The 72,089-nt window shown below is 38.8% G+C and overlaps 2 protein-coding genes across 3 annotated transcripts; both read left to right on the plus strand.

Moving 5' to 3' along the window:
* The first annotated feature begins 3,885 nt into the window (after positions 1–3,885).
* Positions 3,886–27,811, plus strand: LOC6566168. Of its 2 annotated transcripts, none has more exons than XM_032738816.1 (3): positions 3,886–3,918; positions 5,402–5,560; positions 26,639–27,811. In XM_032738816.1, exons 2-3 carry the CDS (start codon positions 5,413–5,415, stop codon positions 27,580–27,582), a joined length of 1,092 nt encoding a protein of 363 aa, XP_032594707.1. In that variant the 5' UTR covers positions 3,886–3,918; positions 5,402–5,412; the 3' UTR covers positions 27,583–27,811. The 2 variants fall into 2 exon arrangements, with proteins under 2 accessions (XP_032594707.1, XP_001992455.1); XM_001992419.2 differs by having other exon boundaries at positions 3,905–4,040.
* A 1,367-nt stretch (positions 27,812–29,178) lies between these two features.
* Positions 29,179–32,702, plus strand: LOC116805658. Its single transcript, XM_032738942.2, has 3 exons — positions 29,179–29,255; positions 29,312–29,551; positions 32,310–32,702. The coding sequence occupies exons 2-3, from the start codon at positions 29,409–29,411 to the stop codon at positions 32,620–32,622; spliced, it is 456 nt and encodes a 151-aa protein (XP_032594833.2). The 5' UTR covers positions 29,179–29,255; positions 29,312–29,408; the 3' UTR covers positions 32,623–32,702.
* Positions 32,703–72,089: the final 39,387 nt, after the last annotated feature.

Consider the following 72,089-nt stretch of genomic DNA (forward strand, 5'->3'; position numbering starts at 1 on the left):
TACAGGTACAGATACAGATACATATGGGCACATTAGTTTCGCTTTGGCATGTTTGGGGCCAAATTGTTTTTTAGTTTCAGCTATTGTTTTGTTTTGTTTTGTTGTTGCTTTTCTGTGTACTTTGTCCCTACACATCGACACATGTATGTGTGTGTTTGTGTGTGTGTGTGTGTGGCATTATCGCTTGTGGGAATTGATATCTGTGCCATATCAATGACATCACCGGGCAGCAACGCGCTTAAAGACTTTGTCGCTAGTTTGTATCTTTGTTCGCATCTCCGCATCTCGATTTGCTTTTCGTGTTTCCAATTGCGCTTTATTTTCATTGGATGCCATCGTGACGCCTTGACAGCAAATGCTATTTTTGTCCTTGTTGTTGTTGTATTTGGTATTGTTGCTGTTGTTGTTGCTGTTGTTGTTGCTGTTGTTGTTGCTGCTGTTGTTGTTGCTGTTGTTGTTGCTGTTGTCGCCGTTGCAGCTACTGCAATTGTGCAATTTGACATTGTTAAAGCGCACAGTCATACTTAACTACATACGCAGGTAATTCAATCAGTTTATGGTGTAACTACAAAATAAATACGCATTACAATTCATTTTGCTGTTTATGGATTGCAATAATATCGATCAAATTTTAGTCAACGAGAAGTCTGCTAAGTGTAACAAGTCAAAACCGATAACTCATTTGAATAATTAATCGAATATTTATCTACAAATGAACCGCATAGTTTGGCTTGATTCTTTTTTTATTTATTAAATCAGGAATTTTGTGTAGTAATTAATTTTTAATTATTTATTAATGTTTTAGTTATTTATTTTTAAATTAAATTAAACTACTCTACATACATTTTATTAAATTTAATTTTTTTTAAACCTTTTTTTTACAAATCTGAACCGTTTTAAGTCTACATTAAATAAGTGAAAAGTTTCAGATGAAACAAAGTTTTTGATTGCACAGTTTGGCAATTAATAAGAATACGAATCTGCAGTTTTTGTTACAATCCATGAATAAGAATATTGATCTGTCGTTAACCATTGAAACTAAATTCATTATTATATCACATACATCTGTGATATTAATATTCGTTAATTTTTTCTTTTTTATCTTTAATAATAATAAAATTTTACAGCTTGTTTGCAACTAGTAAAAGAAGAGAATATAGAAAATCGTTTTTCAATCTCCGGATCGATATCTACTGGAACATGCTTTTGTCAGCTAATTGTAGATTTATTTTTTTTATTTATAGAGTTTTTTTTTAATTGATTTTATACAAACGCAGATCTTACATATCACTGAACGTAAATATGGAATTGAATACATTTTGATACCCTGAAGTTGATAGCTACACACTTGTTTACACTTTATTCTACATTTAATTTAATTCATTGAACTTAGCTAGTCGAAATACTGATTGTGGCGAACTATTTAAGCTACCCTCGACCTCGTTCGCTCAGCTTGATGTATATGCAAAGTTAACATTGTTTTGGCGTTGTTCGATTTGCTTTTTGTTTGCCAATATTTTTTTTTTTTTTTCTTTTTTTTGTTGTAAATCGAATTGTTCATTGGAGTGACTTGTGCATAGTTGGCAAAAGATGATCCTCAGTTTGATTTGAGATTTGGATTTAGATTCAATTTGGCAACTGAACACCCATTGGGTGAACTCCTAACTAGGTTAACGACTGTGGCAACTTTGTTACCTTTGCCCGACATTGAATTGATTTGTATAAAATCAGAAACCGTAACAAGTCGCAATTGTCACTGAGTATTATAATTTCTGCATACGAGTTTTTATTTAAATGCCGCCCACAGCACTTGTGTGTGTCGAACAATCAAGTCGAGACTCATAAATGTCGCATCTAATCGGTTAATGGCGCTAATTTGTCACAGTCCAGTTAATGAAATGACAAACGCGTTTTTAAATTCGATTTCAAATGTTATGCAAATCATTTTTAGGTACAAATATTTGGCCACTTTTCCACTTATTTCCTATATTCGGCCCAAGCGTTAATTTGCCGAACATCTTGAATATATGAATATATAAGGCTATCGGCTAGTTATCGCCACATAGCTCTGTGTTTTTTGCTTAACCATTAAGCCATTCCATTTGGCCAACAACACATAAAAACATCAAATAAAAAATTTAAGATATACGCAATGTGTAATGGAAATACCATCAGCCAACAGGCATTTCTTAGGGCCAAATTAATAACACGATACTTGGATCTGTGCAACCAAACTCGGGCTGGAGCTGGGCCCAAGCGTGTGGCAATATACTTGGAATTAGGCCAGGTTTTCTAAGCTTCAAAAATTACAGCTGAGTCCAATCTTAACTCGTCTGTTTTATTCCAATTGCTGCATTTGTTGAGTGAAATTGCTTGTTCTCACTTCGATAGGCAGAATGACAGATAGTTCAGCTTAATCAGCCATCAGGCGACACAGAGTGTTTGTAGACTCTGTGGAAGGACAATTGAACAAACAATACAATATACATGCAACAAACAAAACATCGTTGAGCTGACTCGTTGAGCTGACTCAACTCTTGTTTCCATAGGGAACTCTTGCGAATATATATTTGTGCTTTTTTGCCCAGGTTAAAATTTATAAATGAAATAAAGTTTTTGATTACAAAATTTGGCAATTAATTGGAATAGCTACAACCGATTTGGCAAAGACCAATCGTAAGCATTGCAACTATATTTCTTAATATGTAATACATATCTGGGATAATAACATGTGTTTTTTTTCTACATCTCTAATAAGAATATATATATATTTTTTTAATTCATTGATGTCTGCTTACAGAATTAATAGATATTTTGGAATTTCGGTTTTCGGCCGATAAGGTTGTCGTCATTACTGATAAATCTACATCACCATTATCAAATAGTTTTAATAAGTTAGTACTTTACTCTGCCTTCTAGTAAATCTCTAGTTGATCTTGCAATTAACTTGCATTTTATATTTGGATTAGTCTGCTTGAGATGAAAGCTTAGCTTTTCCGTCGGGTTGGGTCATTAATATAAATATTAAAATACATATATATTAAACTACAAACAAAGTGCAATAATTAAAGCAATTTATTATTACCTGTGAAGGAAATTTCTCAAATCATTTCCGATTATTTTGCCTCACCTGCCAGTTGAATAATACAAATCATTAGTTGAGCTACGAATTTTCGACTTCCACTGCTTCGAACATGCACATCTTGAAAGTAACTGAACACACTTAAATAAATATGTGTGTTATATCGATATCAATATATATATATATATATATCAATTTGATCAGCTGCTAATAATGCTAAATCAGGATTCTTAAGAAATCATTGCTTACAATTTGCAACAAACTTAATTTAATGAGTTTAGGCGTGGGCGTGGTCGTGGGTGTCTCAATTGCATGCGTCACGTGCTGGCAACAGAACAACAACAGCAGCAGCAGCAGCAACAGCAGCAGCAGCAACAGCAGCAGCAGCAGCAGCAGCAGCAGCAGCAACAGCAGCAGCAGCAGCAACAGCTGTCGCAGCAGCAACAACAATTGTGTGCAGCATTTACAACGTTTACCGGTTTAAGGCACAGCTGATCGATCGATGGAGGCTGCTGCTTCATTCATGAACCGTTCAACTATTACCAATGCTTGCTTGCCTGCACTCTGGCGCTCTCTGGCTGCTGCTGCTCAGCTGCTGCTCAGCTGCTCAGCTGCTGCTCAGCTGCTCAGCTGCTCTGCAGGTCTGCAGCTCTATTGCCGTGGCGCTCTTTGGCGCTGGCGCGCTCGCTTGCGCACACTGTCTCTCTCTCTCTCTCTCTGTCTCTCTGCCTGTCGGCGGCTTTAAAAGTGTACGACGGCGCCTGCGCGCAGCTCAGACAGTTGACGGCGTTCGGAGCGAGCGCTTGGGCAAACGACGCGTTTCTCTCAATTTCTGGGTTTGTTGCCTACTTACCGTTAAATCCCGATCGTCAAAAATCGCCCACGCTGCCACAAACCCCCCCTAAAAACCCCCCACCCACCAACGCCGCCCAACAAGCAGACAACCCCTCCACAGACCGTAAGCAAATGGAAATATGCGTGCGCGTGTGCCTCTTGTATGTGTGTGTGTGTGTGTGTGTGTGTGTCTCGGTGTGTGTGTGCGGAAGTGGAAAGCCAAGTCCAACGCGAAGTCGTGCCACATCCTGCAATTACGCGCTTTTGTGCCGCGTTTCGCTTCTCGTTTTAATAACAATTTAAGTGGACACACACATACAATTTTTTTTTATTTATTTATTTAATTTTTTTTATATTTTTTTGGTTTTTTCTTCATTTTTTTTGTTTGTTGTTGTTTGATATTTGTTCAAGTGTTCAAGTGTTTGATTGGGCGGCATTTCCGCGTTATGAAACTGAAAAGTGCTTCAACCAACAAAAGAAAAGAAATAAAAATAAAGGAAAAAATGCAAAAAATATTAACTACTAAACAAACAATAACAATAATTATGGCAAGTGCCATGCAAATTAATTACAACACTTGATAAATACACTTCAAAATCGGAGATTTTTTTATTTCTGTGGTTCCGCGCTAAAAGTTTCCTGTATACAAATAAAAAGTGTATAAAAAAAAAAATAAAATAAAAAACACCAAACAAGCTAGCAACAAATAATAGTTAAGATTAATAAAATGTTGCTGCAATACATTTGCTTTGTGGCAGCAGCAGCAGCAGCAGCAGCAACGACCAAGACAACAACAACAATATCATAAAAATCAACAGCTGCTGTTGCTGCATGACAAGTGATTGCAGTTCTTGTTGTTGTTGTTGTTGTTGGTTGCAGTTGTCGCTGTTGTTGTTGTTGTTGTTATTCCTGCTGCTGAAACGCTAAACAAAATACCGATAATCGACAGCAGCATCAGCTCAAGTTGCTGCAACAAAAAACAGCAACACCAACAACAACAACTGGAAACAGGAGTGCGTGACCCCAACACAAAACTCACTTGCCACACTGTTCGACTGTGTGTGTGTGTGTGTGTAGTGTGTGTTGCTGTTGCAATACCTGCTCCCCACCAGAGGGTCCACTTGAATGCACGAAAGTGAAATTTCACTTTGCAGCCTGCGCTGCTGTTGTTGTTGCTGCTGTTGTTGCTGTTGCTGTTGCTGTTTTTGCTGTTGTTGATGTTGTCGCTTTACATTTTTGCTTGATAATCAACTTATTTTCTGTGCTCAATATGAAAGTGAAATGCAGCTGCAGCAGCATTCAACAGGTCAATAGCAAATTAACAAAACAACAAAACGAAACACAACAAGACAACAAATCGAAAGCGCAACAAAACTCAACCAACAACAATAATAATAATAATAATAGTAATAACAATAACAGTAACAATAACAATAGCAATAACAACAAAATACATTATTGCAAATTGCAATTGTAAATTTGCAGACAGGCAAAAGATGGCGACACATGGACAACAAGTGCATCTATCCGCTGGCATCCTGCTGATGCTGATGCTGATGGTGATGCTGATGCCGATGCTGACATCCTCGCTTGCTGTGACCAAGTCGCCGACTGCTGCCAAACAGGAAGCTGAGCATAAAAATGGTAAGTCAACTTTTGAGTTTGCCAAATTAACAATTAACGGTTGACGGCGAAAGTGACAACGCTCAAAATACTTCCGATGCCACCACCCACCACTGAAACCCCTATGCCCCTGCCCTCTGCCCCCTGCCCCGCCATAATTACACCTTTCCCTTTGCTATCTAGCTGAGAAGTGTGGCGCATAAAGTCATCAACGAGCAACGAGCAACACGAAGCACAAGATTAGCGTTGTTAACATCAACATCAACCGGTTGCAGGGGCATTATGTGTGGAAAAGGGGGCTAAAGTCAGAGAAAGGGGGGGTGGTGTTAAGGGGGGCTGCTCAACTGCTGATGGCTTTGATTTGTGGCATCGCTTTCACTTTGGCAGCTGCTTTTTTGTTGTTTCTTTGCTGTTGTTGTTTTGTTGTTGTTGCCTGGCTGGTTTCTTGATTTTCTCGGGCGTTTGATGGGCGTGTCAAGTCTCCAAAAATTTGCTTTGTTTAATAATGATGTCGGCCAAGAGCAGCGTAGCTCAACATTATGGCCATAATTGGATTACGTATCGCTTACCTTGTATGTTAACTCGATTCCCGCAAGTTCGCTGTGAACTTGACTCTCCGAAAGGGTAGTCAAATGAAAGTTGCACAATGAATGCAAATTGCATATATATGTATATATATATATATGGTCAGATGTTTGATTGGCGTATAGTAATACTTTCTTTAGAAATCGACTCGAATTATAAAACAAAGCAGCTCCTTTTTTAAATTTAATTAATTAATTAGAGAAGACATACTTTATCCCTTAGTGAATTATACTAAATAAATTACTATTCTTATTCAAATCACTTTAATTATTTTATATTCTTATCTTTTATAGTTTTTTTTTAATCACTTGCAATTATTGCTTAACTCGCTTTACAAATGCAATTTTATCTTTGCCTTTATTTGAACAATTTATAGTAATAGTTATAAACGATCTGCCCCAGTTTGATTGGATTGTTAATTGACTTTGCTAATGTTATGCAAACGAATTTCTGAGCCAATTCTTCAGCTTCAAACGAATGGCTTACATGTGACTTAAGCTCATCTGCATTTTTAAAACACTGTTGCAGTTGAGCATTCCCACGCAACCAATTAGGGCTATTATATAACTTCCGCACCAAAGTGTTACACTTTACAACTTGGGTGCAAAACTCCAAATATCTGCTCCCCCATTTGCTAACCAATTGCCGACTCTACTCGGACAGACTTGACTTGATGGCCAGCTGTCGCTCCCAAATTGCCAATTTATCGTTAAGTAACTGAAGACTGGAGACTGGAGACTGGAGACTGAGCTGTGAGTGAGGGCAGAGCGTAGAAAGCGAGAAAAGGCCAGCTAATTAATCAGAGTTGAGAGCAACAATAAACACCAAAAAAGACATCGCACAACAAAAGACAAAAGACTAACACATATGTGCATTACATACATACATACATACATACATACCTACATACATCATGTGTGTGTCTAGCCATCTATCGCGGTCCGAACACATTTTCCCAGTTGCTGCAACTTACGAAATAGCCAGCAAATTTTGGTGCCTCGAAACGGGTCTCATCTGCTGGCTTCCGTATTTTTGTTGATGTTACTGTTGCTGTTGCAGCTGTTTCCATTATTGCAGTAGTTGCCAGTTGCCAGTTGCCAGTTGCCAGTTGCAGTTCATTTTCTTTTGTGTACCCCCCGGTTGCCACTTTCCATGCCACATACCGCTTACCGCCCTTCATCTGTGGCCTCTGTGTCATTATGTCATGCGGTCGCCAGTCCCAATCTCAGTTGCAGTCCCAGTCCCAGTCCCAGTTGCAGTTGCAGTTGCAGTTGCAGTTGCAGTCCCAGACCCACTCCCAGTGGCCGTTGACACAGCCCAACTGCATACATATTGTACATAAGTGTTTATTTTGTTTTAAGCATATATATATATATATATATATATATATGTATATATATATATATGTATATATATATAACAATAAGGCAGCTCACATTCATTGTTGGCTGCACATTTTCTTTTCTTTACAATTTCCCTCGGTTTTTCTCTTTGTGCTCACGTAATTTCATTGGAATATTTTTTTAACAAGCCAGAATTTTGTAATTGAGCTTGTAGATACCCTGTGCCTCAACAACATAACAGTTTATTGGCTTTATTAAATAAAGATGAATAGAAATGTACTTATTAAATGATGTAGTAAACTGTTATACATAATGCTTCTTACGATTCATTGCCTCAAAGCCCTTTTCTTTTGTGACATTAAACATCAAGCACTCAAAATCGTCTAAAATCTCAACTGTAATTTATCCGGCTATGTAATTTCCAAAGAAAAGAAAACACATACATACATACATACATACATGATGTATAAAAAGTTCAATATATATATATATGTATGTGTGTGTATAGAGTGATGATGAGGTTGTCAAGTGACGCCCCCAATTCGTGGCTCGAACGAGCTGTAAAATCGTAAGCAAACAATTGCCATTCATTTGCACAATGAATGAAATTGAATGAGTGCATGAAATAATACAAATAAAGCGATTCGAATACAACTACAAAATTTAATTCATGGCAAACTTAACGCTGGTTTACAGGCCATAACGCAATCGCTATTGACGTGGCCCAAAACGTGGCCAAAAAGGCGTTGCATGCATCGTGCCGCAATCTGAAGATCTACTTTGGCTTCATTAGAGCTGTGGTTGAGCTGAGCTGCTTTAGTCGCACATACTCATAATATTCATTTCACTCATACCCATTTGTTACTGTGTCAGGCTCGAGTTGGAAATGGAAACTGGGTCTTTAACATTGCTCAGTTCATTTTGTACTTAATTATGGACTTAAATGCACTTTATAATAAATATATGATATAATATATATATTACTACAACTATTCAAGATACATAAATTATTATTTTTTCTTTTGTTTTGGATGTACATAATATTATAACCAAAAAAATATTCCAGTAAACTCTCCCAAGACATTGATAACTTTATTATTTTAAGCACAGCTATAGAGAATATAAGGATGATGATAATAAGAAATAAAACCCATAAAATTAGTTTGTCTTAGTCAGATCAATTTAATTATGGGTTTGTTGGGTCTTGTCAAATGCTTCAATCACGCAGAAAGGTTTTGATATTCATGATGTGCTCTCAGCTTGCCATCAGTTGTATCATTCTTTAATTGAAGGCTTGTCCACATTTATTAAGATGTTTAAAATATATTCCATTCCTGTTGCCTATAACATATCGTGGTATCAAATACAACGGCTTAGATAGAATAATATATAATATAAATGGCATCATTTTGTATCCATTCTTCAACCCACCCAAGTATTTTCAGCTTATTAACTACCTGTTGAAAGAACATTTCACATTATCAGTTAATGTTTGAGTTGATAGATGGATTTTCGAAAGAATCATTGTAACTGCCACTATGAATGAAAATAGTTTGCTTCAAGAAGTAAATCCAAAGATTTTATATTATTTTTTTGTAGTAATGTGAATAAATAAAATATATTTAAGCTTGAGACTTTTTGCAGTTGCTGTTGTTGCTGCACTTGTTGGCAATAAGCGATTTGAACTTTGGCCAAAATATTGAATGGCTTAAAGGCTTAACAGATTCGAGATTGTGTGTGAGTGTGTGTGTGTGTGTAATAGGCGTAAAAGGAGACATGCTTAAAAACTGGAACAAAGAGCAATTTGGTTAATTGTTGCTGTTGTTGTCATTGTGTGCATTGTGTGTTTGTTGCTGTTATTATTCAGTTTAACGGCTTTTAAAATTTAAATGCCCAGTCTTAACCTTTAAAAGCAACGAACTGTGCGACTGACGGACCGCCAAACTGACCGTAATTACACAGTTTATGTGCGATGTGATTTTATTAAAGGTTTCGTTATACGAAATGCCAAACGCATTTTGGGCAATTGAGCAATTAAGAAATTGAAATCGAAACTCAAACTCAAACTCGAACTCAAACTGATATCGCAATTAAAATTGAAATGAAAAGAAATGCCGCGACCGCCAGCCATCAATCATTGATCTAAGGCAATTGGAATTGGAATTGGGCAATGCCCCAAAACAAATAGCGTCGCCAAACGGTAGCGACATCGTTCATTCGTTTCCCAGATAAAAATTAAGATACACAGACAGACAGATAGAGACAGAAAGAGAGAGATAGAGACAGCGACTGCGAGTGCGAGAAAGAGAGAGGGCGAGAGACCTTGCCTGAGTATGCAAATAAGACGATCTATATAACGCATCGGGAAACTAAAAAAAAACCATTGACTTACATAATCTGATGGCAAAAGCGTATAATTAGCTAATGGTAAAAAATCGGCAAAATCCAATTTGATCCACATTTGGGGGTACTTTCGCTCTCAAAAAGTACAAAATACGAAATTAATCAAGAGCTGTAAGCGGCACATTTGAAATTTGTGGAACATAATGAAATGGTTTTTGTTTTTTTTGTTGCTTATGCTTTCAACTTGATTTTTTTTGTTGTTGCTTTTTTTTGTTAACATTAAAATAAATTAACGAAAATGTGTGACCTGCTGTGCAGAGTTGAGCTAAGCTAGAGTATTAGGGACATACATCACTTTTTTAAATATATACATTTATGCGAAATAATATTTTATACTGTCAACATGTGAATTAAATAAATATGTTGTTAAAATGTAAATAATATTTATTTATGTATGCTTTTTCTGCTCAACATTTTCATTAATTAAATCTTCAATTTCTACAATCAAACTAAAGCATTTTCTGTGTTTGTCAAATTGTTGGACAAAATTTTGAATTGGATCCATAGAAATCATCTGCAAATTAGGCAAGCAATAATGCAGTATTATATTGAGAAATATAACGATTTAATTAAATTACAAAAACTAATCATAGAAATGTATGTATTAATAGTGTATTTGATTGTCAACAAATTAAGTTAATAATTTTGTTGCTGATTTTTTGGTAACACTTGATTAATTACTTTTCGCGTTGCTTTAGCCGACTAATATTGACTGTTATTTACCGCTCTATGCAGCTGTGTGTGTGTGTGTGTGTGTGTGTGTGTGGGTTCGCAATTTGTTATTCAAGTCGAAATGTGGAAATAGCCAAATTAAAGCCAACTGATGTCTTCATTACGCTCTCGCAGTGAAAAATAACGTAATTGCTCGCTGTGCAGGGCCCGTTGGCCATTTGGACACGCACCGTTAGGCATCGCAATCAATCACAAAGTTCCATTTTCCATTTGAAACACAAATACACTCACACAAACACACACACATATGATCAGGGGACAAACTATCGGTAAGACGAATGCAAATTGCGTTATGGTCGTAATGATCAGTTAGGTCATGTTGTAATCCCAAAAAATCAATCAGGCAGCTGCTTAAGACCGATGAAAGATGAGCAAACCGTTGGGCAAGACAATCGCCAACAGCCAACAACCAACAGACAACAACCAACAACCAGCAAGTATCGATGTGTTGTGTGTGTACTTTTTATGTTTGGATTGCCGCATAATTGTGATTGGGGTTTTGCCACTTCAACCAGCAGCGGCAGCAGTTGCGGTACTGCTTGAAAGTAATTCATATTTTAACCGAATGGCATCGAGGGTACTTCACACTGATTACAATGTGTCCAGCTGTACAATAAACATCATCATTAGATGCCCATCGAAGTGACCTGAGGCAGCTTGCCCAATTGTAGCATCCATAACATAATTGTCTTGTAACTGACTTTTCCATCGATGTGGGGCATTCCTTTGCAACACTTGATTTGATTGATTGCGTTAATAAATTTCCCAAAAAAATTGGCTAACAAATGAATACCAATATTTGTGATAAATCTGTTTATTTATCCCAAAAGCAATAAAATACTATTAAATTATTTACAGTTGCCAACATTTTTGAGCTTTCAAAAATATGTTTAATCTGATATTAATTTTCGAATACAGTTTAACCTTCACAATTTTGGGCTATTTTCAAAAGAAAAAAATGTCAACGTCGTCTATTGTGACCTTTAATAGTTGTTTAAAAATGCGAATGCGAAAAAAAAAAAACATTTTATTGAACAGTTTTTCCAACGTCAGCTTTTCGTCCCGATGCAATTATTGCTGCTGAGAAAACAAACTGCAACTGCCACAGCAAAACGGAACACGACAAAAGCACGTAAAAAAAAAAGTAATAAATTTAAATAATATAAAATAAGTGAATGCCTTGCACTTATTCAGCCGTTGTCGAGTCGTTGTCCGAGTTCAAAATGTGACTCAAATATTTATGGAGCCGCCAATGCATCAAATGTTGGCTCCCATGTCCCCCATAACTGTGAGTCGTGTGTTGCATTTGGCGACAGTTCGCTAACCTTCACCTTGTTGGTCAAAAGAGACCAAAAAGCAACATAAAACAGCAGCAGCAACAGCAGCAGCAACAGCAGCAGCAGCAGCAGCAGCAACAACAACAACCATAACAAACTGAGAAAGAAAAAAAAAACGGTTTGCTTTTTGGGCACTGTACTCGAACGTGCCATGGCCCCAGTTCCAGGCTGGCTGGCTGTTTGTCAGTCTGTCCGGCTGGCTGAATGGCTGGCTTTTGGGCTAAGAGCTGGCCTGGAAACGTGTTTGGGGGCCGCCGCTGACTCAGCCAAATAACGTGTCGTTTCGGCCAGACACAGATGGAGCCGTTCGTATGTCAAAGCGCGTTCAGGCGACATTTAATTGCATGCGGCGCGCATATAAAAATATAATACAAATATCACACATACGCCAAGTGGCAAACGGCCAGCTTATTAACCATTTTTAGCCAATTGTCAAGAAAGAAAAAAAAAAACGCGCAATAAAAACGGCAACTTTGCATTGTATTTTTATGCTGATTATGGCCACTGGCTCATTTCACTTGCCTGTCATAAATGCGAATGGGAATGGATTTGGTTTTGGTTTTAGTTTTTGGTTTTGGCTTGGGAATGCGAATGCGAATGCGATTGCCAATGCCTAAAGCACTAGCAATGTGCCACAATTTGATATTGATTTGTTTCTTTCTTTTGGACACATACGCCCTTGTGTAAATATTTTGAAAGGAATCTGCGATCTGCGATCTGCAATACAAGATCTATTCGCTGTTCGATCGGCAAGCGCCGATCTACAAACCCAAACAAAAGCCGCATCGTTAATCAAAGTTTTTGTTTTTATTTTTTGTTTTTGTTTTTGTTTTCTGGTTGTTTTCTATTGTTATTTTTTTTTGCATATTCGATTTTATTGGTGCAATTATTTGGAATTTAAGTACGGGTATTACAATGAATTTTGAATTCGTTTTACTTCAATTTCTTTAATTTTAATAATTATCCACTATTGTGTGGCCAGCAAATTTGAGCTGCCTCTCAGCATGCGCTGCTTTGAGAACGTTCATATGAATGATAGCTGGCAAGAGCTCATTGCAAGCCATGCCGAAGCAATCAATTTCATAATGGATATTTTGTTTCGGTTGTTTTCGCAGTCGACTATTTGCGGCACGTTTCAATACCCTATGCCAATTTCGTAATTTGTCCAAGGGCTCCTATGAAGTTATGCAAATGTATGTGAAAGGCAGAAAGAAACGTGGCACGTGGACCAACAAACAAAAATAAGCGAAAAACGTTTAGAATAGCTAGAATATCTGCTAGTCGGGCACTTTCAGCTAGAGCACTCTTATACTCTCTTTTTTCAAATATTTTGGCATGCATTTGTATACGAACCCGGAAAGGCGTTCGCAGAAGGGACATATAAACTATAGGATCGCTTCCAATTTATGAAGAAAATACATAAGTTCCCCTAGTAAATATGTAGATTATGAGCGTGTTAAATGTATTAATATCATCAATCAATCAGTCAATCGCAGTCACACCTGTTCGCTGATCGCCTATGCTTGGCCCTCGCTCATTGCATTCAATGATTGTCCGACTGGCTGACTGGCTGAGTGGCTGAGTGACTGACTGACAGCACCTACTCGATCGCAGCACATTGCATTTCGCACTTATTATATGTACTATACACGGTAAAGCAGCATATGTTTCATAGACACCCGGCTCAATAAAATATCTTCATAACATAATCGACTAGGTGCTCAGCGAAGCGCACAGCAAAAGTCGAATCCATGACTGCACAATGTTCATTGGGGCATACAGACAGACAGAGACAGAGACAGAGACTGAGGCAGAGAAAGAGACAGAGACTGAAGGAGAAGCAGACAGACAGTTGGACATGCAGACAGACGGAGGCGGATTGAGATAGTCAGTCAGTGCATAGAGAATAAAGTATGGAAACCTTACGCGAAAAACCTCAATAACAAAACGCAACTAACTAGCGCGTCCTTGGCCAGTCAACATTATATATAATTATTTCTTTTAATTTCGCAGTGTGTCAGGCACGACACGATGACGATATAAATAATAAGATTTCAGCTGTTTGGGGGTGCTAAAGAGCATATATACGAAACCTCCAGCACACCCCCTGACCACCCACTTTAAGCCACAATACTCAACTTCACGACAAAGACAAAGCCCCAAACTTTAATTAGACATAACGATGGGAAAAAAAAAATGATTATATTAAAATAGAAGAAAAAAATAACGTTCAAGAATTATTACGATTTAAAAAATGATTATTATTATAATGATATTAAAGAACAGAGAATTTATACGTATATATATATATTTATTTTGCAACAATAAACTGCGATTAAATACGTTATGGAAGTGTCTGTTGTCTGTTGTTTGTTGTTGTTGGTTGTCCAACTGTAAGCCTATTTATGCTAACCAAGTTTGCCAGCATCTGTGCCTCTGTGCCTCGGTGCCACTGTCACTATGTCTATTTGCAGTCATGTTCATGACTTTACTCGTGGAAGACCTGAGGGTCATATGCGTGCAATACTTATAAGCAACAATAACACCAACAACAGCAACAACAAGAACAACAACGAGAACAACATGAACAGCAATGAGAGAGCAGCAATGGCGACGACAGCCACATTAATGTCATGCAACAGTTAGAGGACTCATAAATAATGCTTAAAATAGCCATTTAAGTGCTATTATTTTGCTAACGAATAACAACAGCAAAATAATAATAATAAATAAATAAATAAACTAAGTGAGACACAATCGCAATGGCAGCGATTGTTGCTCCGTTTGTCGCTCCATCGAACATTTATTTATAATCGCTGCATTTATTATTGTACAACTAGAAAAGTCAATTCATAATGTGATAATCTGGCCAGTTTCCAAGATTGTCTAATGTATTCGCAGAAAGAAAATACAAATTCTGTGCAATAAATCAAATCCTAACTAAATAAATCTTAGCCAATTCCCTATTGTGATGAGAAAAAAAAAAAAACAGATTTTACAATTTTTCTTTGGAAAAACCAAACAGTTAAGTGAAGCAAAGAAAATGTTAATGTGATCATAGCCAACTTCTTTGTAAATTGTATATAATTGAGCACAGGCCGAGATTTCTCTGGTGAAGCACAGAAATAAAATCAATCTTTGCTGAGGGTATTCTAAGCATATTTCAATCATTTGGGTAACTTTGGTCTGTGCTCGACAGCTGAGACAGTTATTCAACTAGTCTGTTGAAGTGCAAAACATTTAGTCCATATTAAAGCGTATACATAAGCCATATCACAGATGTTTAGAATTATGGTAGAGGCCACTATATCTATAGTTACATAATTGCTGTCTTGAACCACAAGTCAGCGATTGATATTTAAAGTTTGAAATTAAGTTCCATTGTGGCCATTGTTGCTTGCAATTTGACATTGAAGCTCATCGCAACAAGAGGCAAAAATTGCGATTGTATATCGACGATAATAATTTATAACATTTTTAAATATATGTACGTCCGTATGCCTATAAATGGATGTGCTGTAGGGGCGCCTAAGGCAGATGCTTATAAACATCCAAGACAAACCAGAGCTGGCCAATTCAAACCAAATCAAGCAAAACCGCATCAAAGTCAGCTAATCCGAGCCGAAAGAAAGAAAAACATAAATACATTTTCAATAAACTGTTTAAGGTCAGAATAATGCACGCTAAACGATTGTTGTTTATTGGCAAATGTCATGTTCAATTAGTCGCCAGCCGCAAAGTTGCAAGTTGCAGGTTGCAAGTTGCGAGTTTGCAAAACGGCAGCCAGTGTCACCGAGGCACAGACTCGTGTGGCAAATGGCTCAGCTAAGCGTGGCATGCAAACGTGGCATCGCTGTCAGAGCGAATTATGTTAACAAATTGAGTTATGGTTATGGCTATGCTATGGTTATGGATGATGGCGCATTTATGTACCTATCTTCATAGACACACACACACACATACACATGTGTATGTAACAGGTGCAGCCCGGAGTCAAAGTCACAAATTGCCAGCTAGGCAACAATTAAGTCAGGGTCACACAAGGCGGCCGCTGGCCCATTACAGCAACAGCAACAGCAACAACAGCAACAGCAACAGCAAGAAATCATTGTAAGTCATTAAGAAACATAATAAAATGAACAATGAACTCAAGTGACGGAAATGGAAATGGATATATGCCTCGAATATGAAACTCTCAAGTTGCTCATCTAATTACAAACTGAAACTGGCGGCCATTTAACTGCAGCGGCAGCCTGCTAATGAATTATCTCAATGACAATGCGGACAGCTACCAATGCTAATGATAAGCGTAACCCGTAACCGTAAGCCCAAAACATTGACCAAATCATAAATCGTAATCCGTAATTGTCTTCGCAATCGTTAATTTAGCTGAACTATATTTATATCTTATCGTCGATTCGATCGATTGAGCAACAGTAATTGCCATCCTCCATCATATTTATCATCTTCAAAGAACACATCACAGCAGCTATTAATTTAATTTCATTTTTATTACTTCATGTTGTATGTGACAATCTTTCTACAACTGTAATTTGAACAGCTGGAATTTCTTACTAAAATCACACTTAATGTCAAGTCGAATTCTGTATAAATTGTTTATTAATAATTAATGAAAATCTTTAGTCATCCAATACGAAGAAAACAAAGTTAGATCATAACAAATACCAATTAATACGTAGCTATAAATATATGTGATGCTTGGATAAATGGAACACAATCAAAGTAATGCATATTTGAAAAAGTCATTCCAAACCCATTCAATTAAACTGATTGTTAATAATAGCTTTATGTAGTTGCATGCAAATGCAAAACGTGTTGATGCCATAAAAGTGGCAAAGAGGCGCATGATATGACAGTTTACGGATACATATTACCACGACTATTCATTAGGTGAGCAGCTCCCACCTCGATAAATTAAAGGGCGATGCAACTGTTGAGTTTTGAGTTGTTGTCTCATATTACACTCGGCTTTGCATCGTGGCCACCTTCCTGCTTCAATGCTTTTTATATATATATGTGTGTGTGTGTGTGTGGAGGTGTGTGTGTGTGTGCATGCATGTATGTACATATTTAATTGAGTCAGGCGAGGCGTTAAGATTTATGGGCGCTGTCTGGGCTGCTTGGTCTGGGCATGTACAAGGTGTGCATAAAATCGAATAGTTAATGCATAAGCGGCTAATAATGTTGCTTACCCAGCATCGGAATGCCAGGCACGGAACGAAAACCGAAACCGAAACTGAAACAAAAATTGAAACTGAAATTGAAACTGAAACTGTAGCCAAGACGAGACGAGACACTTGGAGCGCGCCGGCTCATGGCTAAGATGGCTAATTGCGAGCGCATGTGTGGCAAAGTGTTTTAGAAATTAACTCCAATGCTAAAGTTGAAGCGATCGCATGTTTTTGAAATCGGAGCAAACTCATTTATCACCAGCAAAACAACATTTGAAACGATGCAAAATGCAAAAAAAATAAATAAATAAGCAAAGTAAACCAAAACAGAAAAAAAAAAAACAAAACTGGCCGCTTCTTCAATCATTACTTACATACAAATAATTGAGTTAAAGATGGAGCAAAAACGTAGCCAAGCTCCAGCAAAGGTCAGCTTGAGCTGAAGCAAAAATATCTCTGAACTTGTACGGCCATAAAAAGGAGACGTTCTAGATTATGCCTGTCATTGAGCACAATTATTAAATTAAGCACCGAGATGGAGCCAACAATCACACAATCCAACTATCTATTCCTCTATCTATCTATACATCTATATATCTGCCTATCTGCCTGTGCATCTATTCCACTATTTGTTTATTATTTATCTATTTATTCGTGTGTCTCGTTGTACATTAGTGCCATTGAGGTTGATCAATTGTGTATATATTTGATTATGTTCTAACATCATATATCATTTACAATATGAGACATCGCCCGTTACCGGCTGGCGACAAATTAGGCAATGATTGCTGCCACCCCCGGACCTCCTCATCGCCGTAACTGTAACTAGTTGCATGCATTCCGAGTGAATGTCACCGACCCAAACAAGATAAATATTTAGTTTGAGATACAAGTACGTATTAATTCTTTGGCTGTCCTTGTTTAAAGTTCGTGTCTTAAGTCTTTTGTTTAACTTGATGTTTGACATTTTCACGGCATCATCTTTCTGCGTTCGCTTGTTGGTCAAGTTAAATGCCATTTTGTCGCTTTGAACTTTAAAGTTCAAGTCTAAAATATTTTGAATGCTGGTAATATTTTATAGATTTCTTGGGTTGGGCGCAGGCGCATGCATAACGCTTGTTGCTTACATAGATATTATGTATATATGTACATATATATATATTTATATTTATGTAAATATTTTGATATATATATGTAGCATAGATTGCAGGCTCATTCTCAAATCCCATCATCAAATTTAATGTATTATATATTACCAGCAGTTTTTGCTTAATTCACGTTTATATTTCAAATCATATGTGTGTGAGTCTCTGATCATTCAATGCCAACCAAACCTATTCTTAGGTACGTTATAGCTGCACCCCTAAAAGACTAATTGCACACTATTTTTTCATACATATATGCACAGAAGTTGTACGCTTAGACAGCTCCCATATTATAGTTCCAACCTAGGTGGCTTGACAATGCGGAAGAATTGGAACTCAAGCCCGCAGCGGGCTGTGGCTAGGTTTCTCAACAAAAACACAAGATGAGCACTCCCTGTGAGAGATGATGATGAGTGAAATATCTAAACTCAGTCTCGCGTGACATCAGATCTGTTGATATGTTATATGATTCAATCAAATGATTTTCATACTTCAAGTGCAGCAAGAAAATTTCAATTTTAATTGTGTGACTAACAACTAAAAAGATACTTAAATTCAAGTTAGCTACGTTGCAACTTTGCCTACTTGGTTGCTTGTTGCATTTTGTGTGTGTGTTTGTGGGGTTTTTTTTTTTATTATTGTCATTTGCTTTGGCCCAGCTGCTGGCGTCCCAGACCATGGCATAGAAAATTAAATCTAACATAATGACCCCCACTTGCATTGCTTGCTGTCGCTGTTGCTGTTGCTGTTGCAGTTGTTGTTGTTTTACATTTGCTGCTGCTGTGGCTGCTGCACAGTCATCGATATGCGGCTTATTGGCAAAATCACACCAAACGAATCAGAGGTAATTTATAGCATCACTCAATCGCCGCATTACACTCAGCTAACAACAACGAAGCGCTGTTCACAGTGGTGCAGAAATACTTATTTCAGTGCACAGCAATTTTGTTTGTTTTATTTGATTTGACTGAAAAGAGACGCTTCAACTGATTAACTCCCAAAAATTCCAACAATTAAACAAGTCTCAATTTATTTTAATTTTATTGACAAACAAATACATTTCCCGATAGTCTTTGAGTACTCATATCGATCCTCTCTAAAAAAAACTGCTTAATAATATAATAATGCTTAATAGTTCGCAGCAAAACTCTTCGATAAATCTAACTGGACTTGTAGCCTTGCCTAAAAGTAATTTAACACTCGGATGGTTGACTGCCCAAATAACCCTGACAATAATAGCAAAAAGAACATTATATTTTCATCTCTAGGTTCGCATTATATGCATCAATTCGAGCACATGATGGAAGAAGAGCTTTAGTATAAGAGACGTAGCAAGTAATATTAAAACTAATTAATATTTACCTTTGACTGCGGGGCAATGAGAAATATAAAATGCCTAAGGTCAGAGTATGCAAGCATATATATAATTTGGGTTAATAGTTAATGGTGTAGGTAATAAAAACGAAATATTAAATTAAAATATATGCTAAATATAAATGATATTTTGGCACTCACATAGGAAATTAAAATGCAGTATAATTGTTGGCTAGTTTTAGTGGCTTAAGTCAAATGCATCATAATTGAAAAACATTATCGATTATTAATGGTGCTGCTCACTGTGCACTGTCGTCTGTTTGGATGTAAAGGAACTTTTCAGCAATTATTAATATTGACAATTACTAGTAATGTGCATCGTGTGGCTGCTGGCAAGTTGTTTATCTTGAAATGAGTTTCGTGCTCACACTTAATGCACACTTTGACATTGACCGCATGCATCGCCGGCCGGCTGACTGCCTGTCCGACTCTCCGACTCTCCGACTATTCAACTATCCAACTGTCCAACTAACCAGCTGATTCATCATCATTGTAAGCGGCAAGATTCTTGAGTTTTTAATTTTTTTAATTCTTCTTTTTGTATACATACAAGCGAATTGCAAATGAAGCTAAATTAATGTCGTGTTGTTGGTTAGTTGGTTGGTTGTCAGTTGGTTGCAGTGCCAGCTTCAAGGTTGGGCGCCTCAATGCGGAAAACATGACAACACACAAAATGCTAAACTGAAAAAAGGAAAAGAGACAAAACTGTCATTAAAATGTAACATAAAAAGCCGCTAATTGCAAATGTTTATAAACACATTTATTTATGGACATATATGCGTTTTGTGCATTCAAATGAAAATGTGAACGCTTATTTCTACCTCATAAATAACTGCAAGAATCATTGCATTTAAGTGCCCCTTGCCCCCAGAGTCAATCAGGTTGCATTTGCCATTCCAACTATCCAAGTGTAATCCAAGTCCAAAGCACACGCCCGCAACTCGCATGAGCAACGCACAAATCAAGGCTTTCAGATACCAAGTAACAAGCTATAACTTAGTCTGAGTTATTCGACTTCTTAGATCGGTAAGAAGTAAACCAACTCGAGTGTTTAGATAGTTGATAGCTGCAGTAATCGATTGTTGCACATTCTAAGATATAACTGCATTATTTGATTGCTTATGAAATTTATACCAGATAGATTTGGCTTGTCGTAATAATTACAAATAATTAATGTAAATATCTATTAAGCAACATATTATTATTTTTTTTGTTTTTGCAATTCAAGTATTAGATATCGATAGGCAGTCTTCCTTAATGCTAACTGCAAGTGAAATCCATTTAAGTTAAATAAAAAAGAAGGCACAGTTTTCAACAGGCTTTCCATGGATACAGGCTAGGTTATATCTGTTGAAAGATCGACACATATATATGAATATCCCTTCATTGAGCGCAAATGATCAACTTTCAGTTGCCAGCAAAAAATTTAACTGACACTTGTTGTTCATATTAATTATGGGCGAAAGCGAAAGCGCCGATTGTATTTTCTTAGTTATAAATTATGTTTTTATCTCGGAATTTTTTTATTTTGAAAATTATGAGCCACACACAGAGTCGAACACGCAAGCTTTGCTGTAAGTGCCAGTAAAGTGCCGGAAAATTGCCATGCGCTGCTTTAGATGAGATTCAGTTGCTTTGGGCGTCGCTTGTGGCCGTTGTGTGGCGCTTATGTCGCCTATGCCTATGCCGCAGCCAAACACAAGTGGCATGCATCATAATCAAGTCGTGCTGCGAATTATCATGGCTGTTTATCAAATCTAAACGTGTGGGCCGCTGCAATTTCATGCTTGTTTGTTAGCTTAACTAGTCGACTTGTCATTTCAGCTATTTATTTGACTGTCACATTAAAAACAGCCTCTAAATTGTATCCAAGCCATTTATATTATTATTGAAGAGCACTGAACTGGTAGCTAGGGTTATTCAATTGCAATTAATTTAACTATATCGTAAATTTAGCCAGCGTGTGTCATTTCAATTTGTATTATTTATTGATTTGTTCGAGCGTTAACTTTTAATCTTTAACATACTTTTTGTTTTTGTAAGCTAATATTTGTTATTTGATGGCCAGTCTATGCTAGTGACAATAAACACACTTTTGCAAAAAACTAGCACACAATTTATGTATTGACGATTTGCATATCTGCTTTGATAGACAACAGTGATGCATATGCACATAGAGGTATGCTTGTATGTATGTAGTGATTGGGCTCAACTACGCATCATTAATTTTGGATGACGTCACCAAACGAAATCAGCATAATGAACGCCCATTTAACGCCCACTTAGACGCGCTCGCATTACTAATGCGACATGGTGCAACACGCTGAGCGAACAATGTGTTAATTACATGGCTGACGCCCACGCAGCCACCGTTGCCCACCGCTCGACCAAGTCCCAGTCCCAAGTTGCCACAAAAGCCGAACAAAAGCCAGATAATCAGCGAATTGTGAATTTGAATTGAAGAAGTGTCATGTTAAAATACAATGTAAAATCACCGACAACAATCGCAATGGGCAATTTTTTCTCTTCAATTTTTTATCTCCCATTCAAATACATATACATTTGCATGTACATGTCATGGTACCTGAACACATAGAGAGAATGAGAGAGAGAGAGAGAGAGAGAGAGAGAGAGAGAGGGAGAGAGAGAGGGACGCACACTCTTTCCATTTGTTGTGGGCACGACGCGCTCAATTTAACGCATACGCCCCATTGTACAGCAAGTATCGTCATTTTCATCAGGGTCATCATGTTACGAGTGGCGTTTATGCCTCTTGCAACAACATACAAATATGTACGTATGTATGTATGTATGTATGTATTTGCCAGCTTTAATTGTTTGTCTTGCACCACCTGTAGTCTGGCAGCCTGTAGTCTTTCTGTAGTCTTTCCTTTCGCCCTGCCTGCTTTTTCCACAGTGTCTGCCACCGTGCGCGGTAATCATTATGAAATATCTTTGCTTTGCTTGGCTTCTCATTTCTTCTTTCTGTCTGATTGTTTAACACTTTCATAATTCAGACAACAACAGCAACAATTGCATCAGTAATAATCACAACACTAACGTATTTATCACTTACGTTGCGTTTATTAATTACATTTGAAGCTTTGATATTTATATATACATATACTCTGTGATACCTTGGCCAGAAGAGTATATTGATTTTATGGATTATGGAATATGGATTTATGCTTGTAAATATGATTGCAGACAATGTTATTTCTATATGTGTAGAGGGTATCCTTAATGGTAACAAGAATTAATGCAAAATTGTGATAATACATTTTCTATCAGTTAAAACTAGAGCTAAAATATTTTGTGCCTTTAGGCCAGGCTATATGCATATTGTGCAAGCTTTTGTCCAGCTTTCACATGTACACTTACTAGCTTTTGGGTTTGTTTATGATCGAGAGCTTTTCATTGCCCAACACACACGCAATAGTCATCGATCTGCGTGTCTGGGCTGCAGTGCTTTAGGGCATCTATTCGACCATTCCACACACCATATTTTGGCCAAATGCTGTTCGATCTGTTTTTGTTTGTAGTTTCGTGACTTTCTGAAGTTGTCGAGCTGTGCTTTCGTTTTTTGTTTTTATTTTTTGATGATTGTTGTTGCTGTTATTGCTGTTGTTGTTGTTTTGACTCAATGAATGAATGATTGATGAGCACACACTCACTTGATGAAAGTGTTACGCGACTTGTGTTCGTCTGTCTTCTCAGTTGTTTTCACCTGCATGCCAACTGGATGTCGGAGTCGAGTTCAGATTCAGATTCGGGTTCGGGTTTGGGTTTGGGTTTGGGTTCATATTTGGATTTACTTATATATTCATGTTGCTCGCCACTTTCAACGCCACAAGCAGAAGCCCACCTTTTGTTTTGGCACACAAAAGAGTGGCAAATGTGGCAAAACCAAATCTTAAATCATTCTCTTTTGTTTGCCATTCGATCTTGTCTTTTAACAGTTGTTTTTATCATTTATTTTGAATATTAAACAATGGTGTTCAATATCGATAATTAGTCATAACTTTATACACACATATCCATAATTATATGCACACATAATTAATATACATATCAGCCATAAAAATTGATTTTAATATGCAAAATGGGAAAACTTTTGATTTGACTGAATTCCCATAAATCATATTCAGGGTATACTCTTATAAATAAAGAATATGAAATAAGAAATTCAATTACATTCAACGTAAACAAAAAAAAAAAGATGTAATTATACAACAGTGTATAAAATAAATGTGTGAATAGATCAGGGCATAAGTAAATTCATTCTTTTGTGGCCCTAATTTTGAAAAAACCCCAAACCCATATATGATTAAAGTTGATAGCATTGCTCTTATCATATGGGAAAAGAAATGCAGACTTAATGCTTGCATTTAAGCCCTTGGCTACTTTGGACACTTAGTTTGGGGATCTGGAAAACTGGCCATAGGCCAATCAAGACTTGGCCATTGGCTGCTCACCCCTCCCTAGAAACGGGGTGTTGGTGCTATTTATGTTTGCCGATTCCAGCGATAATGTGCCCAGCTTACCGAGTTGCTATTGTTGTAGTTATTTTGTCTTTAGCCAGCAGCCATGCCAGCAATTTCGCAAATTAGACGAGCAGTCGATAGAAAAAAAAAACAACAGAAAAGCAGAAAAACAGAAAAACGTGCAGTGCAGTGCAGGCCGCAAGGAGCCAGTGAAATGCCAACGATCTGGTCAAATAAATAATAAAGTAATTTATACTTAATACACGACATATCGCTGCCAAAAACCGAAATGTATTTGACCCATTTTCTGGCAGCGCTATCGAAAATCATCAAGCGGCCGGGCAGCCCCCACACAACTAACGTAAGCTTCGCAACCAAAACCACAGCCAAAATCAAGACTCAAGCCTCAAACCGAGACCCGAACCCAAACCCAAACCCAAACCCAAACCCGAAACGTACCCAGGCAATGGCCAATTACACTTAACCAACTCATTATGTTCCGTTTTGCTAGGCAAAAAAGTAAAACAAGTGAGAACGTTGCAGTCGGACATAGCCGACTGACCAACACTCTGATTTGAATGAAATTAAAACTAAATAAATAAAATAAACAAAAAGACAATGTCAGGAATCGAAATTTATCGATGTTTTGAAGGCTGTGCGCAATTCAACGGAGCTCATGGTTCTCATATGTATTGCAGGTTGCACTTGTCCGCTTGTTGTAAATATATACATCATACCCATTTGCAATGGGTACAGGGTAAACAGAAAACATTGGTTGTCAATATGCAATGTTCAGCAACAAAAGCAAAAAGAAGGTAAAAATAATGTAGAAAAAATAAAAATACCGTTAGCATTGCATGCAGTGAAAATTTGAGTTCATGTTGAAATAAAACCACAGACAAGCAGCCAACAGCAACAATAAAAAAAATACAAAACACCTACAACAACAACTACCCATATGAAAGGCGACTCGTGCTTGCGATGTGGCAGTTGAAAGGCTCACTGGATGTGGGAGGGGAGTGGGGAGTGGGGGGTTGGGACTATGGGCAATGGGAGGGTCAGTTGATCGGTGGCTCGATTGGTCGGTTGCCCCGGCTATCTGACAGGCAACATGGCTAGAACAAAATGTATGCCAGCTGCCAGCTGCTTACATTATTATCGACTTTTGCTGGTCAACCACAGCTACAGCCAATAAAAACAAACTAGAAAAAAAAAAATAAGAAAAGAAAGAAACCACCGACTGCACCACCAACAATAATAGCTACAAATTTGAGCATAGCCTCAGAAGCTGCATGTAATCGAGCCGAGCAGCGAGTGGTGGCACGAGTGGCACGAGTTCAAGAATTCAATGCAAAGATGTGGCAGCTGATATGACAAAATATTTGTTGGCATCGCTGATCGCAATTTAACCGAAATGCATTCGGAATTTTGCATTTGATCTGCTGCATGCAATGCTTTGTGCAATGTTTTTTTTTGGGTGCGATTGGATAGCAGGTGGCATTACCAATGAACGACCAATAGATACCCCAATGTGGTCACTATCTTTAGTAATTATATGTATAGTTTATATCTAATTATATCTGTCACTGCCACGCTCCTCTCTGTATGCTAACAAACCTTTGTCAATTAATGAGTAAATAGAGAAGTTTAAAAATTAATTTATCTATATTTGATACTTTGGCAGAGCTGAAGAAATGCCTATTCAATTTGGATTTTATTTCGTAAAGTGATAGCTGTTTACATATTTAAAGTCAGCTTACCAAATGTAAATGTGGAACTTGCATTTGAAAACCAAGTTAATATTAAGTTTATCTTCGATCAATTACGTTTTTTACAGACAGCTCTGAACTCAAAAAGTTAGTTTCAGCTGTGGTCCCACTTTGGATTTCCTGGATTTAGTGAGGCACTTGAGTGTCAGAAAAAGTTGAGAGCATCATCATCAAAAAAAAAAAAAGGAAAAAAAGTTGCAACTTTCGCTTCCTTCTCGACACATTTGGCTGTGGCCACAGCTGCCCCATCATCGCCATTAACCCACACATTTCGCCACTTAACAATGACGGTGCAAACAAAGAAGCTCTCTCTGCCTGTTGAGCCGACGAGCCACTCGATACTGAAGTTTATCTTCGAGTGCTGGCTCAAGTGGCCCATCGAAGAGCAGTCAAGACGATGTTATACGCCTGCCGGAAAATTCATTGCAAATTTTTGCGTTATTCTCTGATCCCGATGAGAAAAGAGTATACTGGTTTTGCACAATATCTATCTATAAGCGAAATGGTTTGCAGTCTAATTTAAGTTATGGATTCTAAATCTTAGTTTATATATAAATTCAAAGATAGGCATATAATTTCCCAGTCACGATTGTTCTCAACTACCCAATCCGCCAAACAACTAAGTCAATTATTTTTAGTGCAATGTTCTTCATTTTTATGTTTTATACTTTTGTGTTATTTGGTTGTTGTCTTACTCATTTCTTATCGCTCTCTCACTCTCTATATCGTTTGCAGCTGAGTTTCCAGAGGAGGACAGCGACATGCTGATGGAACCGAATGACTTTACGCCCATTACAGTGCTTCGTTCCCATGAGCAGCAGCACTACCATATGCCGCCCACAACGCAGCTGCAGCAGAATCAGCGGGCAGTTGTTCCCATTGCCACGCCCATACAGAGCCGCCACTTTCAGGCTGTGCTGCCGTTGCAACAGGAGCAGTTCCGTCCCATTGCCAATCCGAATACGCAGCTGATTTCGCGCGCAGATGTCACGGCCGGACCCGGTGCCGATTTGCATAGTCAGGCGGCGCAGAATTTCTATCCACCGTTCTATCATGAGGCGCCACCATTGGGCCATTCGCGTCCCTATTTCTCTGGACCCGCTGTCCCCGTTGGCGATAACTCGCCACTGCAGCTGCCCCTGCTGACGACGTCGCATCAGCAGCAGCCACAACCGCAACAGCATCAGCAGCGTGGCTTTGATGCAGCCATTCTGGGCAGCGGTGACTTTGGTGTGCTCCGCGGTGGCACTTTTTATCCGGAGGAGGAGATGCCCTATCATCCGGAGGACAACAGCGACTACATCTATGGCGATGCTAACAATGGTCATGGTCGTCCCAGTGAGGCGTTCGTACAGAAGTACACATATCCCGAGGAGCAGTTCGCCAATTTCCGTGATTTTGCGGACATAAATACGCCCGCAGATTCGGCCTTCTCACAGTTTGTGGTTGTGTATGCGGCAAAGAATGCGACCAAGCCGAGCTCCCATCCGCATCCGAAGAACATTTTCGAGCAGCTCGAGCTGCTGGATCGCGAGAAGGCGCTCGAGGAGGCGGCGCTCAAAAAGCAACAGCCCAGCAAATCCAAATCAAAGCTATCCAAAACAAAGCTGCAAAAGAAATACAAGAAAAAGACAATTGGCAAGGAAGTGGAGCTGGAGCCGCTGCTGGCCCTCAGTTAAGCTCCCACACAGAGCACAACCATTTTCGACTCGTTGTGAGCGCATATAATTTGTAATTTTCATCTGACAAAAACTTTGCATATTTCCCACTTGTTAGTTATGTTTTTATATTTTATTTATTTTGAGCAAAGCAAAAAATTCCAACATCAGATTGTCTTCTGCGGCCTCATTTCATTTTGCACACTTGCCCCTCTGCCCCGTCAATGGATTGCAATAGTTCCGTTAATTGTGTGTGTAACTAATTATTATTATTATAATTATTATTATAACTATTATTATTGTAATTTGTTTTTTTTTTTTGTGTATCTGTTTACTTGCCTCACATTTCGTGTTGCATAATTGTTAACTGTAATTGTAGCACGTAGCTTATTTGTATTTGTATTTGTATTTGTATTTTTATGTGTTTAATCGTATTTTATGATGCGTATCGATTACTTAATTATTTTTTGTTTAATTAAACATAATTATACTTGTATTTGTATTGTATGTACATAAAAAGAAAACCCAGCTCTTAATTGTAATATAAATAATAAAGATTTAAAAACAAAAATACATCGACATCAACAATATTTAATAACTGGCGAAACAGTCAAGCTTTCAAAATTGCTGGAGTGTTTTCCAGCTGTGTATTTTGCTGTTGTAAAAAGTTGAAAAGAAATCGCAACAAGATCAAAATCAGGTCATTAGCTTAAAGGCTCTGGGCTGTCTCTTCATAGCCACACAATATCAGGGCTGTTAAGCCTGGGCACGCAAATCGGAAGGAAGTCATAAAAGTCATCAGCTCCATTAGATGGACATGTCATGGTCCCCAAAGACCAATTCCAAACAACGCTCCAGCTGCTTGCCAACTGGCTGATTTTGATCTCTGACTACAAGTCTACCAGCAGGAACTGTTGTAAAATGTTGTACAGTGGGTATAACTAATTGTTGGATTGCTCATGTATGGGTCCATTATAATGCGGTATGGGAGTGTTGACTCTTAAAAATACTTTTAACTCAGTTGCTTAATTGGCCGTATAATGAAAAACGTATTTTGCCTGTCTTCATTAAAGAACCAGCCAGCCAGGCACAGGCCCAGAAAACTTGGCTGAGTAAAACTTTATGGCAAATGATTTAATTATACGCCAGGGGTGCGGATCTAATTCCACACCTACCGCAAGACACTCAGGCACCTGTTTGGCACAGTGGGCTGATGTCAATTTCATACATAAATAAGTTCTTAATAAGGAATAAATATGGAGAAGAATTCCCTTTGCAGCGACTTAAGTTTTGCTCAAATACCATAAATCAGAAAATTACATTTATTCTTTAGCAAGGCAAAACGTATTTTGAAACTGATCGAGCATTTTAATAAATATAAAATAATAATCAAAGCATTTTGGAGCTGTATGTATGTAACAGACAAAAGCTCCCATTTCGGATTTCATAGTTTATATATATTTCAGATCAGCAGGAATAGTTGAGTCTATATCGCCCGTTGGTCCGTGTATCTAATGTTCTGGTACCACTGTCGACTGTCGACTGTCGCGAGACTGGTCAGTTGTTCAGTTTAACGGTTTACTACAGCCAGTCCAAATGCAACTGCAACTGCAACGGCAACGGCAAATACAACTGCTACTGCTTTTACTGCTGTCTCAGTCATGGTCATTGCCCGCTAGCGGTTCTTATTACATGTGGGCCTGTATTTAAATTTTGTTTTATTTTATTTTTTTTCTTTATCTATCGACAGCTGGAGATTTCCCGACTCAGTGTCCGACTTTGGCATATGTTGTGACATTTGGAGGCTGGCACTCAATTTATGGCCTCACCTTTTTTTTGTGAAAACTATGTCTATGCCTATTTGGCGCATTGAAACGAGTGACAGACCCAGACCCAGACCCAGGCTCATGCTCAGGCTTAGGCTAAGGCTAAGGCTCGATCATGGGCACAGCTGGGGCTGGGGACCTCAAGCAGTTCGAGTGCGTAGCGTGTAAGTAATCCTAGATATTGGTTGGAATGATTTAGTTTGGGTGTGCCCATGCATAGCCGGTTTAGCTGCCCTGTAATTTTAATTGAGCAACTGTCAGTTTAAAACTAATTAAAAGTCTGGCTCCGCTTACGTTGTATATGAATTCAATTACTCGTTGTGCCGCCCAATTTTTTGTCGTGGGAAAACATGAAACTCGTTTCACGTCGGCCAAAATGGCGATTGAAATGCAACCGAACCCAAAACTCTGCGCAAAGGTCAAAGCTGCGAATAGTTAAATTTCGTATATAATATATATTACTCATACGACACATGCACCGTTTCTGTGCAAATGAGGGGACTGAAGACAATTGCTATATAAACAAATGTGACTAATTTATTATAATTAGCCAGGTTATTAATGGAATATGTGTGCATTTGACAAACAGCCAATCAACTTATAGACGACTTCTTAATGGGCTTTTCATCATTCTTAATTAATCATAAAAACACTTCCGTTTCAGTCTAACTCTGTTTAAATTCAGCTGGTTGTCATTGTGCTTGTCTGTGTTTGTTATTTTAATCGCCTACTGATTGCTGGTTTTTTATTTTAATTTTTGTTTTTTTTTTTTTGGCATTTGCTTTTGCGGTTCGTTTTGCCGCAATTTGTTGCAGCTCGTTTTAAGCGATCTTGCTTGCAATTTCTGTTGTATCATTTGCAGTTGAAATATTTCGTTGATTTGGTATTTAACACAAAATTGTTGTAAGAATCAATGCAAAATTATTGACTCGTGCACAAACAGGCTATTAAAATCGATAACAGTCTGAAAACTTCTTTAGAGGTCTCTGCCTACAAACTAATTTCCTTGAAATCGAGTTGCACTTCATTTTTGTGTTTGACTTGCATTCACTGAGCTGTATGCCACACTCCCTCCATTCCGCCACTACAATTTTTGTGGCACTCCTCTGAAATGGGATTTTTGTTGATTTTATTTGTGTTCGGGCAGCACTTGAAAACCGTTTTGTATGTTGTCTTGCGGCAAGCATTTGTCAACGCGCCTCGCTTAACCAAAATAACAAATTCTTTGTGGCATTGCGTTGTCGGTCTGTGTGTTTTTGTGTGCGGCAACAACTCAACAGAACGCGCAACTCGAACACCCACTCGGCAGTTAGCTGCATGGAAATTCGCGCTGTTGGCTAATAAACTTCAACAGCAAAACATTTGGCCAAGCACAAGCACAACTGAAATTCAATCACACACACATACACACACACACACGCAGGCGAGACAATATAGTAAGGTACCGTTGCAATAACAACAACGGCAACTGAAAATCATTTTCAGTACACACCAAAAAAGGTTTACATACTTCACACACACACATACACAAATTGTTTTTCACAGCAATGGCTTTTGCTTTTGGTTATTTGCCTTTCGTGCCGCTGAAAACTTTATTAATATCCAAATCGTGCGCTTAATTGAAATTTATTGTTAATGAAAACAAAATTATGGCTAGCAACTATGGCCACTTGACACGAAAGAACCAAGATCGGCCAAACAAAACAGTTGCCACTTACCACTTACAAGCAGCAATTCCAATAACCCAACGAAGATACATGCAAGTGGAAAAAAAAAACACACAAAAACACACAAGAAAAAAAAAAGAAAAAAAGAAACCCGCCAAAAGTGCAGATTTTGTCGCCTACACGAAAAAAAAGCAGCAACCAAAACTGAATCAGAAACTAAAACTGTCGACCCCAGCAGCATTTGAGTCACGGTCCCCGGTGCGGCCAAGGGCCCCCGTTAGCCGGCTTAGCTGGCATTAATTTGGCATTTAAACGCTCATTAAGGTGACAGGCCCGACATCATGAGCGACAGAATCTGTGGGTGGATATCTATCTACCTGGCCATACATACACAAACTTACTGGCTTATCTTATATAATGGTATGCTTGGAGCATACCAACATACATTTTCTACATACGTGTTGACAGTCAACTGCATTTGAATGTTCTCAAAAATAATATATGGCCACTCGCTTTCAGTTTGTGTAATTATTTTTGTGGTTAAGTCTATCACATTTTCAGTACTAACATTAAGTTCTTTGCTTTCATATTTTTTTTATTTTTTTTATATATTCACAATAATTATTACAGAGCACACAATAGCAAAATTGAACAAAAACTGATTTTGGTGACTAACAAAATAAAAATGTTGAAGTATGTCAGGAGCAGGATCTGCGTTGAGAGCGAATCGATTGCAAAAAAAACATTCTAGAGGAATGTCCGCCAACAAACAGACTTAGATTCCTTCAGATTCTTTCAGATTCTTTCAAGTTTAGATTCATTCTTTCTTTCATTCTTTCGTAGAGAGCACAATGCTGCAGTTCAGCTCAATAAACAATAAACCCAAGCGATCGCAGTGCACAGACAGAGAAACATAATTTATATAAAGACCTTAAGCTGTTGGCCCACAAATAAGAAAAAGTGCCCACTGTAGATCTGTAAAATACAGCTGGAAGACCTCACAGATCGATGATTCATCTAGCAGCAATTACAGCTTCTTAGAAGCATTAGGCACACTGATATCAACAATTTGAAATGTAAATGCGAGAGGCACAACTAGTTCAATATTGAAATGTCTCAACGAGCGAAGCTCAAGGCGACTTTGTTGGCAGCGGCTTCTGTTTATTTAGGCGCCTCACAGTTGGAGTTTTTTTGTTGTTTTTTTTTAGGTTTTATTATTATTATTTAATTTTGTTTTTTTGTTTTGTTTGTACAGAGTTAAACATTCGTTTTTGAGCCTTTCACAGTCGCAAGATATCGTGATGGCAACCCTGCAAGCATATTTAACGTCCCCAACAGTTTGTTGCCAACTAATGCAAATAAATTGTGAACAGTCACTTTCAACGAACAGTTACAGCAAATCCCAGAGCCAAATTGTCAGCGTGCTCATCATCCCGAGAAGACGTAGTCACAGCCTAAGACAGAGACGACGTCTAAGTCTAAGTCTAAGACTAAGTCTAAGTCATCATCGTCAATCCACAATCGTCATCCCCATCATTGTCGTCGTGGGCTTAACAAATCGAGATTAATGCTGTGCATTTGAACAAATGAACAAATGATTGCTGTGACATTATTACCCAATAATAAAGGCAACATAATATAACACAAATACAACGATTTAAGATATACTCTAAGTAATAACAGTATTAACAGCAAAGTGTCCATAATAAATAATAATGAATAATTTATAAATATTGCAATGAGTCTGGCTATCTATTTTTTCAGCAATATATAATAAATATGTGTTTTATTTCCTTGAATAATTTGTGTTTTTTTACAGACATAATTTCAGCAAAAATTATGATAAGACTCCATGTGAAAGAATGAACCTAAAAGTATCACAGCATCTATAAATATATTGGCTAAAAACTAAATTAAAATCCAAACGATAATTATTTGTAGGGTATACAAATCTGTTTAAAGTTTTGTCATTGTTGTTGGTACCTATTTGCTGTTGTTGGGCTACCGTTCGCTGTTTGTTGCTGCTGCTGATGTTGCTGTTGCTGTTCTCGTTTAACTTGTGCTTGTTTCCTCTTTGGCAACTGTCAATGTTATGCTGGAAACTTGAAAATTTAAACAACAGCAGAGCGCAAATATCAAATACAAATGTTGCTGCCGTTGTTGCAGCTGCTGCTGTTTGCGTTTGTCGCTTTGAAATGATTTTAATGCCAAGCATAAACAATTATTTTCAATTGCAACACATTCTTATTGTTATTTTTACAAAGGCAATGGCCGCCATTTGTGGTTGTTTTTGTTGTTTTTGTTGTTGTCACAGTTGCTGTTGCTGTTTGCCTTAGTTGCAATTGGAATTGTAAATTTTTGCCATCACTGTCTGCTGTCAATTGCAGATGCAACAGATGTTCACTCTCACTCGTAGTCGTCGTCGTAGTCGCAGTCGCCGTCGCAATCGACAAGTTGTCAGCTGGGTTGTTGCGCACAATTAGCGCAATGCTGCAGCAATGCCAAATATTCGTAATCAGAGCTAGTATTGATAGACTGTCAGTGAGTCAGTCACTCAATCACTAACTTAGCGCGTGGCATGCCAAAAGTTCGTGGCCTGAGTCTCTTGTTTTGAATTTTGTTTATATTTTTTTTGCCGTTTGATTGTTTTGGCTGGCAGCCTTTGCCTTGTTAATTATGCAACCGCTAGCTGAAAATACAAAGTGCGGCTGTGATTGCGCTCCAAGTGCTACATGTCGCATCATTTTATGCCCAATCATTCAGTCCCCAAACAACCTAAAATTCAAACTTTAGCAGAATAATCCATGAAATTCAGGTAACAAAACGGACCAGACAACGGAAAGGCAGCCTCCCTAATAGCAGCGACCGGACCAGCAGCCGTCTATGAGAAGCACAAGGAATACCCTCACTGCCGCAGCAACATCAACAGCAACCACGCTGACAGCAGGCAACTCATGCGTTGATTGAGCATGCTACAAATGACAACAGACCAGAGTGTATATATGTGTGTGTGTGTGTCTGTGTGTGTGTGTGTGTGTGTGCCTTGAGTCGAATTCTGCTTACACTCTATAATTGTTCAGTCCTTTATGCTGTCATGTTGTTTATACAATACTAGAGAGAGGAATGCTTGAGTAGACAATACTTTAGTAACAAATTAAAAAAAGAAAATAAATAAATAAAAAATGCGATTATCAACAAAAAAAATATTTAAAAGAATTCTTTACAAATTTTCTCTCTGTATTATTTACTTAAAATATTAAACAGAATAAGTATATTTGAAAAAAATATTTGAATATCTACAGACATAGTTTGGCTACCTTGTTCTGAGTCACTGAAAGAGCCTAAGAGATAAATATTCAAAAATATCTTCAAAGCGTTGTCGACTTGAGTAAATTATGCAAACAAGATTGCTTAGCTTAATGTTCATTGTTTTTGCAATTGCTGAAGACGATAATGACGATGACGGCGATGATGTTGTTGATTATGATGATTACTCATGTCAATTATTATATAAGATAGTTGCACGGTCCATCGCCGTCGCTGTCGGTGTCGGCATGTCGGCACACAGCGAAAGCCTCAAAGAGATGTAACAACAAAAACAAATAACAAACAAAAACCCCGCCGAAGCAAAATGCAATTGATTTTGTTGTATAATTTCTACAGCTTTATCTGTCGGCAGCTGCATTCAATTTATTGAAGATGCGCTGTGCTTTATTGCTGCCGTTTCCAAAGAGTGCCGAGTCCATCCAGACTGAAAGACGCGTCGAGTCAACAGTCGAGTTGTTTAACAAGCTGACAACAGCAATGCGACACGGAGGCACTAGCACTTACACACACACACAGACACAGACACGCACACACACGCATCAGTTTCACAGAGGTTTCACAAACGAAAGACTTAAGACACGATCTTTTTTTTTGCAGACTATCAACGGCGTCGGCGAAATAAATTTATAGGGCGCGCTCGTGTCATAAAACTTATCAACCATGATCTAAATTACAATGTGAGCTTGCATATTTTTTCTTCACATTTTTGTATTGTTGTTTGCACCGTGCATATTTTTACAAGTACTTATATGCATACAAACTGCGATTTTTTTTTGTTACTTGTTTTTTACTGTTGAAATGCAAAGGACTTGCGGTGATCAAAGCAAACAATAAATATGTTTGAACGCCTGCCAAGACCGTCCAATGAATTGATGCAATCAATTGTCACTTCATGACCAGCATACTCGACCAGCAGCAGCAGCAGCAGCTCTTCGAATTTCAACATTCAGGGTCGACTTTGAGACCCCACTCATATCCTGCTTTAGCTGCTGAGCTGATTTATTTGTTTGTACCGAACTGGAAGTTTTCCTCATTCTCTTCTTGAATTTAGCTAGTAATTAGATGCAATTTAAATTTGACTATAACTTTATCAATTATAATCAATTCTCGTGACTTAAGTTTGGTTGTCAGATCTCAAAAATAAGTTATTGACTCTCATTTTATTTGTGTGGCTGATAAGCTTTATATATATGTGGTACTCTACATAGAGCAAATAAACATGGCAATGCACGTAAGCTGTCAATTTAAACTATAAGATTTGGGGCACAGTGAGAGTTTCAGCTGCAGCAGCGAAAGTGAAATTGTGTGGATGATGTCGTGGCGGCGTTGTACGAGTATGTGCCTCATGAGGTATGCAAATTGAAAGATACTCGTAAATGTTGACAATTTTGCATAGTGCCCAAAAAATAAGCTAGCTGAGAGAAACAACAGTAACAACAGCAACAACAACAACTGGGAGCAATAACAAAAACAAAACTGCAACATCAGAGCACGATTTGCTGCGGAGCAGGAAACACTTTTTGTGGGACTGCAAATGCAACTAGGATTGGTGCGGAGCTGAGTCGATAGCAACGTTAACCGGCCATGAAAGAGGAAATCAATGTTGCTGAGGAAAGCGAAAAGCCGCACGACGCGTCGACCAAAAAAGAAAAGTCGCACGCTTTTACTGGAAAGCGAAACCAATTTCACTTACCGTCCACTCAATTGCGTTAGTTATGAATGCAACAAACAGCAGCAGCTCCAGCAACTTGCCACAAACAACAGTGCAGCGACAACATAATCATGCCAATTGACAAAATGTGTCAACCCCAACAACAACAGTGCACCAGTGCACAGTTAGGCCGGCATGGCAAGCCACTGCTGGATTCAACTGCGTTTGCAATGCCCCAAACAAATTTCCTGTTGATCAAAAGCGCGTAAATTGCCCCCACATGTTGCTGCTGTCGCTGTTGCAGTTATTGCCAATGCTGGTGTTGCTATTGCTGTTTGCCAGTTTGCAATTTTTCACAATTTGTAATTATTGAATTTCTTCGATAACATCACCATCAAGACTTCCTGTCAGTTGTATTCATTTCGCTAATGTGCTATTTATTTGCATTTGCATTATGTGGCAGCAACTGTTGCTGCTGCTAATTAGTTATTGCTGATATTACTGCTGTTGCAGCATGATAATATTGTAGTTGCTTTTACGATTTGCTGCTGTGCTTTGGAAATATGACATTTTTGATTTACACAACTATCGATTTATGTGCAGCGTTCGTTTTTAACTCAGATTTCATTTATTTCAATTTTTTATTTTTATTTTATATTATTATTATTATAATTATACTTTATACTGATTGTTAACTGGTTCCAAATTGTGTAACCTTCTTTATTTATATAGTTTTAGGTTGAATGATGTCAGGGAACATAATAAATTTTTAAGTCAAATCACAAGTTAAAATTTATTTATTAAATTTCAGCTGTTTACTCAGGCCAAATTGATGAATTCCTGAGCAACAAATCAAGCTTATTGAAAACGATTATTATGTGATTTACTTTTCTTTAAATCAATATGATTATCATATCAATAAGTTAGCTCAGAGTGATTTTGGCTGATTATGAATAGAATCTCATGCTCGGTAAAACCAACTTTGAGTTTGTAAAAAATGTGTATTTTTTTGACGGAAATGATGGTCTGCTGTATCATTTGGCGTCGCATTGCAAAAATTTACAATATATAATCATTTCAGCGCTTGACGCAAGATGTTGATGTTGCAAGCAGCAGCAGCAGCAGCAGACAGCAGACAGCACTCACAACAACAACAGCAAGTGTCATTGACTAATGTGGCATGAAGCGCAAAAGGCTGCTTACCACAATAACCAAAACCAATCTAAAGGCATACAAAACAATAGAACACAACTGAGACTTGCCAGTTGCAAGCTTCCAGTTGCCGCAACTGATTTTTGCGGTTGCTTATGTGGCCCAGGCCCAGGCCCAGCCCCAGCCCCAGCCCCAGCTCCACTCACAGTCACAGTTGCAGTCACAGTCACAGCTCCCAAAAGACGACCCAGCTACTAAGCCACCGAATGGCAATTTTGATGGCCTGCCTATAATTTAATGCGGCTTTGTGTGGCATGCACCCATACAAAGTCATCTTCGCCGCTTGCTTGCTGAAATGTGAATAGGTTGACAGGGTCAGCATTAAATCTAAGCAATAGGGGGTAAAAGCGGGGGTGGGGCACTGCTGGCAATGCTTGCTGCTTGCTGCTGGCTTAAGGCATGTGGCAATTAATTTGAGCAGCTGCCACGGCCTGACATTTGCGGCAAACGTGAAAGGGCGCAATTTTTACAATAGAAACATTTGTCGCAAGACACCTACCCGTCTCGCACCGAACACCGCCTAGCTCCATCGCCCCCCCCCGCTGTAGCCGAATCACTCGTTACCGATCAATTCAACGCAGCCAATGTGGCAACATGGCAAGCGACTTCGATGCGCTGCGGCGTGCCAAAATGTTAAATGGGACAAAGACGACAGCGGCAACGAGAGGCATGGGGAGCGTTGCAGCAACTGAGTTGGAGTTAAAGTTGGAGTTGGCACTGTTGTTGCTGTGGGACACGCAGACCGACCACTTGCCACACCAGCAGCAGCAGCAGCAACAACAGCAACAACAACAACAACAACAGCAAATGCAGAAACAATATATTCAGCTGCTGCCAGCGTCCGGGCCTGTCGTACACTATTTTTATTTATTTTTTGTCGTTTTTTTTGTTGTTGTTTTTTTGCAAATGTCAGGAAAAATATTTGGTAAGATCTTGGCAACGTCAACCCGGGCAACAGCTGCATTCCTCAGCGGCAACATTTAATAGGCAAAATGGGTTATTAGGCAGAAGCCCCACTCCCACATCCCACATCAACCCGTCCCATACTTGTGTGCCCCCATTGGACAACCGCTCCTCGAATGGAGATGACACAGAGTCACAGAGGCCCCACAGCGGCTACAAGCGCTTTGTGCAATTATTATTGCACAGAATTTATTTACCTCTTTTATTGATAGATAGATAGAGTATTATTTTATTTAATTTTTTTATTATTATTATTTTTTTTCTCTTGTTCAAGGTTTGCGTAAGCAATAAATGGTAATCCGCAATTGCTAGAGAAAATTTCATTCGCTACACTCAATGCCAGCACGACAACAACAGCGAGTTCCACGCCTCAAATCGAACAGCTTTGTTGTGTCTTCAACCATGGGAAATTTGATAGCTTTGCAAATCATTACTGTGATTTGTTACTCAAGAATTATATTTTTGCCAGTCGTAAATTTAGCTGGCTCTCATCTATGGTGCTGAACACAGATAATCTTCATCCAATACTCGAGTCTGTAAATAATTTGAGATATAAACTTATGTACGGCACACGAATTCAGCATGACTTAACTCTATAATAAATACTTGTGATATCCGTGTAATACAATCTAAGAATAGGTCAATACGATATTTCTTGCGAGTTCGGCATTTTGTATAAATTATTCCTCCTTAGAGAAATTCAATATTTGTTTGCATATTATTAGCTTATACCATAAGAAGTTAATCTGTTAATATGTTAATCGAACCAATGTCGAATCTCTAAATCACTCTCACTCTCTTCCTCGATTTGTGTCCATGTTTTGACATTTGACAGCTACTTAACGGCACAATTGCTGTTGGACATGCACAGCAACAAACGGATTGCGATTGGGGAATGTGGCCAACTGGCAAATGCATTATAATAAATGTCCTATGATTGTCACACAGCTGTCAAATGTCAGCGAAATGTCAGTTACATGGCCGCTTGGCATCGATTGCGCTTCTAGCAATTGAGCGGCGTGATCAGCATTGATCGTTGATCAATGATCGATGAATGTGAGATGCCGAACGGACACTTGATTGGGCTTAAGCGATTGATCTTTTGTGACGACCTTGACTTTCAAGCGACAGCTAGTGAAATGTCAACCCAGCCGCTCCACACAGAGCGTGAGGCAGAGAGAGAGAGAGAGGGAGAGAGAGAGAGGAAGATAGAGCGAATTGGAGCTTAAAAGATACAATTGAATGGCATGTAAACATTTGTATATACACAAGTACATCGAGCATGGAATTTGGTTATAGAAACAAAAGTCAACCAATTGAATGGGCTAAACAAAGAAGCGGGCATTGAGCATTGAGAGAGCGAGCGAGTGGCAAGTAAAGTCAAGTCAATCACTTGGACATGACGTACTAATTGTACATTTTAGACGGATTTATCCGGTTCGACAGGGACACGGACACACAGAAGCAGATACTTACGCCATATGCCATGTGGGTTCAATTAGAAATCACGCAACGGCAACAACAATCGATGATTTCAAGGCTGTGGCCCCCGCAAATGCGATTCTAATAGTCGATATGCCAAAAGAACACCACACATACAAACATAGATACAAATGCGACGCGATAGTGATATGAAAAATTGATACTAATCAAACACGACAAGCGAACAGCAAACAAATTACCAACAATTGCCATTAAAATATGTTTTCATTAACGTTTAATTGAGTCGAGTGCCAGCCAGCGATCCCATATGAGATATATTTATATACATATATTTTATTTTTTTTTGCCTATGCCATAGGCCAATGGCCAATGATTGTCAGCGTCGTCGAGTGTGATTGATTGATGTACGATAAGCGGCAGGGCGACCAGCTTCAGTCGAGATTTCGGGTCTCAGTTCATTGAAGTGTAAGCCCCCCCACACACACACACACATCCACACACACACGCACACACAAAAAGTAGAGTAGCTGCCTATGGTCTATTGTTGGCTATGGCGCACCCAAATTTGGCGATTCTAAGAGCAACAAAAACAACCAAATCTGAGACAACGACGGCCACTTAGGCGCCCGCCGCCGAGATCAATTTAAGGCGATAAGATTAGAGGGCGGCCAAGCGAATTGTGTATGGGGCCAATTGAACGCCCACAGCGATGCCAAAATACTTGATACATAGAAGCATCGAACATTTCTCAATACAGCTATGCACACTGGTACACTTTAGTCCTTTAGCTAGGAATTTTGCTTAAAATATTCAATTGGGAGTATTTTCAATTCCATTGAATATTTATTGAAATTTGAATTTTGCTGCAAAAGCTACAAATTCATAAAGCAGCCGTTTGGATTCCTTGTGTCGATAAACATTCTTGTTCATCTTAAAACCCTCTGCTTCGCCACTTACCCAAATTTTTGTACATTCTAAATTATAACTACAAATTAAACTGGTTCGTTTTCTGAATTGTCTTTTTATAACAAAATGTTTAACAATTTGTTGACTCCGTTTTTGTTTTGTCCAAATGTTCTACTTAAAAATTCTATGAAATTTCAGTACATTTTCAGGCACTATTGCACCAGTGTTGGGTTTTTGAGATCAGTTTAGCATAAGTACTTGTACTTGTACGTGTATATGGGTATATGTGTGTGAGTTGGTTGCTTGGTTGGGCACACAATAAATGCTTTGTATTCGATAGCTGAGGTTAGGTACAATGTACATGCAAATAAGGAAGCAATTTGCCATGGCTCTGGGGCTGGCGCGAGTAGGAAACGAAACCCAAGCCAAAGCTGCGGACAAATTATGCGCAACGCCAACGCCAAACGGCATAAAAAGACAAATCAACAACAAATACAACAACAACAAGCTGCAAACGTAAACACAATAATAAACAAAAGACTTAGGCAACGAACTGGCTGCTGCTAAGAATTTTTGGGCGCATTCGATTATTATTATTCACCCTGGCAAATATCAAAGCACCTTTGTCTGACATGCATACGTTAGGATTAACTGTATTTAAACACCAACGCAGGCTGTCACAAAATTGTTGCAACATTGAGCTGCCTGCCTGCAACTGCAACTGAAACTGAACCCGAATGGAGCGACGCATGTCAAGGACATATTGCAGATGTTGTTAATGCCGATGGGTCGGCGTGGGCAAAGGTGAGGCTAAAAGCCAACTCGCTGCATTCATTTGCATAACAAGCGACACGAGTAACGGTCAAAATGCCTAAACAAACAATTGCAAATCACTGCGATTGAGATTCGGGCTGCTTTGCGCATTGTCAATTGGCAACGCAGGGCGCGAAGGCAGGCCAAGAGGTGCGGCAAGCTGGGTCAGCCAGCAGTTGTCAGTTAGTCAGTCACTTAGTCAGTGAGTCAGTGAGGCACACAAACAATAGCAGCTACATGTTGCATGCCACACTGCTGCTCTTCAAATTTGTATACCAACTGAAAACTGCTGTTTTTTCTTGTGTTACATTATGCCCATTGCCAATACACACAAGGGTATCATGATACAGACGAGCACTGAGACTAACGCAGCTCGAAAGTTTAAATATGGAGTACTTTAATATATCGATAAATATATAGATTATTCAACATATCTCGAGGCGGACAAATATGTTACACTTTTCAAGATGCTGTCCTGATTTTTGGTATATTCACACTTTTAAGTGTTATCCTTATACTCTAAAAACACATTAAATAATAACGTCTATTTATTTTTATTATTTATTTAGAGCAGTGCAAACCAAGCCTTATGCACATTATGCCAACTTTTGCTTCAGCACTTGACATGGACACAAAAAAAAAGGTTTTCTGCTTTCACACGGTAAGCTATTAAATACAGCAAGAGCTGTTCATTGTTTAACACAGTCGCAATAGTTGTAGACTCAAAGATATATATAATCGGACTGTGTCAGGTGTTCGACAAAATAAACTACTAAATACATACACAGTTTATGTAAAAATATAATGTATAAAAGATGTTACACATGTGTAATACAATATAGAAACATTTGAGTAAATACGATTGTAGTTAAGGGCTGGTTAGAGGGTATACCCTAGTCGTGCATCCCGACTTAACTGTTATTGTTGACCGAGCTTGTTGCCATTGCAACTGCTTTTGCTTCTGACCGACTTTGCTTGAATTGGCGACTACGTCAAGTTTTGCGTAAATATTTTTCATTTTTATCGATGTACTATTGTTGAACTCAAAGAATGGAACGGAATGGCCTCTTGCCCAAGGGGCATAGAGCTAAATGTTTAGCCAGTTACATCACAGAATCGCGTCGCATCGTGAGCTGAAACAAAGCCTAATGAACTTCCGTTTTGTCGATGATTTTCTGTGTCAATTTGCCAATTAAAGTTTTGCGACTGAGAAGAAAGACGCAACAATGACGAACATAAAAAACAATCCAAAGACAGGCCTCGCAGCAATTATAAGTTACGACTGCTTCAGGTAAAAGACAATGTTTTGATGCTCACACAGAGCTGATATAACAGCAAAACATGAACGACTGCTCGAGAGGGCCTGGCTGGAAGATACTCTGTGCAAAGACTGAAAACTGCATATACAATTCCAGTCATGTTAGTCTACTAAGCATAAAACTACAAAAGTTGAGTATTATTTTTATTTGCACACTCAAAAAGTGCTTCAAGTGAGAAGCAACAATCGAATATATATCGTAAGTTCGTGATCCAGCTACAACCAAACCTTCATGAATGATACAAATAGTTTTGTTCTTCCAACATATAAGAGTATATTCTACATATTGTACATACTCGTATACTGTCTGAAGTGCCCCATTCTCTTTTATTTTGTTTGTAGTTTGAGGTTTCCTTTCCATTTCGATGGCACAAAGTACAAATTGATGTGCAAATTACTTGGCAACACTGCCTATTTAGTAATAAAGTTGTTTGATAAACGAAATACTTCTAAACACCAGATAGTTTATAATCAATTCATTTGTGTGCATGGCACATGTATATCAATTACTAAAAAACCATGAATAATTCTTCAAGTACAAAATTTGTATTCGAATTTGAAATAAATGCAACATTTGCATACATTAGGCAAGGCAAGGCAAATGATGGCGATAAACATGATCTGCTTACGTTGGCAACTTAACTATACAGCTTATAGCCAACTTAATCAAACGTAAGAACTCACCACCTGAGATTGAACACCTACGCAGTTAGGAATACGCAAAATCTATCGCCCACGAGTTGGTGGAAGCAGAAGACTGCTTTGGGAATGGTGTGCAATGCAATGGGTCTGCTTGGATGGTTGGTCGGACGGGCCGGTCTAAAATCAAATCAAAATCAAGTTCTTCTCAATTACAGTCGACGTCTTTGGCTACTTTTTTTATTTATTTTTTTTTTTTGTTTGATGGTATTCGTCGCTCAAGTGCAGCACTTGACAACGCGATTAACTCGCTCGAGTACTGCATGTGGCTTTGACTGAGGCTCCATCCAACTGTGGCAATCTGCCCTCCTGGCAGCAGTCTGAGGCCCGTCCACATTGCAATGATTGTGATTGTTGTTTTAATTAACGAGCTCGGTTGGAAAATCAATTGGTTCGTTCATTCCTCAGTTAGCAGTCGAGCGTTTGAGCAGTTGATCAGTGAGATCAGTTCAGATATTTCTTAAGCCAAGTTGCGCTGCGATGCTGCGCTGCTGTCCCACTTGAGTGTTGGATTTCATCTTTGCGTTTTACTCTAGCATGTGGTAGAAGACATTGAGGCATTGAATTGCTGCTGCTGCTCCAAATGTTTAATTCACTTGCAATAAGTATTTGCTTTATGACTGCCGTTTGTTTTGGCTTCTTTATTAGCACAAATGAGCTCGCATATGCTATTCGTGTAGTAACTTCATAAAGCCAAGCATTCTCATAAACATGCCAGGCAATCGAGGCAGTCGTCGCCGCCCCCGCCCCCGCCCCCGACTCAGCCCCCTACCGCACCTGGCACACAAATGTACCGGTAGCAAGGTTAGACAACATTGTACATATTCATCTGATTGAATGTAAACAGATCAAGAGATATGCGTACTTGAGCTTGGGATGAATACAAATTCACATGCCAAAACAGAACCGTGTTCATATGCACATGTCTGTGTATTTCAGCATATTATAATCGTAATCCGTCTCACTTAAATATTCCGAATTCCAATCGTTTCGGATACATTCAAATAATCATTTAATCATTAACATATTCTACTATAACAATGCACAAGTCACAAGTTCAATTGAAATCAAATATATATATTATACTTTAGTAAAGTAGCAGTAACATTTGGCTCTTTTTGTTTTCCTCTGGGTATATGTAACGGATGTAAATTAAGCCATGGTTATTGTTATATCTAAAGAACATATAACCGCCCCAGGGTGCCAGCACAAAGACTATCGCCTAGCGCACGACAAAGTCGGAAGAATGCGCAACAGGGCCAAATGATGCCCTTCTTATTTCTGTGCTTCTTACATATTCTGCTACGCAATTGTATAATTGTATCTAGAATATATCCTATAACGATATCTGCCAGAGCAAAAGCAATTTAGCCAAGAAGCATGAAGCATGAAGCATCGCTAAGAGTGCTAAGGATGACTGGGAAAATATAGAATAGGAATTTTAAACGATTAGCTCTTCTTAATAGAGCCCATCTTATCAATGTAAATATTGAATACCATTCGAATCCTTTCGACTCTACTGTTTTTGCTGATCGTTTTACCACAATTTCATTATAATATTTGGTAATACTTATAATTATATGTTTTTATCTGTCCGTCAATGCAAGTAATAGAAAATGCCTTCCCAGCACATCTAACTTAATGTTGAAGAGTAATTTAGCTGCTTGTCAAACTGATAACTTGCATATATGCATAGTACACACACACACACACGCACAGACAGATGGATGTAAATGTAAATGAAGCAATTGCCGAGTGAAGCGACCAAATAGCCAAACACGAAATGGCGACTAATTAAGCTGTGAGTCGGTCAGACACATTCTTGGGCAATCAAACGTGAAGCACGATTGCAAAAGGATCCTCAAACAACAACAACAACAACAAAAACAACAAACTGCAACAAGTGACATCGAAATACTCGCTTGACACCACGGCAATGGGCAAACGCAAAAGTGAATGGCTGCCAAAGCAATTACACACCATTGGACCCTTGCCGTGGAGCGAAACACACAGAAACCCCGAAAAACTGCAAAACAATTAAAACTCATATGCTGGCGGGAAGACTAACAAGAAAGAACAGCAACTATCTGTCAGATGTCGAATATAAAATACTCTTTCGATTTTCAAATTATATTTGTGTGTTAAGTTGGTTTTAGCCGTAAGCTATTTTAATCCCTATCTATATGGCATATACACAATTAATAATGTTTAATGCAACCTCATATTCATATATATAAATTCAAATATATTTATTATTTTCGGTAAACTTAAATCTGCAGTGCAAATGATGTGCTCGTCAGCCTTGTACAATGGACTCGATGACCAGCTCAGGCATTAGCGGATCTTTCTCTACTTGGCACTCTTCACCACCCACCACGACGCTTATTTCAGATATAATGGCAAAATGATAATACCTGGCTTTAGAGTGTGTACACAAATTAAGAACCGGTTGCTTGGGCTTAGGCACTTATACAATATGAAATATTGAACATTCAAATCTAAGCACAATGTCAAAAAATTATTTATTCAATTACTGATTTGCTGCACAACAACAAACAAGCTGATGTTGCACAGTGGGCACCATTACCAATTATAATGCACTTAAATGTTGAACATTGTTTTTTGTTGTAAGCGAAAAACAAAAAAAAAACCAACGTTAACTAATTTTTGAATGTGTATTTCATTTGTGACTTTAATTGTTCAGCACAGAAAGGTATCTTGCAACATTTGAAGAGATTCTAACACACCCATTCAAACGCCACATATAAACCTGATGGCAGCCAGAGATTGTATTTATTTTCAATTTGCCTATAAAATCTTTATTCACTTGAGATAGATACGCCCGTTGTTTTTCTGTAGTAATTGTGTTTTGCCCATTAAACTGATTCAGTTATCCATAGTTGAAATTTTCATTCGCCTTCCCACTGTGCATGCATATAACTCTGGAAATCTGGTTAACGTTTCCAGTGTTAATTCCATAGCCAATACCAATCAGAGTCCCAGTTGCATTCGCTGACTAAGCCCGAAAACGTGGATCCAACTGGGTCCACAGACTGTCTAGACGAATCGGCATTTTCCCGGGGCAGCTTAAGGCACTGGCGTCAATGCTTTTTTGACTGTCCAATTTGGTGTTGGTCATTACTTATGCACAATTTGCATCGTTAATTTGTTTGGCGAGCGGCGAGTGGTGAGTGGCGAGTGGCGACTGCCCGGCGACAGTTGGCCACAGCCGAACAGGCAGGAGTTCGCAGCAGGTTTATGAATGAGCTGAAAAGACGGCGCATTTTGTTTGCCACCATGAAGGAGAGATCTACTTGACACATTGGGCACTAGCCACCAGTGCCGCAAAACCACTCGCATTACGGCATCGGGTTGCCATTTCATGAGCTTGCCACTTCGCAAGAGTGCGCAAATATTATTTAAACAGCTAGATGCCCCGACAGCCACTGGAGTCATGGCGTCATGGCGTCATGGCGTCATGGAGTAACCGGCTGCCACAAAGGCACCCGCTTCTCGATATGCCGCATCTTTTGCGTGCAACTGACACTGCAAAAGACAAAAGCTGAATGCCGCAACAGCTGCCATAACAATGCCGCTAACGCTTTGCTTCCGCAAGGGCCACCGATTCGGTCTCGGGCTCGAACTCGGGTTCGAGTTCGGGTTCGGGTTCGGGTCGAGACTCAGGTGGCTTGAGGTCACTCTTGAGCATCTCCGTCTCCAACTTTAACTGGGACTCTGAACTCTGCGCAATTTTATTACTTCATCTTTAATGCTGTCAGTTGCACAGATATTTTACCTAACAGGCTATCTACAACCGCCTTGTTTGCGGCATGAGTCTCTGTGTTTTGCTGTCAGCCGTATTTATTTTCGTTTCGCTGAAGATGCACTTGCATATGAGTAGGAGGACTCCAAATCTCATGTTTATCTCAACAGAAAATTGCACGGGCTAACCCCATTGTGCAAGCAGCCGCTGTTGCAGTTGCAGCGCTAATAGTTGCTGCTGCAGTCAAATCCCAGTCACTTCCAAGCATTTATCTTATTCGCATAAGCTAGCAGCGAGTGTCATTAAAAAGTGAGATTTTTGTTTTGTAATTTTATTATTTTATTATTTACACATCTGCAATCCTATAAACTTTGTATGTATATTCCTGATTAGCATCTAGTAGCCGACTCGATATTGCCAAATCCGCCAGACTCAGTTACTCAGCCTTAAATCTAACTGAATGCAATTTATTTATTGAGCCAAAATATGTCATCCGAAAGCTGAGTTTTGAAATATATGTAAGAAACTACTTGAGGGCTTTTGCTTCGCTTAACTTTAAGCCATTTAGCAAACCAATTTAAGCTTTAAGCTCACTCGAAAGCTTTTCTGCAGCATAATATGCCGCTGAATAAGTTTATGTAGAGCTTCTCCGCTTATTTTTTAGAAGGGGAAATCGCAGTGGCATTGTGGAATTGTGTGTAAGCCATGTATATGTACATACATATGCATGTATGTGCACATGTGCATGCGTCGCTATGTACATATATGTCCGTATATTTGCTCAACAATTATCACATATACTTCCAATATCCTTCCCATTGTCCACCACTTATCCATTGTCCACTGTCGACAGCCGTCTCGTTGAACTTCTTAAAATAGCTGAGATAAGAGCATTCGCATTCGCATTCCTCGAATCAAAAACAATTGCCCCGTTTGCAATGCTGATGATGATGACGATGATGATGGTGTTGATAGATGCAGGATGAGAGCACTTTACGGGCTGCTCAACCTCATCATTGCTGCGAAATACTTGCAACAAAAACTAGAGCAGCAGCCAGCGCCATGGAGTCTGTGCCACGCCAAAAATAAGTAAATAGAAACGGAGTCATTGGGTCAGGCCAACGCCAAATGAACGCAGCGAAGGACACAGCTCATCTGCAAAATACATATATATGTATATATATGTATGTACATGTATATATGCATATATGTATGGGAAACTCAGGCGCCAGCATTTATAGTGCAAGCACTTTGAGATATTCTGCTAGAATGCTGCAGGTAAAAAAAATATACGAAATGCAAAACGCGTTTGCACGCAAATCAAACATCCGGTTTGATGGGTCGATGGGTCGATGGCTCGATGGGTCTGGCCAGCCAAATGGGATGCCATATTAAAAAACTTTCGAGTGGATGGGTGATGGGCGATGGACCAGGCCAAGAATTGAAGGTAGCAAACAAAGCTGTTTGAATGGCATACGCACGTCTCTTGCCATAAACATGCTTAATCCTAATCCCAACTCAAGCGGAGCGAGCACTAAATTGTATCTTTAAGTTCGCATCGCATCACATAGCTCTCTCTTTTTTTTTCTTTTTTTTGGATTTGTATTTGTATTTGTATTTGCGTTTGTATATGTATTTGTCTGTTGTTGTGCGCTTTTTTGGGTTCGCCGTTTTACAAGTTTCCTGTTCAATGAAGTTGCACGTGGGCCGCCAAAGAATTGTTTGTTATCGTTTCGCAGCATCGGCTCTACATACATAATGTAAGTCCTGCATTCGCCCTTGCCCCAGCATAGCGCACGCCCCGACCTGACCATAATCAACTCAAGCACCCCTGCCTCACCCAGTTCAAGTCGGCATAATAAGTATGTATATATATACATATATATATATATATATATATATATATATATATAGTGTATATGTTGAAAAGGGCATTCACCAAGCATAAGCTGGTACAGTCACAGCACTTGGGGCACCGGACACTCCACAAGAAAACCCCGAGACCTTGGCCAGGTCAGCAGAATTTTACGACTGTCGTTCGGCATTTTTAGCTGGCAAATATCCCTAACCATGCTTCTTTACTAAAACTTGTTGTTGTTGGTTTTTTAATTGATTTTCGGACTCATTCAAGCAATCGCCTAAAATTCAGAAACTACTTTTTGGCATCTGCCAATCAGCAAATTCATTTTCATAACACTAACAGTGCAATTAATATTGCTAAGGATTGCGGACAAGCAATTGATATCTAACCGAGAGACATCTTCTTCGATTGAGAAGCATTGTCTGCAACAAGAACAAGAGTTTTTGTATTCCATCCATCCATCCATTTAATAGACTTAAAGCTCAAATGGCAAACACATTTGCCTGGGTTGAAATTCAAATTGTATCCCAACCACAGATAAATTGTATTGTGCTCAATTGTTTGACGTCAACTCGAGTTCGCTGCCTTCAACCAAATTTGGCAAATCGCTCAAACTGATGCGACAGCCACAAAAGCCGCACCGAGCAATAAACTACTTAAAGGCTTTGCCAGAAAGCAACAAGCTAAATAAATATAACTCTCGAAAAATTGAAAAAAGCAAGCAAGAATCTCCTGCGCTCGACTATGCGATACCCTGTGCGTGATTGAAATGCTTATTCCATCCAAGTCTAAATTACTGTCAATCGATAATTCAATCATTTCTCAGTGTATTATGACTTTCATAAAGTTTACTAATCTTTTAATTGAAATTTACAACTAATATGGTGAATAAACAAATGCGCTGCACACCCATTATTATTTGAATAGGGTATTCGAATCAAGCGAAGAAAAGTGCGCAGAGCAGAAGCCAGGAAAAGTATCTACATGTACAAATAAATGATAAAAGATGCCAAATTGCCACAATTTTGCCCTTAGAATAGGGAGAAGACATCACCGCACAAAATCAAATTGCTCACAGTTGCCAACAATTGTCGAACGGCTCGACGACAATATGCCCTAGCAATGCATGTTCGTTGTTGTATAAAGATTGATTTAAATGCTCATACTCAACCGAGAGTCATTGGTCTTCATCATCGATAAGAATTCAAATGAAATATGTTTTGAAATCGAAGAATTCTTTGTTTAGGCTACTTGCAAATCAATATTGTGGGATAACTATTATATATTGGGTTGTTGGGTATGTAGGGTATAACAGATGATTGGAGAGTTGGCATCACTTTTGCGATCTTTTTTCTCGCAATTTACCAATACACATATGAAAGAATGTTTGTAATCTCGCATGAGGTGTTATTTTAGGCACAAATCGGTTGATGCGTAGAAATGCGCATAAGAAATATGCAAACAATTTTAACATACAAACAAATCACGAAAGAAATAACGAAACGAAACGAAATACGACGATATGAAATTCAAAGTAAAGCCAATGCGCGAACAAACATGACGAGAAAGGGAGCCAAGGCCAGACTGACGAGTGTAAACATATCAATGTTAATGCCGCTAAGGAACCCATATCACTGGGGCCCATCGGAATACCAAAGCAGGCTCAAAGTTCACACTCTCCGCCCACTAACAGGTGCTGATGATAAAGCGATTTGCCAATGACGCTAAACTGCGTGGCTCAGCGTAAAAGCAAACGCCCTCCGAAGTGACCAGAATTCCTCACGTGTTGTACTTTGGCATTTTTCGGAGGACAGTGGACAGTGGAGTGTGGATAGTGGAGAGTGGGTGAAGTGGTCACGTTGGGCGTCGTGAATGTGCGTCTTTGGCTGGGCAACAGTCCAAATATACCAAGGTAAGCAAAAAATGTTTATACACGACCCCGGGGCAATTCCACCAAAGGGGCAGAAGACAGCACAGCAGGTGGTACAGGTGAAAGCACACAACTGAAGCCAGAAGCTGAGCATCATAAACGAAACAGTCGTCATCTCCCCATTCGAGTGGACAAATAAGAAACACCTCAACGACCAACACCTCCCACGACTCACACGCTCTCCGTATCAAGTCTCTGTCTAGCCAAGCATTAACTTTCATTTTGGCAAAAAGAATGCCCCAAAATAGCAACTGAAACTGAAACTAAACCGACATCACCAAAAGGCTGACAATAAAAAAAAATAAATGCACAGTAGTCAACAATTTCAAGTATTTAAAATCATTGGTGGCAAATATATATACATATTATGATTTTTAGTTAATGCCAACAACTTGGTGAAATTTCGTCCATTTCTTCGTACATACATTAAATAGGTAAACATTTAAGGAATTCAGTGAGTCGTGTCGTCTGGTTAATATCTCCAAATATTGTTTACAATTATTTTTGCAACAAGAGAATCTAGGAACTCAACTGAGAGCTTCGACAGCTTTATTTTCCTACGAAACTCATCCCTTGAGAGCACTTATTTATTTTCTATTAATAATCAACCAATATTTGACTACGAAGGAATAGAAGTTAGGCCGTTCCTAAAGTCATATTTCAGGGACTGCAACGTCTCCGTTGAAGAATCAATCAATCAAGAAGCGAACATGAATGGAACATGGAAAACAGACATGTACAAGTGGAGAGCGAACCTAGATATACTCATATCTACTCGCATATCAAGTATACCAAGATATCACTACGAACTAGAAAACACTAAAGGAAGAGAAAACTGTAGCTTTGGATCCAGGAGGCAGCGCCAGGAAAAGGCAGCCTGCTGATGGCATTTACTATGAGCCACCTCCAATTTCAATTTCAGAATATAAATATGTGGCACAATGGCTTACAGTATGCTGTAATGTTATTTATTTTTTTTGTTGACTTCGATGGGAGTTGGCACCACGGTGCGGCATGGATTTGCCAATTTCAAACGATGCGCCATGACATTGGCAGCAGTTTCAATGTCATTTAGCATGGCAAATGTATCCAGCTAATGTGTAATTAGGCTGCCAAGCTCACAGCCACTCGAGCTGGCCGTAATGATATCCTGTGCCGCTTCCTGAACCGTAACAATGGCCTGCTCCCCTGCTTCCCTGCACATTCCCCGCCACAACAGGTATGTCAAAATTGGTGTGCTGTGCATAGGCAAGCAGGAAGCGATATATACAGTTGACACCAAGTTAGCGCCAGCATTCATCGCATGGGTATTAATGTCACGCATACGCCGAGTGCGCCAGCTTCCGTTTTTAGCTCTCAGCTCTCAGCTTTCAGCTACAGCTTCAACTCATGCCTGGCTGAGCGACCTGATTGATGCAGACCATTTGGCAATGTCGCCACCCTTGGCTCCATGCTTAGCCACATCAGCCACTGCGCTTTTTGGCACGCAACAAAACATACTCACACACACACACAGAGACAGAGACAGAGACAGAGACAGAGTCGGGGAAAACGGCAGACGCCTTGCTAGCATCCGGTGTGCATTAATCATACGCCGCGTGTGTCGCTAGACACTTGATAAATGGAATGCAACACTGGCAACGCAAAATGCAACCAACGGCTGCCAACACAAGCGGCATCTCCGCTGATGAGCTTCACACTTTTCAAACAATAAACTCCAGAGGATTCTTTGAAAACAATTTACCAAATTGCAAGTATGCCCAAGACTTCAAACTAGCTAAGTATTACTCTTCCTAACGAACAACTAAATGCGATGCAACTGACGCCAACAGCAGCTTGCTTTTCTAACAAATCGCATCCCTTACTTATCAAATTCAAATTCAGAAAGGAAAAAATACTTGCCTTACGCTCGAGTTGGGCTGGAGAGCATTTATTTAAATTCTTTCATGCCATCAGCTCAACAGAAATTGAGTTTGGGATAATGCTGTGCATACACACAAAAATATCACCCACAGCGAGTTGCTTTATTTGTTTAAATTTCAAAATATATTATTTAACTAACTTGTCAGTTGTACTTCAACTATATAATGGATATATATCCGATCGGGCTTAAGCTTCTTTTGGAATAATATCAGTCAATCTTGAAGAGGTGACGTCAAATGCTAACAGGGTCAAAGGAATATTTTGTCGAAGAGGTAAGCAGCAAACGCAATCATTTTCTATGAAGTATATATATATATATATATATATATATATTCTTGATTTTTGTGATTTAATATACAAATTGAATTTATAGTGAAATTTAAATGTCGGCAGTTCGATGGCAATCTTTAAAGCCGATTCTTCTTGTTTTGCGGTAAGCAGCCAAGGACTTTCTGGAATCAAACACCATCATGTGCAAACATGTCCCTGTCGTTATGTCCAAAATGAAACCAATTTACATACCTTTGTCAGGCTTTGGTCAGACTGACAGCCTGACAGCCTGACCTGCCTAGCTAAGTAGCTTGGGGCTGAATGCTTCGAGATTCAATTGCAAATGGCATTGAAGCAACACATTGCTGTCTGCCCTTTAGCAAGTTACTTAACACGTGGCAAGAGGCAGTGCGTGCAACTGCACCAGGTACTGCAATCATATATGTGAGATGCAGTTACTGCGAGATTGTTGCACAAAGACAAAGTAACTTGAAGCTGCCTGCCACTCGAGGCGGGCGAGCAACAATGTTTTGTACGCAGCCACAGAAAATGGTCGCATTTTCGTCTCTGTGTGTGTGTGTGTGTGCGTAGGGGTAAGCGCGTGTATAGATGAACCCACACACATTCGTCCCCCGTTACCCTTTGGACCCCATTCCTCCAGGTGCACACGTTTCTAGGAACACACACATACATGATGTTATTAACGTTAATTATGCCTAAGTGGATTAGGTAGATTTTATGCGCTGAAGCTGCGTTCACTCGCTTGACGAGCAATCAAAGCAAAGGCAATACCAAGAACTGGCAACAAGGAGGAGCACAAGAGCGGATGGCATTGGCAACATTGTTGCCTGCCTGTTTTCATCCTGCCTACTGCCGCCTGCCTGCTGCTTATGACAGGCGCCAGAAGCGAAGACAGCCGCTTTCTGGTGTCGTTGAGAGGTGTCATTCCAGCGTCCATAGACCACAGGTGTTGCCCGTACAATGATGATGAATGCGAAGCGCTAAGAAACCAACGTTAATGTTTTTGTTGTTGTTGTTGTTGTTGTTGTTGCTTGCTAGCTGCTTGCTGCTTGCTGCTTGTGGTACTCCCAGTGCGTTGTTGTTGCCGCTGTTTAGCTTGTGACATTGACGACATGTCTACGATTTTCATGACGCTTCCGTTTCCGCAGGCACACACACACACACACACACATGCATATGAAGAACACGTGCACAGTTAAGTGCCTTCACACCCGTTCCAGTCCAGCATGCTTGGCTGCTGCTGCTGCCATGATATGCTCGTGTATTATAAATAGCTTTTGATATTTTACGTTTAATTTGACAATAATTAATTGAATACTACCTAACAGTCACGAAATCTGGCCAAAATCGGTTTCGCCGATTTTCTATTTGTTTCACAAAGTGTATCCGACTTTTGCCACAGCCACAATTCTGGGAAACTTTGTGCGGCATTTTGTGCGTATATTTGTCTGTGTGCGTAAATGTGTGTTTGTGTGTGTGTGTGTGTGTGTATCTGTGTGTGTGTGTGTATCTGTGTGTGTGTGTGTGTCTGTGTGTGTGCTGGTGCGTGCTGCCATAAAACGCCGCTGTGATTTCCCATTGTTTCAAGCTGCGCCGCAGCACAACTCGAGACCAATTGCTTTCCATTTGGATTTGGATTTAGATTTCTTTTTGTGGTACCGTTATCAAGGTATTACAAAGGGTATATGCAGTTGTAAGGATTACACAAATCTCTAAGATAAAGCTCAAATCGATAATGAACACAGTTAATGCTTAACTACAACAGACACTTCACAAAGCCATGTTCATATTTATTTGAGCTTTAATATTATCATCAAAATAAAATATGAATACGAATTTTTCGATCTTGGAAGTTGTAATTAAAATGGGTTTTTCATAATTCTTAAATCACAATATTATTAGAATATTAAGAACATTCAAAACGAATAATGACTGCATATTGAAACTGTTACTATCGTTGCAAGCCACATACAGAAAAGAATAAGTCTGCATTACTAAAGAGGCACTTTCATAAGGATGTTAATGTTATTTAGCTATAAAATATATGCATTCATATATGCAGTGCCGTCACCCTGTATCCAATATATACCAATCTTTGAAGGATATTCCTAGTAATCTATCCTAAAAGTTTGCCTTCGGTATCAGAGTATAAAAACAGCAAATCAATAACTTTACCTAAAAGCCGCAATTGCATTGAATGTATTATGAGCAAACAAAGCGATTTTGGCTCTGCTTCAAATTGGGTTAGAAATAGTTGGCAACACACCGTTGTTAGATAGCAAAGTATCTCTTTGTTGTATTCACGACGTGGCCATTGTATTTGTGCTGAAAATGTTGGCCAGTATTTCAGTGGAGCTGTCATATATAGAATAGGAGCGGCTGCATTTGAATGCCAATAGATTGGAAAGGGGCCAAATATGTGCGAAATAGAGGTCAGTGCTAAAAATATATGTGCCCCAAGTCGACTGCCAACACAACAAGGAGAATTACAGCATGACGCACCCGTGGCGTATACGCAATGTAGACTGCGTCCTGCAACCTTCACTAAATTGCGCATGGAGCACGAACACTTGGCTCCCTTGTGTGCACGTTGCTTTTTCGCTATTGATTGATGCTGAGCTTTCCTTTGGCTTGTACTTTTCATTTCACTAAGCTTCGGCCCGTCGGCAGCGCGCTTATTATTAGCCATTAGCTTTTGTGGCATGCAACATTGATAAACAAGTCTTGATTGAAAACTAACAAAGCATAACAGAGCAATGGCTCTGTAAATTTGCCGAATGCACCCAAGGGTCTGCCGCAAGTCAGTCTGCGCCCACATTCGACGTCCTTCATGTGCAACACAGAAAACACAATGCAACAAAACAATGGAGGCATCTAAATACTTTACAGCACAGGCACTGCCAACAACACACAAGAAGTCTACAAGTAGCCACTTTCGCCATGCAATCTGCCTTCCCAGACCCCGCCCCATTTGCAACATTCCTCCCACCTCAATTAATCCTATGGGCAGCTAATCGGCTTTGCCAGCTAGTCGTGCACCACAATGTGCACTTGTGTGTGAATGTTCGTGTGCCTGTCCAGGTGCATGTGGATGTGCTGATGTTAAGGAAGCCCCGATAACTGCAACCGCACAGCGATCTATATCCATTTACTGGCATAATATTGATCAACTGTACAATTTCCATCAGGATCGGATAAGAAACACTCAAAAGAAACACTTCAAAACTAAGATTGATTCCATTACTGCCAACAGGCGCAAGCATTTTCCATGTGTATTCAGTAAGAAATAAGAGCATTTCCACACCTGCTTGAATTTGAGTATTATTTAAAAATGTCCAAAGAAAAATCGAAAGAAAGAATGAAAATGACATGCGAATATATACAAACGCTAATCAGGTATTCGCCTCTGGGACGATTTATTCCTGACTGTGTAACTAAATTATATGTAACCAAATAAATGTCTGTCCAAATTGGCAATTTGGATAATTGATATAAGTTTCACAAGTCCCCAACGACAGATGAATGAGAGTGTGCTGAACATATGTACATAGGTATTTGGATATTTCCCCAGATGCATTAAGACACATATAGTCTATATAGACACGTTCCACAAACTTTTGCTGTTGCTGTACATTTGTTGTATATGTTTAGATGCTGTTATATATACACAACCGGGTACAATCAGAAGCTTAAATTGAAATGTAGAAATCATGTGTAGACACACACACATATATACATATATATAAGTATGTGTGTGTGTGTGTGTTTCAAATCTCTTATATTGGGCGTGTCCTCTGAAATCCCCCGGCGAGTGCAAAGGCTTAAGATTATGCAAATTAAAGTACAGTATGCAAAATGCAACAAAAGTCAAACAAGCAGAACTGCCAGCCGCCATGCGAATAAGAATGACGATGAGAATAACGATGAGAATGAGACTGAGACTGAGACTCAGACTGAGAATGAGAATAAATATAGGGATGTGGCTGTGGCTGTGGCAGTGGCAGTGGCAGTGGCTGTGCAAACAGTTGGTGTTGGCTGACACCACGAATATTGAGGCTGTCATAAGCCGCAACTAACCAACAGGCAAGCACCGAGGAGGGTAAGATGCTGGCGACCGTTAATGATGTCGGGGACTTGGGCAAGGCGACGCGACGCGGTACAGTCAATCAAAATGCAAAATATGCAGCCACTGAGAGCAGTGCAGGGGGGGTGTGTAGATGGACGATTATCGGGGATGGGGGGTGGAGGTCGGAGGCACATCACAGCTGCTATGCTGCTATTGATGACTAATTTTGAAATGAGTGCAAATGCTTCTGGGCGTATGCTTAATGGAAGAGTGGCAGGCGTGCAGCTTAAAGTAAATCTGCTTGATTTTCGATTCATTTTGTCATGGTCATGATGGCGGCTCATTAATCATCAGATTGACATATTTATTGAATTTAAAACGGCCCAAAGCAACCGATTTATGTGCACGGCCGTCGAACCCGACAGATGCCCAAAAGATGTCAAGATGCCAAAATGTGGCCAAAGACCAAAAGAAGCCAACAACGGGCAACAACTACAAAAACATCCCCAACACCAATACGAGCGGCAACAAGCCTCATTAATGTTGCCCCAAAATGTCAAATAAGTGAAGGATATTGCTTTATTTTATGCGATTTTATTTGAAGGCACACTCCCACGCACACCCACACACACACACACACACACACACACACACACACACACACACACGCAGAGAGACACAATCGCACAGTTTTGTTGGCAGCCTGTGTCAAGCGCAGCTGCCGAGCTCGCTGCCATCAACAGTCAGGAACAGCAACAGCAACAGCAACAGCATCAACACAAACAACAGCATTTTAACCAAGCCGAAGATTTGATACCCAATTAGAACAAAACATACGCTCAACTGTTAGTTTGAACAACTAACCTGCCATATTTCATATAGTCATCCTTTGTTAGGAACTTTACTTCGCATATTCCAGTACACAAATTAGTTTTTCATTCAATAACTCATCATCCGATAAATTCTATAAATTCGCATGGATGCTAAATTGCTAGAGTCGTCTGACATTGATTAAGCAGCTTAATAACTAAAGTAATTATCCAGTTTTAAGCTCAACAACCTATCTTTCAATGTTCTTAGCAACTATACCGGATTTTGATCAAGAATATATATACTCTATGAAGCCGAAATCGTTTTCTTCGATGTGTTACATACTTGATGACAAGATTATAATACCCTCTGTAAGGGTATAAAAAAGGACAAGCGTAAATTGGAGCAAAAGCGAAGGCAGCAACGAAAACAGAAATCCTCACAGATATAGAGAAGAACAAGATAGGGGGAGAGAGAGAGAAGGTTAGAGATTGAGGCAAGAGAGAGAGAGATAAAGAGAAAGAGAGGGAGTGAGAGTGAGAGTGAGAGAGCGAGAACGAGGTATGGCAGCAAGCAAAATACAAATAATAATAAAAGAAGTTAATGAGATTGGAATACAATAAAACTTAAGCGCATTTTTTTTAAGGTTGAGTTTTACTCGACTTAAGCCAAGAAAATCGATTGTTGCTTCGCTTTCGATGCTGTTGTTGCTGTTGCTGTTGCTGTTGCTTCCATGCCACATGGCATACATAACTCAAGTCACAGGACAGTCGCAGCATTACAACAACATCGTTATCTTGCCCCACTGCCACAGTTCCTGGAGCAACACGTATCGTGCTTATGCGTATTACTTGTTGATTACCCACAACTCTCATTTTGTGATTGAAAACAGTGCCAATTCTTTTTTTTATTTATTTACCTGTCAAAATGGTTGGGCTTAAGCAGCAGCCTTTAAAATTAGGAAGCCGTAAAATGGCATAGAAAACTCTTCAATTTTGCAAATATTTTCATTTGTTTTTCGAAACTAACGATTAAATATAAAAGATTTTAACATGTTTTCCCCAAATAGTTTAATGGTTTAAAGTTTCATTATATACATTCTTATAAAGTTTTTTGGGGTTTTTCCGATAAACAACCAAAGTGCAGAGAAGCTCTCATGCATAGCACTCAAAGGGCGGAGTACTCAAAATGTGCCACAAACTTGCACTTGGCGCAAATGTCTTCTCTCACCAATTTGTCCCTTTTCGCAACATCAGCCATGGAGGAAGTGAGCAAAACAACAACAACAACAACAAAATGATGAATCATGACGCTGAAATTTATTGACAACGTTGCCGCCATCTAGTGCTGTTGTAAGACAAGCACAGTCACAGGCACTGGTCTTGAACCTGGAGCATGGAGCATGGAGCCTGAAGTCTGCAGCCCGGACAGGCACTGGCCTCATTACAGCATTCAAATCACATCGATTGTAAGTGCCAGCGACCGAGGGGTCCAGCTTGGCATAATGTTATAGCGGGCTTCTGTGGTCTGCACCCCGGCCAGCTGTCAATCTTAAACAATTTGCTTACTTAGTCAAGTATGCCAAACAAAAACACGCGCAAATGAGAAAGTAAAAATAAAAAAATACAAAAAGAAACACACACAGAGAAGTACACCAAGCGCCATTGTTAAAGATTGAATACCCTTCAATTTCAAATGCAGGTTGCCCGGTTGTCCAGCAGCTGAGGTCCACTTGTGTGGCAACGCCACTCGTAAAGGACTAAAAATTGTTAAATGTTCTTTTGTCGAGTGTTTTCTCGAATGTTACACATAACATTTTGAATGTTTTCTTTTACTGTAAGCTGGAACAGGTTAATTAAATAGTTTGTAGATGTATGGAAATTATTTCTGTTTCTCTCATATGACTTTTATATACATATATATGATAATGGTATATGTACATATATTACAGACACAGAAACAGATGTGCATGTCTGGCTTTGCCTAATGCATTGCAGATCTAATAATATTTGTATGGCAAGGGAATACAAAAGGGCCGTGGCAGAGCCAAAGGAATGCGTGCAAAGTTATAGTAGGCGTGGCAACAACAGGGCAAAATAAATTCATTGCAGATGTCGAAACGACAGCTCTGATGCCAACGATATAGTCTAGAACTCAATGTTATCGCTGTGCATGTGGTTTGTTCAGTTTTGTTCAGTTGAATGACTGACTGTACATTGCTGATGCTTATTTTTCTGTTTCAGATTCCGCTGCTTGTTGCTTGGGGCGTGGCTGTGTGGCACCAAGTGAAATGAAATGTCAAAGTATTGTTAGGAATTTCAGTAGCTTCCTTCCTGATTTGCTTCGTTCAGTGTTTCCGTCTGGCTAACGCTTCGATGACATGCTCATGCTAACCATGGTGCATGTAACGTAGGACGCCTGACAGACGCTTTGGCATGCGTTGATTGCCCCTTGGTATTTAATCTCAGGCACAGCGCTGCTGAATAGCAGGCATAGCTGACAAACTTTGGCATCTCAAGGGTCATTTGACGTTCGACCGTGTCCAACTAGCTCAATTCAGACCAACAAAGAATGTCCGATTCTCGATCTAAGCTATGTAACTGCAAAAAGTGCCTTTTACGGTTGCCAGCTGACAGCCATTCAACTGACATTGCGTATACGCACTGGTTATTTAACGTAATTGAGATGATCATAAAAACCTGAATAAATGTTTTTATTTTAAGGATATGAACAAGAATGTGGCAAAACTCTTTCAAATATTCTTACAAATTCAACATCTTAAAGGTCATTGATGTCATACAAGTATTGTACATATTGATTATCTGCTTAGAAGCTGATGCATCTTTGCAGGCAATTCCAACAATGACTCCCAGCAGCTCACAGCAATCCCAACAAGGCAGACACACTCAGAAGTCAGACAGCTGGTCAGCCAGCTAGCCAAGTGGCCAGAAGCGCCCTGATAGCGGCTGCTCGACAAATTTGCATGGCTCACATGCTGTGCAATGTGCTGAAGCAGCAAGACAGTAATGTGTTTAATTTCCAGCTCGTAATTGTGAAACTGGCCATGAAAAAGACAATTGAATTAACGCCCAGACAGAAACAAACAAAAAGTGCTTACTTTTTGGTTGGTTTTTAGGGGCAAATGTTTTTGGTTTTAAGCAAATGTTGATTAAGATTGCACCTGCTTAAATTTACTGCAATTTATAAAAACCAAATCAACGATTATAGCTATAATAAAAGTGCAAAAATCGCAATAACCTTAAAAATAACTGAAGAGTGAAATGAAAACGGCGCAGAGGTAATTTTTGGAAAACCTTTTAAATGTATTAACCCCATTTTGTATAGCCGATTCTCTGAAGACTAGAAGCTAATTAAACATTATTTTATGGAAGTTGGGTGCTCAACAGAGACTAAAATTAAAGTACATAGCAAATAGTCGATTGATTGCTGAACGCTTTATCGATATAAGCAAGAACAATTATTGAGGAAAAACCACAATGCACCAACAGAGACACCAGCTCTGCTCAACATATTTAGTTTAAATACAGGACTTGCTTGAACCTTACTCACACACACACAACAAACTCAATTGACAGCATTGAAGCTGCAAATCGCATTTAAAAAAAAAAAAGAAGGAAATGCAAACCAGCAACGAGCAATTGGTCCACTAAATAGGATGCAAGTTGATTTTATTTGCAACTCGGCTGCGTTGCCTGTTGAAATTCTGGGCTCAAATCTAATTTTCAACAAGTGAGAAAATTGCATTTCGACTTAACCGACTGCGTCGCACTGTAATATTATAATAATCATTAGTAGATGTGGTATCAATAAATTACCTCTCAGATGTGATAAACCAAGTCGATAAAGTTTTACGCGATTTTTGAGTAAAATTTCGAAAGTTTTGGAAGCGATAGGAATTTAATTAGTGAACCATTTAATGACTTTACAATTTAAGTTTGATTGCGCTAGTTTTCAAATTGTGTGATATATTTAGAACATATAGACGTGGTGTCGATTTACCACGATAGACCTTCCATAAAACCAAGATGCTCTTCTTGCTTCGGTAACAGGGTATAAGAGTCTTTTTACACACAATTCAACTCTGGTCACGCTGCACAAGGACTGCTGAACAGTGAGTACGCAATGGATGCTGGAAAAACTCAGCGAAGCTTAAATGGATTTGTCAGAGTGTGTGACTATGCCACGACCTTGCACAAGACCACGCCACCCCCCTCTCCCTCCCCCCACCTAGCCTTGCAACCGTCACCCGCTCACGCCCACCGAGTCTTTGTGATGCTCACTGGCACAGCAGAACAATCACATCTTTTTACATGCAAATCAATGTAGGCTGCATGCATGCATATGTATGTATGTATATATGTACATCTGTATGTATTTATGTATGCATAATATACGCTAGCTGCATGTTGCAGACATACGTGCTTGACATGCAACATTATTTCCGCTTCAATTTCCATATTCCATAAGTTCGCAGCAAAACTGCATTGAGCTAAGCTCTTAATTGTTTTAACTGAATTCACATTAAAAGAGCTTAAATAAATATTGCAAAATTTATAAAATACCTCACAACTGGCAAGTTTAATAAATCTTCGATTCGCAAACATAGCTCAAGTTAACTTTTGCTAAAGGTAGTCGAGCAAAAGCGATTTAAATTTATATGTCGCTTGTTTGGCTTTTGCTTGCTCTCTCTCTCTCTCTCTCTCTCTGTTTCTCTATCTTTCTTACTCACACTAGTATGTGTCCATTTGGAGCCAATGCTCGTTTGCTTTGTTCTGTATCATCTCCAGCTCTGCCCTTGTGTGCAGCATGTAAATGAAGTCTGCGTGTGGCTGTCTGTCTATCCATCCACCCAACCATCCACCCAACCATCCACCCAACCATCCACCCAACCATCCAACCATCCATCCATCTATCTATCTATCTATGCATCTATGGTTATGTGGAGTATGTACAGATGTACATGCATAAGTTCAACCGAGTCCGACTGTCTGGTTTGTTCTGCTGACTCTCTGTGCTGGGATTATATTAATGTTGTGCGGGTGCCACATGCCAAATGGAAACAGTTCAATCATAATAAACTCTGAATAAATTTTTAATGATACTTTTCTCACACGTATGTGTTTGCGTATGTGTCTATCTATGTATTGGTGTGTGTGTGTGTGTGCGTTTGATAAGATGATATAAACTGTGTTGCAAGTGTAAAATTGTTTCAGACTGCGGTTAAGACGACGCGTGATTAATTTTCATGCGATTTAAATGCTTCGCTTGAGCATTGAATTATTAAGGTAAGCCCAATTTCCCACACACACGCAGCCGCATACACACACACACACACATGTATATATATATATATGTATATATATATACGCATTACAGCTGGCCGGCTTTACAATAATTTTATGAAGCTCTCATAAAAATTTCATTGGTGCTCGTTAAACATTGCGTAAACGTTGCGTTGCACGCTGAATAGCTACAGAATGAGATATACACTCGAAAAAAAGTATAAGTAAAAGTATAAAAATTTGTATCAGATTATGGGAAAAGGGTTTCTTATAGAAATTTGTATACAAATTAAAAATCTTTTCGTTAGCAAACAGAACGCGTCCCTCGATTGCAACTCAACATTTTTTTAGGAAACTTTTTGCTTTAAAAATATGTCTCCGTTTTCGTAGTGTGTATATAAATACAGGTATATGAACACACAAGCATATTAGTACATATGAATAAATCCATTTGTACGTCGTATACCAATAAAACCTTACACTCAATTGATTTCGCTTTCATTTAATGAATTTTGCGGGCGTAGCGCAAATTGTTGCCACGCCCTTTCAGTGTGCAGCACTGAGTATACTATATTTGTCATCCAGCTGACAGCTGGTAGTCACTGTGAAAGCAGCTCTTTTCAAAGGATTTTCAAAAATAATTAAAGAGTTCGAATAAGTTCTGTGTTTTGCCGCTGGTCTTCAATTGTTTGCCACAGGTTGGGCCTTGTGCTTTGTGTGACTGAAGACCTCAAGGCTACGAAGCCTGTGGCAATGTACCCCAAAATGTTCAACAATATTCTCACTCATCTACACTTAAAATTGGGGACTCTACGCTACAAAACTATTTTAGTTTATATGTCAAAGACAATGGTCCTGAGATTTATTATATGTGTGTCCAAGAAAATCAAAAGCAAAGTTTTGAAGTAACTAAGTAACAATCTATCAATTTTGTATCAGCAATTGTTGTCCAGCACTTTGATGTTAAATTCAAATACAAGAGTATACGCAGCTTCGGTAGGCTGAAATTGTTGGTTATTTATGCCGTTGCCATCGCACACACATTCAATTAAAATTTCAATTATTAGCTGGCGCACAAAAAAAAAACATGGAGGTCGCTTGGTGAATTGTTGGATTGGTAGATTGGTTTCACATATAGCAAGGGGCAGTGACAATGGCCATTGAGAATATGACGACCAGATACAATGCAATTACAATGTAAGTTTGATTGCAAATACACATAAATATGAGAGGGAAAGGCGAAGTTTTAATTAACAAATACGGAGGCTACCCAAACCAAGAAGCTGAAAGCCTTACAAAAAAAAGAAACGCAGAACGGCAACTAATCTAATTAGCTGCAATGATAAAATAATATATAATTAGCTCAAATATGATTGTATATTGTTTGGTGATTACCTTTTACGATTTAGTTTAGTTTATATACTTTAAGGAAAATGTAAGTAAAATTGAATAGAAAAGTCAAATCGTTTTCTAGCAGGTAAATGCTTCAAGGCTTTGTCAAAAAAAGGGTATACAATAAGAATAATATATGTAAATAAAGTATAAAAAAATATATTCAAATAACAAACGCATTTTAGAAAATGGAACATCGCTGATTACAACCAATAATATGAATTGCATATGCTGCTCTGCTAGCAGCGAAATCTCCTCAAAAGCCACACAAGAAAATCGGCTTACGATTTATCGAATTATTGAATCTTTTCGATGTTTCGCATGTTTGTCAACGGGATTCAACAGATGCTTCGAGCTGAGCTCCTGTTGAGAGCGACTAAAACGCATTTAGAGTCAACTGACCTTTAATTGGATCAATAACAGTCGCATAAGTGTTCAACCTTTATTGAATTATATGTCATATAGCTTGCTGTTTGACATTGCTTCTATTTGTAATTGAATTTGCTGTTGTTTGTTAGGCAAAAGTTTCATATTTTATGACCACGTTAAATGTCAGATGCTGCAATTCAATTTTATATCAATTTATGCACTTTTGTATATGTATATATATATATATATTGCGTACATCAACTCACTAACAATAACCAACGTCAAAATTAATTTATTTTCTAAAAACATACTGAAATACCTGCCTTTGTATGGCACATACTATAAATCTAATTTGTAGTTGAGCTGCTGGCATTTTCAATTATTTGAAGTCAGTTTCCATATTATTGGGTAGATGTTTCACTGGGAAACCAGAAACACCAACATAAATAGAAATTAGTTTATGAAATACCTTCTACACTCTGTAAGATTCATTTTCTTGTCGATATTAATCCTAACGTGTGTAACTCTAATAGTTGCATATTTACTAATGGTCAGCAAATATTTCATTGAACAGAGAAATTTCATTAGTTAATTTCAGCTGGACTAATGACAAAGCAGATTCCTTGAAGCCAATTCATTTTGCAGCTGCAACACACATGCCACACATGCCACATACAAACCAAAAACCAAAAAACAAAAAACATTCAAAGCATTCATTTAATTATGCAGTCAATTTCATTTGACTGATTGCTCGAACACTCACAATATAATTTGGTATATTCACAAATAATGCAGTGCATATCATAAATTAATTTCGAAACAACTTTAACTTGTTTGGTCTTTTTTCTAATTAGTGAATAGGATACATGTCTACAGAAAACTCTTTGCATTGTATAAAATGCAGTCAGCAGATGAAATCATGTATCTTGCAGATTTTGACAAGGGAAAAAATGGTTCAGTTGAATGAGTTCGTTCCTTGGCTCTTGGGCACCTTCTTGATTGCGCTCCTGGGCTGCTGCTGCTGCTGCTGCTGCTGCTGCTGCTGCTGCTGCTGCTGTTGTTTGGATGGTAATGAAAATTGTAAGATGACGTCGCCAACGAAGATGGAAAGGGCAGATGAAGAGGCTGTGTTCTTGTTGTTTGTATGTGTGTGTGTGTGTGTGTGTGTGTGTGTTTGTGTGTGTGCGTTAGTTCCAGGGCCAGAGCTTGGGCATGGTAATGATAATGAGACAATGAGGATGATTGATTGATGAGTTCTTTTGGTATTCATTGTGATTGTTGTTGTTGTTGTTGTTACTCTTGTTCTTGCTGGCGCTGCTCGGCTGCCACAGCTGGTTGCAGCAACAACAGTTAATTAGCACTCTAGTCTTGACATAGCTTTTGCAAATTTCAACACATAATGTTTCAATGGCATCAAATGAAGCGCTAAAGGCTTTTCATACCGCGTTCTGCCCTCAGTTACTTGTTGTCGCTCTTCTTATTGTTCAGCTGCTGCTGCTGCTGCTGCTGCTGCTGCTGCTGCTGCTGCTGCTGCTGCTGCTGATGCTGCTGCTGATGCTGCTGCTGCTTCTGCTTTAGATATTTATGAGCACATAATAACGCTTTCAACTCCTAACACGCCCACACACATACACAGCCACATGCATATTTAATTTCACAGACATACGCACACCAGCACATCAGCACACACACACACACACACACACATACACAGCCCCATACATTAATAGATACTTTTATACATAACTGGCTTTTATGGCTGCGTGTGGCTTTTTGCTTTCTGTCTGGCACTTACACGACAAGGCGAAAGGGTTGCTGCGACCTGGCGTTGGTTGGGAGCCTGTATTAGGGTTAACAGAATTTTACTTATATGTATATGCACACTTAAGCGCACACACATAACCGCACAGACCCGCATTTGATAGATACTCTGGCTGCAAGATGAACATTTAAGCAGCGTGACCTTTGATCGCCACCTCGTCGTCGTCGTCGTCTTAGTCGCACTTTGCCTGCGAAACCCAAATCAAAATTTTTGGCAACAGCGTTGAGCAATTTATTTTATTGTTGCTCAAATTAACTTAAACAACAACAGCTACCACGTTTGCTTGACCTTTTTTTCTTTTTTTTTGTTTTGTTCTTTTTTTTTTTGGTTTTATGTTTTTGTTTCTGTTTCTGGTTTTGTTGCGTTGTCGTTCTGTGGTTCACAATTTACAGCCCGTCCCAAAAGCTGTCTGCTATCTTAACCGCTGTAGCTGAATGCCCTCCCCCACTTTTAGGGTGTCCCGAATTAGAGATGGTAACATTTTGTTGCAAGTCTCACGACTCCAATATAACGATAACTTGACAACATCTCTAAAATTATATTTTACTTTGTTTTAGAATGCTCGTTTTGTCGATTACTCAAATATGTCAATAAATATATTTATATATATATGTATGTATATATGTATGCTTATCATCTGAAATAACATTTTGAGTACATCACGGGCACATCGCCATTTTCAATAGGCTGCGAACAAAAACAAAACTTGTTGTAGTTGTTTTTTGTTCAAATGTCAACAGTTTAAAGTGTTTGGGAGCTGCTGTTGTTGTTGATGTTGCTGCTATTTTCGTTACTCTTTATATTGCTCTTGATTGTGGCGTTTTCTGCTCGGCTGGGCCCTTTGGTATGCGCAGCACCACATCGTACATGGGTACACAAGTATTAATTGAAATTTTAGTGGCAGACCAATGCAAACAATCGCACGCACGCAGACCGAGGCGCGATAACTCAAGCACACACACACACACACACACACACACACATAAAGTCACACACACTTTTGCAAGTTTTGGAGACACTCTTCCGTTGCCCACTTTGTTAGCAACTTGTTAAATAAACTTAATTACCGATACAGCTTCGCATTTATTTCTCCGCCGCCTAAAGAGTTATAATCAGTATAATTGAAATGTGAGTTCGATTATTTCAGATACTTTTCTGTACATGATTCTCTACATCTATAATTCTACTGACGTATGTATTTATTGGCTAAGAGCCCATTTATTTATGCCTGCGAACTTGCGCGTATACTGAACAAATAAGAATACAATCCATTCGTGCTTAAATAATTCAGAAGAGTGTATTTTTGATAATCACTTTTTATTTTATTTTATTTTATCATTCCAGCCGTAAGCGGCTTAAAAGTTTATTTATTCCTATTTCGTTGAAAATCATGCTCTGTGGGTAGATAAAGACTCGTGTAAAAATTGAATTCAGCAATGTTGAAAACTATGGTTTGCTGTCATAAAAATATTCAATTCAAACAGATTTATTCGAGCATATTCACAGAAGGAATATAATTTGCAGCATTAAATAGAGAACTTAAATAAGAATAAATTAAAAAATATTCTTACTAAAATCAAAAAATTATTAAGCAACAAGTTAAAGAATATTGCAGCAAAGAGTAACATTTTCATGCCTAAATGAGGATATTAATGAACAGCTTACAGTATTCTGTACTTCTTAAAAGAAATCACTTACAATTCGTAATTGAAATTTTACGGACAACCAATGAATTGAATGCCACAAGATTGGAACTTATAAGCGCAAGAACTTATTGCAGATGTTGTAGTGATTGTCTCAAACTGGCCGCGGTGAAAATCGATAGTTAATTTAACTGTTTGCTGAATTTCTGCAGACAGGCAGTCAGGCAGTCAGGCAGGCAAGCGGCACGTGCCACATCGCGAATTTGTGGTGTCGCCGCCAGTGTCAGACGTCTGTTGCAGTTTGTGTTTATCACTGTCCAACGACAATTAATTTGCCTTTACCCGACGACTATTGCCACTTTAAATGTTTGTTGTTGTTGTTAGTTTTGCAGTTGCTGCTGCCATTGTTAGTGCACCACTGCACTTGCAGGAAGTAAAAATGCTTTTCATTGAGTTAGCGACTGTTGCACCAATTACTATTAAATATTTGCTGCCCAACCGTAAATACATATTAGCTTATGAGTTTACCAAGTGCAAATTTTAAAATTTCATAGCAATACATTATGTGCATAAATATTTCTAACGCAAATCTAGGCAAAATTAGTGTAACCTGATTGACAGATTGATGACAGACCGAAACCACAACAGTTCGATTTTGTTGCATGAAACTTTTCTATCTTTTATCCACTTAAATATAAACTTATTTTCCAGACATATGTTAAACCAATTTTTCATAAATATTTTCCAGTCTTTTAGTAAAAAGTAAAATTGCCAACGATCATTTTTTGAAAACATTCTTTGTAAATTTGAGAAAGAGTGTCTCGAAATCAACACGTGCACCATTTGTATTTGATGGTACATATTTTTTTCAGTGTAAGGATGGCACACATTATAAACTATTATCTGGTCATGCGCATATTACGCATACGCAATGTGACCCCGTCAAATGCACTTGTAATGCACGTCAAGTAATCAAATCATGAATATATACATATGTTGAGTATACACACAATCGCACTTGCTACATTCAGCCATTGTCGTAGCTGTTATTGTTTTTGTCCATATCAAGCCAGTCCACAAATGCTGCAGCTGCATAAGCCGACGGAACCACATCCCTTGTGGCAATTGAAAATGGGCTGTGCCCGTTAATCGTGTATACGACCTGTTTATCACCTAATTAAAAGGATTTATGACACTGCAATTATGAACTGTTAGATGGCTGGCCAGCCAGCAAACTAACGCAGGTATTCAACCATGCGGCCAAATAGCTCCCCAAAGCCGAGGTGGCCCCAACTCGATTCTCTACTCGCCATGACTTTATACCATTTCTATTAAGTATGTATGTAAATACGACGTTCCATACAATATCTAACTTTAGACTTTAGGATATTAATTAATATTAAATATTAAATATGAAAGTGCCCGACTAGCAGATACCATCAATCATTCAATCAATCAAACAGGTTTATCATTCTCAATTCTGAGCTGGTAGCTTGGCAGGTGCAAAGGCTTTTATTTTATTATGAATCAGTAAGTTTGTTAGTATTATTGAGGACTTTACGCTGTGCAAACTTTTAGATTAACTGTGCCCCTTGTGAGCCTGTATCTTTTCCCTAGAATATTATATAGTTTCCTGGCAGAGTTCGCTGTTGACTATAAATTGCTGTTTCAATCCCCTATATGGTTTGGTCAATAAAAAAATAACAAAGCAAAGAATATATATACTTTATTCGATGAATTCAATTTTTAGTGGATTCTCATCTCAATTATGAAGTTATAATGTTCATCGAAACGATATGGGAATTGAAACAAGAGCTCATAATTGCACAAATCCATTGACTCAAAGTGTGTATTAATTTGATTATGTATGCACATACCTATATGGCAAATATTGTGTGTGCAGATATAGCACACACTCAACCAACTGGCACACATATAATATAATATATAATACGTACAAAACAGTATAAATATGCATAGATATCTATCAGCACAAAATAATTAGTTTAGTTTTATTACTATTTCCTGCCCCAATTAATATATAATATACCACTTAAGATTAGAAACATTAAAATTTAAGCAATTGCAAATTGTATACCTTCTCAAGTAGATGGAGACCATATTCTGTTGGCACCTCTTCTTTTAAATAATTAACATTTTGTCTCTGGCAAATAGTTGACGACTTTTCATAACAAACTTTTGCGTTTTCTGAAATTTATAAAATTCTGACTTTTGCCCCTTTAGTAAAAGTGTGCGTGGCATCTACATATATATGTATATATGGATGTATATAAGAGGCTGTTGCATTTTCACGAGCGCTGAGAGCTTTGCCAAAAAGCTTTGCATACTTTTATGCGAACCGTCGAGACAAGCGAGCATTCAGCATCTCGTCCTCGAAGGAAAGAAGCTTTCACAGCGACATTTCCCCAGCCCAGTTGGCCACAGCTGTCGGCAGCCAGCTGCTATGTGAATTTCGCTTTTTTGCTGATTTTGTTCTTCTTTGCTTTCAGAGGCACAAAAGTGCACTGAGAAAAACAGAATATAAAACCGCTAATCGCCATGCTCGACAGGCAGCAGTGAACATCTTAAATGAGCGAAAATTACTAATTTAAGAATTACACAAATAAAAAGGATTTTATTTTCTATAGTTGATAAGAGGAATTAATTTTCTTTTTATTTTTAATAAATTAATTAGTATCAAGGTGTATTTAATTTATGTGGAGATTTGCAGATATTGAGAGGATATATTTTTGTGCGTGTAGCATGCACTTGTGGCGCTTTCGGCCCCCCTTTGTGGCGCAATATAGCTTACCCTTTGCGCACCTTCTTGCGGTGCTCGCCTGCTCGTTGCGCTGCTGTGCTTCGGCATGGCACTCGTGTGGCGTCTACGCCTTGCGACTGCCAGCCGTCGACTGGCGAACGTTGAGCGTCGACTGTGTACTATGTACTGGCAGTGGCAGTGGCAATGGCGTTGACTGTGTCGCTGCTAGAACGCATGCATCAAGTGTAACAACAGTTTAGTTTTTCCCGGGAACTTGAAGCAGCGTGTTGTTAGCTGCTGCTGCTGTCAGTGCGACAACGCAACGCATTCGACAACTGGCGAACGAACAGGCTAACAGCGAACAGCGAACAGCGAACGAGCAGGCAAATAGCCAAAAATATATATTTTTGAAAAAAAAAAAAGTTAATAAAGTCAACAACTGAAGCTGAGACTCATTCGAACCAACGCTTTCTGTGTGATTATTAAACTTCTGTGCTATTGTTTGCTTGATGTGCTTGGATTGTTGTTTTTTTTTTTTTTGGTTTCGCATAATTCGAAATTTGAATTCCAAATCGTTGCGTGTACTCGAATTTTTTTCTATGTGTGCTTGAAGGCAATGCAAACAGCATTAAGTTCAAGACAAAAATAAATAAATAAACAGTTTTCGAAATTCAATTCGATTGTTCAAGCAGCTATACTCAAGCAGGTATTAATAAAATATATATAATATAATATTTCAATGAATTTATAAATGCTTAATATATGTTTA

This window comes from Drosophila grimshawi, unplaced genomic scaffold (genome assembly GCF_018153295.1).
Source record: "Drosophila grimshawi isolate 15287-2541.00 unplaced genomic scaffold, ASM1815329v1 contig_848, whole genome shotgun sequence".
NCBI classification, from domain to species: Eukaryota; Metazoa; Arthropoda; class Insecta; order Diptera; family Drosophilidae; genus Drosophila; species Drosophila grimshawi.

Excerpts from the sequence above, each read along its gene's own strand:
- LOC6566168 (XM_032738816.1), top strand. The coding sequence starts at position 5,413 with ATGGCGACACATGGACAACAAGTGCATCTATCCGCTGGCATCCTGCTG. Across the intron at positions 5,561-26,638 it reads GGAAGCTGAGCATAAAAATG|CTGAGTTTCCAGAGGAGGAC; the intron begins GTAAGTCAACTT and ends TATCGTTTGCAG.
- LOC116805658 (XM_032738942.2), top strand. The coding sequence starts at position 29,409 with ATGTCTATGCCTATTTGGCGCATTGAAACGAGTGACAGACCCAGACCC. Across the intron at positions 29,552-32,309 it reads GCAGTTCGAGTGCGTAGCGT|AGTTAAACATTCGTTTTTGA; the intron begins GTAAGTAATCCT and ends TTGTTTGTACAG.